The following is a 72,089-nucleotide window of genomic DNA, read 5'->3' as shown; positions in this document are numbered from 1 at the left end:
TTCTTACTTTCGTCGTTTGTTGTAATATTTTGGTGACAAGGGCATCACATCACTAAATTCAAGTTCTAATTAGTTACCTAGTATTTTTTGTTGTTTGGATAGGATGACAAAGTAATACGCAAGAACCACTCCAAGGTCAAGAAAATAAATAACAAATGCAGGGACCGTGAGGGTACATGACAATCTGTCAATATTCAACAACAAATTAACATGGAATGACTCCACCAAAACAATAATTTATGCATACTATAAATTATCAGTCAACATCACAACAAGGTAAATGGGAATTTGAATTTGTCAACACGGTAAGACAGTACATGTATCGTGGTAAATCACATAATTTTAACCAAGCAAACAATGGAGTGATATAGACATATGAAGCTATTTTATCCTATCCAACAGTCTCCATGTCGGAACAGGATTCAAGTGAGCACGCTGCATAATGAAAGACTTGGAAGCTTGATTACAATATGGTACAACACTGATTGGTTTTCTTGGCCTGTTTGTAGAACATCTGTTTCAAACGCCAGCATCAAGTTAGTGAACAAATAAAATTCCATTAATGGTTAACAGAAAGTGATCTTCCAGAAAACCAGCCAAATATGGTGTATCAAAACAAGTCATACTTCATAGCAAATTAGCAATACTAGAAATATTGATTGGGCAACCAAAAACTGACAAATTATAAAGAGTAAAACACCGTATTTGTTTCTGATAGATTTGAGGTCGGTCACCACAAAGATGACATTTTCAAATTATACCAAAAAACATTATTTTTGGCTTGAAAGAAGTGTCATCAATTTACTCTTTTTTAACCTCAATGTCCCTGAAAATTAAAGTAATTGACATTTCAATATTTTAGGAAAGAAAATGGATTTCTATCTTTCAAGGACCAAAGTGACCAATCTCAAATCTTTCGGGACCAAAATAGTGTTTCATTCAATAATTAAATATCAAAATAAATAACAAAAAGGAAAACATTGAAATAATTAGAAGCATAAATAATGGACACAACTTTGCAAGTTTACTAGAGTATATACCACCTATGCAAGAAAAGATTGAAACCAAAGGCAAGAAAGGCATGGAATAAATAAAGAACCTACAGAATTTCAATTTTTATTTAGTATTTCATATTGGCAAAAAAAATGGGAAAATAAAAAACATACAATGTAATAGAGTGTAATATAATTATACATAAGAACAAGTGAGGAAGTAAAACTTCAATCAACGATAGTGTTGACTTAGTTAAATAGATATCGAATATTGATTATGAGTCAATACCCATGACCCTCCCCAAGAGTATCCTTCCTCTTAATCATGTATACTACTTAATAATCATCACACAGACATGACAATAGTTTAAGAGTTAAGACAAAAAATGTGGAGTCCTGAGCAATATTTATAACACCATAACCTTACCAGTGGTAGTAATCTATTATTAGCAGTTTAGAGGAAAGCACATTATGAGGTATATAGACTCAAAAACCCAATAGCACAGATGTATATTGTACAAAACAAAGTCCCAAATTGGCAATGTTAAAATGTTATCACAGGTGGTTCATAAATCATTTTGTATGATCACCAAAACAAAAGCATAGCTAAAAGTTTTGCAACAAGCAAAGAGACATTAATCACAAAAACTACACAAAACATTCATCATGCATGCTCAATTATGTGACCGTAACCACACTTTAGTAACTGAAAAAAGAGTAACGCAAATAATAGATGTCTGACTGTGAGTATACTAGTTCCAAATGCAAAGTTGTATAAAGGATGTTTAGGTGTACCTGCGAAGCGGCACTCAGATCAGAACTCTTCTCAACTAAACTATCCAGCTTCTCCCCTCTAGCTAGCACACTATCAATAGTTTTATGCTGTTTATAAACAGAAAGACATCATAAGGTGAAAAAAATCTACACACCAGAAAACCAGAGAACCTAAACAAGCCAATTGTGTAGGAAGAAATGAACAAAACCCGTCAACCAGCATAGAATGGACAAATCAAGACTACCACAATTAATGTAACATAACCAAGTACATCAATAAGAAACAGCAACAAATCTGGAAAAAAAAAACTAATAGCTACAAAATTATTGATGACTCGTGGACAGACATAATGTAAAATCTAGGATATCATACCACAACGCTAGAAAAGGATAAATTTGCAATGGTACGTTACATTTGGCTTCACAGGAGTGAAGCTTGACTTGCATGCTGCTGGGATTGTCATCAAAGTGTGTGTTTGAATCGGTGGTGAGTTGAACTCACCATGAGTTTTGGAAGCAACAAATTGTTGCTTTTGTGATGAACTCACCGTGATTTTTTCTATTTTTTGCTTCCAAAAATCATGGTGAGTTCAAGTCACCACTAATCCAACCACACACTACAACTAAATGTATTTTTATACCAATGCAAACTTCTCAAACAGACATTTAGTTTAAAAAATTACCAGCATATAACCATTGCGTTTAAAATTGAACAACTACATGGCACAGAATGTCTTAAAGAGAAGTAACTTTAGAAGACAAAAGATGAAGGGAACCCATATACTGTTTTGCAAATATGAAGTATTGTGTTCTTACAAGGATGATTTTGGTTTCATCCAACTCTCTCTGGATTTTCATCAACTTGTCTGCCTCTGCAGGATCCTGAAGATTTGACAGGAACAGATAAAGGGGTTTGAGTCATACTTGTGTAAAAAGGTTAGCAGAATGTAACACAATTTAGAAAATCAAACAATTGTTTTGCCAGACAACATAAAAAGGGGTATTTATATGCCTGGAATTTTGCCAGAGCTTCATTCAAATAGGGCCATGGTTGAGTACTGTCTTCCTGAGCATTTCTCCATGACTCGCCAAAGTTTTTTTGATATTCATCTATTACCTGCATGACAACGTATTTTGTTACCGTCTAATAAAACATTAGCATGCATTAGACTAAGACTATCTGATACAACACAGCTATTCTAATCTGACAAATGATTACTGTCAATTATTTCAATTACTTCCGAGTTTCATAAGACCAAAAGGCAAATATGTGACTTGCTTAGCGCAATACTTAACCCTCCTTTGTCTGCCATCAAGCCCATGGAAACTTGCATGCAATCATTCTATAGACATGGAATTCTCACTAAAACAAGACACTTGAGCTTACAAAACATAGTTACATAGTACATAGTACACTATTGACTACTCTGTTGTACAGGTCCGGATATGGGTATGAGTAATTGTTATTTTACCATGTGTAATATGTGGTGCATGGGGGATATACACACCTGGTATGTTCATATGCACTTTAATATAAATAGTAACATTTAAAATTACATCATAATATCATATATTTTCCTAATTTAAATTTTTTAAAATAATAAATATTTTTGCAAGTGTTACAAATTATGAATTACAAATAAATAAAAATTGGGCTAATTAAGTTTTTAGTCCTCAAACTATAGGGGTTTTGAATTTTTGACCCCTAAACTATTTTTTTAAATTATTTGGTCCTTAAACAATTTTTCGTTATTATAAATATTATCTACCGTTAATAATCTCTATTAAGTACTAAGTTGTCTACAAGTGGTCATGAATATCACCATAAATTGTAGATGAGGTGGATGAATTGCCGCTCCGTGGCCCAGATCTCCTCATGGGTAGTTGTTGTACGTTCATGGGTGCTTGGAACGTTAGAGTTCAACAATGGCTCTTCTATTTCCCTTTTGCATTTTAATAACATAATATGCTAATTATTTACCTAAATATAATAAAACTTACGCGACATATATGTGGCATACACGTGACATTTAATCTATCTTGTTTCATGACACTTCATCACTTAATGGAAGACATTAATGGTAGGGACTATTTTTAATAATGAAAAATTCTTTAGGGACCAAATTTTAAAAAAAAAATAGTTTAGGGACCAAAAATTCAAAACCCCATAATTTGAGGACTAAAAACTTAATTGACCCATAAAAATTTAACATTTTTTTTTATTTGTGTTTTTATTTATTATTATTATCTTTTTCTTTTCTTTTTTCTGCGGACTTTCCCTTCCCAACCAACATCTCTATTAATTACAGCCTTCTTTCTTCACTATACACTTACACTAGTTGATATAACCCATGTAGTCAAACTCTCAAGTACCAAGGGGGTCTAGCTCAGTAGGTTGAGCAACGTGTGTGAACTGTTGCAAATCCCTTGGAACCTATCTTGGATTCCTACTGTTAAAAAAAAATCGCAAGTTAACTCATACACTATTACGAATTTATGATTTTAGGTAAAGAAAATGAGTTAACTCACTGTCAAACTATTTCTAAATGAACTCATTAAACTCATGTGAACTTACATAAACTCAAGTCAACAAATCAACAAATCAAGAAGCAAGTCACTGAGATTGAAATCAGATGTACTTTAGCCCCTAAATGACCCCACATTGACAGTGTTTTATGTTGCTAATGCATTGTTTTTGAAGCCAACATAAATGTAACACTTAGGGATCAAATGATTTAAATTATAATTAGCTCTTTTTTGAGTTGAGTCTACCGAAGCTCCCAGTTTATGTAGGCTCTCAAGTTTGGCAAGCTTAGATATAACTGATTCCAAGCTATTTTTTCATTAATGACTGCATTTATTTCCTCCCCCCACCCACCACATAGACCTGACCTATCCTAATATTTCTCACCTCCCTGGTCCTTTCATCTTCCATATTTCTTCTTTGCAGCAAAAAAATATAGATGATTCAGTCGCAGCTTTTTTTGTAAGGAACTGAATCGTTACTTTACACGATCATGCCAAGATAGTAAACAATGATAAAATGAGGAAAAGAAAACAAGAGTTGAGCCTCTTCCAAGAGAATCTCCATAAAATTAAATAGATAGAACACAAAATTACACAACTATAGCATCCTAAGCAATACCAGAGGCATAATAGAGTTATTCTATCATGCACCCTCATAACCAATATCTTCCTAATTTTTCACAACAATGAAAAAAGTTCCTTATAGACACAAAGGAAGCAACAAAATTCCATGAATACAAATATACAATATAGCACTGAACCAATAAACGGTTATCTGAGTCTCACCTGATTGAGAAGAGAAAACGCACTCCGAATCGGGTAATGATCATCCATAAATCCCAACGCGCAAAGACCATTCCTGTTGTATGTGTGCACCTTGTACTCTGCAAACATAAAATAAATAAATAAATAAGTTTTCAAACTTACACAATTTTGCAACAAAAAGAAATCGAACCGGCAAAACCAAGATATCAAAACGGTTATATTATTATTATTATTATTATTATTATTATCATCATCCCAACTTTCAAACAATTTATGATTTCTATTACAACCCAACACAAAAGTAAGAAACCAATGCGGATCAACCAAAACCATAGGAAAATAACCCAACAAGCAGTCAAAAGAAACCCTAAAAGAAGGACCTTCGTGTTGTACGGATTGGCGTTGGCCCTGAGGAGTGCGACTGGCGACTGTACGACCAACGAAAACGATGAATTCCTTAACGCTGGAACGCTGGAAGTAGCCGAAGTGGCTGACATCGGAAGCGTTTGCCAGAATCACCGGATCGGATCCCTCGCCCGTGCATTTAAGCACCAACAACGCCGTGATCTTCATCCTTTCCCTCTCTAAATTCTCTCCTTCTCTCGAATTTGATTTGCCTTTTTTTATTCGCTCTCCCTTCGCAGTCGGTGAGAAATGCTAAAGACCACGACGCTATCAGGCGATCTAATTAAAAACGCAACAGTTGGCAACCACTTTATAAAAGGCTTTTCCTTCCAAATTTGCCCTTCTCACTTAGCTTTTCTATCCAATTTTACCCCTTTTTCACTAGTCTACCACACACTCCTCTCCCCCTTCGTTTCTCACACGCACGCGCACCCCTTCGACATCGGCTGAAGAAACCAAATCAATCAAAGCCTAATGGATCATTTTTGCATCCTACGACATCGATCAAAAGTTATGTTGTTATAATGTGTTGTTGTTCCTAATGAATTTTTGTTGATAATGTTGCATTCATAAATAAACTTCAGAATCAACATTTAAGAAACCCAATGTTCCTCCGCCTGCATCTGTCGCCGCCGCTCTGGATCCGTTAGCCAAAGCACCGCTGCCAGCGCCGCCACGAACCCTCGCAATCGTAGTCCAGGTCGCCGGAAAACATCCGTGTAGCCCCCTTTATTTTCCCTTTCCTCTATCTCGCTTCGCCGCTGCTCACGCCACCACTCGCACCGCCTCATCACCGCCGCTCGCACCACCGCCGCCATCCCTTCTTTCCGCTCATATCTCTTTCCCCTTTCTTTGCTCGTTGGAGGTGTCAAAGTTTAGGGTTGGTGGCGCCGCACAAAAGCAAAAGGAGTAAAAAAAAAAAATGGTTAGACAGTAGCTTCCAAGAGAGAGGGAGAGAGAGAGTTGCTCGGGTAAATTTGAAACAAAAAAAAAAATTACAAGTTAAATGAAATGAATTAGTAGGTGTCAAGTTTTAAAGGTTTCGAAGTTCGAAGGATCAGTCGGCTAAACTTTTTTGGTGGATCATTTCTCGTGTAATAACGGGGAAATGAGGAATTAAGCGAGGAGCGAAGTGTGATCAGCAGTAGAGTATACGAGGGAACGCAAAACCGCTCGTGATGCGAAGGAAGGTAGAATGAATTTGGTTGTGTGTTGTATTGAGACTATACTTGGATCCATCAAGGATTTGGCTCTTCAGAAATAATGAAACCGTAATGAAATATTGGTTTAAGAGTGATTTGTTGATTTACATCTTAATAAATGATTTTTTTAGTTTTTATAATTTTTATTTTTTTTTAATCTTTATAGTTTGAAATTAGTTTTTTTAGTTTATATATTTTATATTTTAATTTTATTTTAGTCCTTATCATTAAAATATGAGTAATATTATCAATTATAATTAACTATAAAAATATTATCAAATAATTTGTAATTAATTTATCATAAGATAATTTGTAATAAAACATAATTGATAATTTATAACTAATTTATAACTAATTATTTTTATATATTTTTTTTTAATAAGGATTAAAAGGTAAATAAAATACGAAACTAAAATATCACTCTCAAACTATAGGAACTAAAAGAAAATTAAAATATAAAATATAAAGACTAAAAAGATCACTTTTAGACTATAAAAACTAAAAGAGGATTAAAATGTAAATTATTGGACTAAAAAAATCACTTTCAAGCTATAGAGACTAAAAGGTACGAAACTATAGGGATCAAATGAGTAATTTGACCTAAAATATTATATAAAAGAAATACATTTTGACACTTGTTTTTTGTGTACATTTTTGTTTAACATCATTTTATTTTTTAGTAATTACATAAACGCACTTAATTTATCCAATTATTTTGGGGGGAAAATTGTTTAATAGATAAATAAATGACAAATAAAAGGACGTAACCGCACCTTTTCTGATTCTGTCTCCCTCACTCTCAAGTTTCAGTTTTCCCAAGTTGTGTAGGCTCTTAAGGTCAGTTTTAAGATTGGCATTTCATTCCATGATTCTACATTTTACTCGGCTATCATTTTCCTTAATCAATCTATTCCTTCTAATTTAGAATGCTTTTATTTGTTCAAAAGTTTTAAATTATCCTTCTTCTTTTAACTTTAGATTTTACATTTATTAAGTACAACATTTTGGCATTTTTTTCAATAACAACCATTGATGTAGGATCACTGTCCAAAATACTCCATTTTTATTCTTTAGATTTCTTTAGTTTTTCTACCAGTCTCACTAAATTTTAGTTACTTAAATTTCATCATCTTTTATTTTACTTCCACTTATATGGTTTCATTTGTATACTTGTAATTTTTTATGTGTGTAGATACAATGTTGAGTTAGAAAAGAGGATGATGATTCAACATTATTTATCTCCCATTTTGTACTAACTTGATATGTTCTCACATTTTACTGCTCAAACAAACACTTTTTTACTTTAGGAATAATTGTGCATGATGGTGCGAAAAAGAGTGGATGCACATGTTTTAAGAAGATATGTTAGAAGAAGGTTCATTTGACTCAACTTAGGTATAATGCACATGTTTCTTTATTTTCTTCTGATTTTCATTTTATTTTTTTGGTGTTTTCAATAATTTATGCTATGCTCCAATGGTATGGTGGACACATATGATTCATATTATAAAGTAGCCTTTTCTATTAAATATAAATAGTTGCATACTCACAAGCAATATTGTTGGTTGGAGAGGAACGAAGGGCAAGAGGGGATATGATTTGAAAATTTTGTGGCGACAAAAGTAATTGTACATGTTGCATCCTACATTACTTGTGGCATCTTTTTCTATGAATTGATGACTTTGGTGTAATTAAGTATATCAAATGTTCAATTCATAAAAATGTGTCCGACTAAATGTTAGTAAGTTCATTTATTTTAAGTGGAATGATATTTTGTATAATTTATAAAATGATTAGGCTCGACACTTTTCAGTGTGAAATTGTTCACATAATATACACTTATATATTGTGACATTTTTATTTAGATGTTTAGAAATTTTGAAATTAATATTTCACGTATATTTTTTTTATTACGTGAATATATATTATGTATTTGGAGAGATATTTAAATTAATCTATAATTCATTGTTGGTATTGATTTGTGAAATATCACATATATTGATGTGTCAATTTTGATTGGTGATTTCTTTGAGGCTGCAAAAATTTAATGCAAACATAATGTTAAATGTTAATATACACAATGCAAAATAAATTTAATGCACACACACACTTCATATTTTTATGGTTAAATACTATAACATGATAATAAAAATCATATTATCAGCAACCAATCGATATAAATTATTTGAATTTTTCAAATATTTAATAAAATGTATTTATTTCATAAATTTAAGAGCCAATAAATTAATTTTTTTTTCAAATATCTGGTTTTTAGAAAAACATAAAATTTTAAAATATCTGGCTTTTTATAATACATATAATTAATAGAGATTTTAGATATGTGCTTAAACTGTAAAATAAAAGCATTAAAATTATATTTTAAATTAATATTACATTATTGATTATTTTATTTTAATTTTTAAAGTTTCAAAAGTAAGAATTATTATCATTATTATTGTTATTATAATTTTTTTATAGCATTGTTACTAAAATATTAAAAAAGATTAATGGTCATCTCTCTTTTTTAATATTTTAAATACTATAAAAAAATAATACATTAGCATTTGTTTGAAAAATATATTTATATTTAGTATTTAAAATATACTGTAATTACATTTATCAACCTTTTACTATATCAAGAAAACATATAATTACAATAATAGTTTAAAATATTCTTTTAAAATTATTTATCACTTCATGATTATATGTAAGGATACATAATATTGATTTTAAGATAATTTTAAAAGGTTTTGAATTTTATTTTATAATAAATTTTAAGTAATATATTAAATATAATTATATTAAAATTAAAAAATTGATTTATTAAAATTGTAACTGAACCTATGCTATCTTTAAAAAGAAATATTTAACCTAATTAAATTTACTATAATTTTTTTTCTCTAAGTTGTAATATTTATGAAATAGCTATATGAAATATATAAATTCAAAAAGAGTGTAAGTATGCTAAATATGAATATATAATTATTTAATTTTGAGTTTATTTTTTGAGATATTATGTTAATATAGTTTCAGTTACAATTTTAACAAATCAAGATTTATATTATTTTTTCATAATTAATTTTATATGTATTTATTATAAAAATAAAGATTTATATTAAATTTGTTTGAATAGCACGTGTTTTTTATATTCAAAATCCATATTTTTTAATTACTTTAAAATATTTTTTTAATCAATTTAAAGATATTAATTTGAATTTTTTAATATTGTTGAAGTTTTGAGTTCGTTAACGTCATCGTGGCATAAATTTAAACATTATTATTATTATTATTATTATTATTATTATTATTATTATTATTATTATTATTATTATTATTATTATTATTATTATTATTATTCACACAATAATTATATTATCATTTCTTGTTATTTTTAAAATTATTTATGAATAAGGATTATAATTCTAGTTTTAACGTAAGTAGGATTTTTCAATGTGAAACTCTATTTATATTATCAATATTATTATTATTCAGAAAAAATGTATACTAATAATTAATTTTTAATGTGAATACTTATCTGTTACAAATTTAATTCTGTCCAAAACAAAATTGTTACAAGTTTAATTATGGTTTAAAAATACTTTTGAAATATATTTAATACCTTTTTATAAGAAAAAACCATTTAATACTTGACTGTTATAAATTTAAGTGATATTTTTAAAAAAAAATATTTAAACCATTGCTTAATTATTTTTAATAGCAAATTAATTTATCAATTTAACAATTATATAACCTCAATTTTAAATGTTATAAGGTTTAATGACCTCTTTATTTGAGAAAATAAATTAAGGGTGCACATTTTTTGACGGATCATATACGTATGTTTTGAACAAATTAAATAATCAAACAATAAAAAATATTTTTTAAACTTTATTAAAAAGATAAGTTTTAGGTAAAGAATATTGATTCTAATATGAAATGAATATTTAAATATACTTCACCTAAAAAATAAGTATTCATAATTTTAAAATTATACTTAGTTGGTGAAATTATTTAAACTAAAAAAAAGTAGAAGAGAAGAAACATGTTGATGCAATTCTACTCCCAAGGGTACTGCATAAAAGACTCTAAGAAGATTAGCTCAGATATACACGAGAAGGCCCTAGGATTCTCATGAGCCGTAGGATAGATTTTGAGCGCATTGACTAATTATGAACCCACTTTCCTTTGTAAACATTAGAATATGTATTCCTTCTTTTGGGCCTTATACTTTGGTCATTTTAGTTAAGGGCACCCTACCCTACAAGTTAAGGGTACCCTAGTAGTATAGGGTTTTAGCCTTGTATTTCAGGATATTTTGAGTAGTCTTTGTAGTAGAGAATTTTTTATATTTTCATGTATTTTGGCATGGGGTGGGCTTAGCTATTGGAGGGGTGTGTAGTTTTCCCCCTCTAGCTTCTCAAGGAATATGCTAAGATGTCTTTGACATACTCTTGGTTTGGCATATTCTTGTGACATATTCATTTCCCATGTGCTAGAGTCACACCTTTCATTCTTGTGGCATCTAAAGAGAATATGCTAAGATGCCTTTGACATATTCTTAGAATATTCCTCTTAGATTCACATGAAATGTAAATGAAATTCACATTTCATTTAGTTAGTGACCTAGGCTATAAATAAAAACATGTGTAACATTTGTCACAATTTTGATGAATGAGAGTGTTGTGAGACATACTTCAAAGTTCAACTTCTCTCCCTTTCTTCCTTCAATTTTGCATGCCACTTTCTCTTTCTCCCTCGTTCTCTTCCTCCATTGAAGTTTCCTCTCTAAGCTTCTTATCCAAGACACTTTCTTGGTGTTGAAGCTTATGTGGAAGCAAAGCTTCCAAGCTTATTTTGATGATGCCAAAGTCTCAAGTCAAGAATCAAGATTCAAGCAAATTTCAAGAATCAAAGAGTCATTCAATCAATAATCAAGATTCAAGTGAAGATTTAAGAGAAGACTCAAGATATACAAGAACCTCAAGAAAAGCATCACGATAAGTATAAAAAGAATTTTTCAAAGAAAAGATTGAATAACACAATTTGTCCAAAAGAATTTTTCAAAGAAAAATCTTATACCAGAGTTTTTACTCTCTGGTAATCGATTACCATAAGGCAGTAATTGATTACCCGAAGCCCAAAACAGTTTTATAACTGTTTTACAAAGTAGTAATCGATTACCATGGACATGTAATCGATTACCAATGTTTTTGAACATTGAATTTCAAATCTCAAGAGTCACAACTTGTGACAAAATATTTTCAAAATAGTGTAAGCGATTACACAATATTTGTAATCGATTACCAGTGGTTTTTGAATGTTGGATTTCAAACCTCAACATGAAGAGTCACAACTTTTGATAAAATAAACTGTGTAATCGATTACACCATAATGGTAATCGATTACCAGTGACTGGTTTTGAAAAAGAGTCACAACTTTTAAAGTGACTGGTTTTGAAAAATTACCAAGAGTCACGACTTTTAAAGTGACTGGTTTTGAAAAATTGCCAAGAGTCACAACTTTTAAATTGACTGGTTTTTGAAGAAATTGCCAAGAGTCACAACTTTTTTAAAGTGACTGGTTTTGAAGAAATTGCCAAAAGTCACAACTTTTAACATGGTTTCTTCAAGAGCCATCAAATGACTATAAATATATGGCCATGACACGAAATTCAAAACACTGATTAACACAGATTTCTCAACTTCTTTCTAAGAGCTTTTTGTTCAACACTTGCTTTGTCAAGAAAAGTTCATTGGGCAAAAACTTGTACTATTCTATTTTCTTCCTCTCCTCCATTCTTACAAAAAGCTTTTCAAGAGACCTACTCTTGTTGACTGTTTTCAAGAGAATGTCTTCTTGGTTGCAAACACTAAACACAAGGGACCAACGTTTCTTGGGTTCATTGCAAGAAGTAGGATTTGCTTCTTGGTTGATCACTGGACACAAAAGACCAACATCTTTTGGGTTCATTACAAGAAGTGGGTATAAATTCTTGGTTTTTATCACTAGACACAAGGGACCAACATTCCTTGGGGTTCATTGCAAGAAGTGGGAATAACTTCTTGGTTGTAATCAATGAACACAAAGGAGGGAAATCCTTTGTGGTTCATTGCTTGTAAAGGATTTTACAAGGATAGTGAAAATCTCAAGTGGGTTGCTTGGAGACTAGACGTAGGCACGGGTTATGGCCGAACCAGTATAAATTCGGTTTTGCATTCTCTCTTTCCTTAATCTCTTTTACTTTCTGTTGTGTTTATATTTCTTTAAGTTTACTTCTCCTTATTTGTTATTCGAGTAACTTACAATTAAAGAAATAATTGAATATAGGGAATATCTAAGAAAGAGAAATTTTCAATTAGGATAGTCAACAAAATCTTAATTCAACCCCCCCTTCTTAAAATTTCTGAGGCCACTTGTCCAATAAGTGGTATTAGAGCAGGTTTCTTGTAGATACCACTTGTCCAATAGCTTCTACTTCCATGGCTTATTCCCTAGTGGATGACACCTTATCTCTCATTTTCTCCTTTATCTTTCGCTGCAACTTAATGGATAAAAATCACCATTGAAGGACCTTAGTGAAACTCAAAGATCTAGCCTCCATAGAAGCTTCTTAAGTAAGCTTCCATCAAGTGGTATCAGAGCACAAAAGCTTCAAGTAGGTGCTCCTTAAACCTCCATTAATTTTTAGCTTTACCTTCTCCTCAATTGTTGTTTCTTCATTTTTCTCCATGTATCTCCTCACATGTCTTGTTCTAAATATTTTTAACATGATTTTTTTAGAATTTCCACTGATTAAACTTGCTATAGAAGCTAGATTTGATTTCCTATGGTTCATATTTCTTGTTCTTGTTCTTGAACCATGAATTATGTTGAGTTTAGGTTCCTTTGAGTTTTGTCTTGCTATTTTTCATTGGTGGCTGAAACTTAAACCATAAAATTCTTACAAAAACATTAAAGTAGAAGAAAACCTCAAAAATCTAGAGTGACATGTTCACCTATTGTAGTTTTGTCATAGAAGTCATGTCTAGTCATGAAACTTGTCACATGATATTCCTTATGTTGTGTTGAATTTTATTTTTCTTCTTTCTTTGTCTAACTCATTTGTTCATGAGTGTATGAAATTTTTTAGCCTATTATTTGATTTGATTCAAATCTTGCATGTTAATTAGTCCTTAACATGTTCATGTATAATTCTTAGAGAGTCTTTGATTGTGAACCTTTTCTTGAACTTTTAGGTTTCCTTATGATTGTGTCTATTGTGAATTTGAGTTTTGGTGATTGAATTGTTGGCTGAAATTTTGATCCTAAGTGTATACTGAACTCCTAAAATTGTGGTAAACAAGCCTAGTGAGTTTAACATACATAGGAATGTTTAAAGTAAGCCTAAGGCAATCAATATACCATGCTTAAAAATTCGAAGTCTGAAAATCGCTGGTGTTGGCATCTAGAACATATGAACTTGTAAAAATTACTGGGAATTGCTCACTATGAATTTTGAGCTAAAACTTTTACTAAATTTTCTAGACATTTTAAAAAAAAGTTAGAAAAAAAGAACCAAGTGATTTGAATAAAAGGAAAAAATAAGAAAAATTATACAAGTTGGCAGAAAAATCAGTGTCCATGAAGAATAAAAAAAAGTAAAAAGGAAGTGTGCTTGTTGTTTTGGCTCAAATTTTGTTCTATAAATAGTGATTATTTTATACCAATCTTAGTTTTGAAATTTAAATTGAAAAGTAGTGTGAAAACAAATGCCAAAACTAGAGGTTTCTTGAGTCTTTTTTTTTATAGTTTTTTTACTCTACTCTAGAGTCATTTTAGGTTTCTCTTTGAGTCCTAGCTTGATTTTATGTGTTTTTCATTTCTTTAATTGTTGAATAATCCTTGAAAATTTGTCTTGTTAAAACTCTATTGGTTTAGCTTTCATTTCATTTTTGGTTTTTGGTTATTGCTTGTCTCTTTGTTTCCTTGTTTGTGAGTTGCCATATAGGGAATTGGAAAGGAGGATTGATACCATCCATTGAAGAATTGAGTCAAGAAGCAAGGGGCCAACCACCTTAAGAGCTATTGGACTAAGAAGCACTCAAAATTGAGTGAAACACCAAAGAGAGAACAACCACCGAAATTTAGGACTTTTTGTAACTTTGTAATTGACAATTTACTTACCTTTATTGCTTTCAAATTTTGTAACAAAAAGGTCTTTCATTGGAAGTGTGTTGGGAGCCTCCAATAGGTTACCAAACTTTCATTTGTGTGTAATAATTTTAGGCAAGTTTCCCTTAGGATAGTGAGTGTTTTGTTGGGAACCTTAGATGTAGTCATCCAAACACTCTTAGGATCCGCCTAGTTTACATTTCTTGCACTTTAATTTCTTGCTTACTTTCATAACTTATTTTCTTTACTAGTCACGCCTAGTTTATCTTGTTATTGCATAATAATTTCTTCGTGCTTATCACAATTATCTAAAGTTCTTTTGGAACCCTAGCTTTTACCTTTTTGCAAACCCCCAACAAGAAAGAACCATAACTTAGGAACCAACATGAGTCATCATTCATCTAGTGTTAATGGCGAGGGTACTAGTCATAAGGACCTTCTATCTAGAATCTTAGATGAGTTGAGTTCCCTCAAGTTATGGAAAGAAAAAATAGAAAGAAAAGAAAAAGGAAAAGAGAGGGTAAAAAAAAATTAAGATGAGAGGGAACAAATAAGGGAAGAAGAAAGAAGGAAAATACTAAAAGAGTTAAGAAAATAAAAATGTCTCCTATAGTAGTCATAACTCTTGCAAGAGCCTAAGTGAAGAACTTCATGACTATTATGAAGGAAGACATAGGTCACATCTTAGACCTCACTTCCATAGGAGAGAAAAGGAAAGAAAGCCTCAAGAGGCTAACATTAACCTACCATACATCCATGGAAGGACAATGTAGAGGCTTACTTAGATTGGGAAATAACGGTAGAGTAATAATAACTTAAAAGGAAGTCTACTTCAAAATCTTATGGCTCTCACTCTTATCCAAAGAAAGAACAATGTCAAGACATCTTAGGGGTGACACCTTCTAAGCCCAAAGATTATAAGGGGAAGACAATAGAAAAATAACCCCGTAAGGCTAGTATGCAAGAGAAGACTAGCTCTATAAATTACTTTAAATGTCTTGGAAGATGACACATTACTTCTCAATGTCCCACCAAGAAAACCATGATTATGAGGGGCCAAGACATTTATAATAGCCAAGAGGAAGGATAACCTTTAATGGTTAAGGAGGAGTGTAAGGAGGTAAGTGTCTCCTCCAAGAGGTTAGCTAAGAAGGAAAATTATTTTGCAATAAAGACAAACATTAAAGAAACTTCCCTTCTTAAACAACCTCCACATCTTCTCCTTTGTAGAAGGACACTTGTTAACACTGCCACACCTCTTAGGCTTGAGGTTATTCCTCTAATAAATGAGTTGTTGGATGAGGGTTTCGTTTGTAAGAGCTTAAATCCTTGTGCTTTGTTGGTGCCCAAAATAGATATTATTAGGCACCAAATCCCTAAAATAGGTAATATGATGAATATGTTGAGTGGTGCAACCCTCTTTTGTAAAATCACTCATGCACCTAACATCTTCATGATTCGTGTACACATGAACTCATTAGGTAGGTTTGTTCTTATTTCTGGTTTCAATACAAATCCCGATGCTCATATGGGACTCCTTAGGTTTATCATACTTTTTTGTAGGAATAATCAACAAGAAAATACAGAAAAAGGTATGTTTTATTGTATTACTTTCCTTAATTTTTTAAATAGTGATCAAGGGGTTCCCACAGATCCTAAGAGAAATTTGGCCCACTCCACCAAGTATAAGGGAAATTTAGGGCTTCCATGACTTAACAAACTTTTACAAAAAGTTTGTCCCATATTTTTCTATACTTGTAGCACCACTTATTGAGTTGGTGAGGAACCATGTTCCCTCATGGGAAGATGCCCAAGAAAGGGGTTTTCAGACCTTACCCTACCCTAAGATACTCAACACCACTAATATATATGTTTTTATTCTTTTTACTGGTGGCGATGGAAGAAGCCCAGAGTTTCAAGAACCTCTGGATTTAAGGTCAAATCTTTTTCAAGGGGGAGGGGATGATGCAATACTATCCCCCAAGTACATTGGATAAAAGATTTCAAGAAGATTGGACCAGAGATGCAGGAGAAGGCCCTAGAGTTCTCATGAGCCTTAGGATAAATTTTTGACCCATGGGCTAATTATGAGCCCACTTTCCTTTGTAAATATTAGAATAAGTATTTCTTTTTTGGGCCTTATATTTCAACCATTTTAGTTAAGGGCACCCTACCCTACAAGTTAAGGGTACCGTAGTAGTATATGATTTTAACCTTGTATTTCAGGATATTTTGAGTAGTCTTTGTAGTATGAACTTTTTGTATTTTCATGTATTTTGGCATGGGGTGAGTTTAGCTATTGAAGGGGTGTGTGTAGTTTCCCCCCTCTAGTTTCTCAAGGAATATATTAAGATGCCTTTGGCATATTCTTAGAATATTCTTTTGGCATATTCTTGTGACATATTCTTTTCCACTAGAGTCGCACCTTTCATTCTTGTAGCATCTAAAGGGAATATGCTAAGATGTCTTTGGTATATTCTTGTAATATGCTAAGATGCCTTTGACATATCCTTGGAATATTCCTCTTAGATTTACATGAAATGTAAATGAAATTCACAAATTCACTTAGTTAGTGACCTAGGCTATAAATAGAAACATGTGTAACACTTGTCACAACTTTGATGAATGAGAGTGTTGTGAGACACACTTTAAAGTTCAACTTCTCTCCCTTTCTTCCTTCAATTTTCCATGCCTCTTTCTCTCTCCCTCATTCTCTTCCTCCGTTGAAGCTTTCTCTCTAAGCTTCTTATCCAAGACACTTTCTTGGTAGTGAAGTTTTTCCTAGTGGATGACATATCCTCTCTCCTCTTTTCCTCTATCTTCCGCTGCAACTTCATGGCTAAAAATCACCGTTGATGGACCTTAGTGAAACTCAAAGATCCAGCCTGTATAGAAACTTCTCAAGCAAGCTTTCATCACATGTAAAAATCTAAAAAAATGAAGAAGAATAAGAAACACATGTAAAGATAAAAAAGTGGAAGATTTGAATAGAAGTTATGTAGCAGTAATGTGTAATCAAAGTCTGATAGTTTCAAAAAAAATTAATTATATCAAAAAAATAATATTATATATTGATACCCAAAAAATAATATATATATATATATATATATATATATATATATATATATATATATATATATATATATATAGAGGCCGACCTATCAGGCTTATATGACTTTTTAATAAGCCTAAGCCTGGTCTATTTAATTTAATAGGCTTTTAAAAAAGCCTGAACCTAACTTTTTAATTAATAGGCCAGTTCAGACAAAGCTTTATGTAGGCTAGGTCGTAGGCTCCTGTACGTGGACTTGGCCTATTCCCACCCCTATCTATAACGTGTTTAAATCCAATATTTTGTTTGAATTAGTTTAAAATTGAATTGGAAAAGTTGTACATGATCATATTTTGGTTTAAAACGCGTAACTCCCATCTAATTATGACAATTAAAAACCATGATTTATTAGATAAATTTGAATGGTGGAATCCGTTTCTGTCAGACTGTTTAAAATTCTTGTATAACTTGTGTAATAATACGATTACTAATTAAAAATCGTTTTTTACACGTAATATAACTTCATTAGTTCTGATTATATATACACAATAATAAACACATTAAATCATTTTTAATTACTTCTAATTATTTTTACACGTTTATTCTCCTCTATTTCAGAATATAATATAACTTTTTGTTTACAGAATATCTATATGCACATATTATTTAATTTGTTGATAATTTATTATTTAATTTGTTTTAAAATAATACATTATATCTATATAATATATATAATTTAATTTTTAATTTTATATTACTATACTATCTAATTATTATTATTATTGTTATATATGAATGAGTATAATCCATTTTTAAAAATAATTTTATTCAAATTAATTATTATATATATTACTATACAAAAATTCTGCATTATCGTTAGATTATATTGGATCAAACCAATGATTATTGTAAAATTAAAATCTCCATCTAACTACTCACAAACATTCAAGTCAATTTAATATATATTGAATCAAATAAAATGTTGTCAAATTAAAATTTTGATCCAACAAGTGATAAAATTATAAGTTTCCTTTACATATAGTATATAACATATATAGATAAATATAGATTTATTCAAATCTTGATTACTAAATTAAACATTACTTTTAATCATAATATAATAATATTTTATTTATTATATAATTTTTTAAAATTAATATTTTAATATAGAAATTAAATAGTAAATTATTATATATGTCTATAGACATAGTATATAAAATCAAGGGCGGTTAGAAAATTAGAATTTTAATCCAATGGACCACAAATATTAAATTATGCTAAACAGTTATTAAATCAAATTAATGATTGTTGGTAAATTAGATTTTCAATCCAATAATCTAAATAGATATTTTCGATGAATTAGATATTGTTTATTTATCAAATACTTTAGCATACTATGTTTATTAGTTATATAAAAAATGTACATAAATTGTATAATAAAGATTAAAGATCATTAATGTGAGCTATTTAATCCTCCAATAATATTATATCAAATTGATGAAATATAATAAATCATACTAGAATGGGGAGTTAAATAATGTGTTAATCAAAATATAAAATCCTTTCGAAAAGGAAGATATTTATTAAATAGACCAGTTTATAAATACTCTCGTAGAGTGACTGAGATAAGTTTTCTTAAGCATAGATCTCTCGTCTAGTGACCGAGATAAGTTTTTTTAAGCATAGGTGTACTGTCGTCAAATGACATATATATAAATTATTTTTCAGTGAAAACCTTGTGTGCAAAATGTGTCAATGATGGACATAAAAAACACTTTAACAAGCTAAGAAGAGCACTAAAAATACTTCATTTTATATTGGTTCACTTAACCTGAGTTACATCTATTTTTCCTTTACCAACTTTCACTAATCAAACTCGATTACAACAAATGTTTTTTTCTATCACTTTTGCCTTACAAGTATTCTTAATGTCACTACTGACACAACCCTTAGGCTTCCCTTCAATCTAAGAACACTCAAGTATTATTTAATCACTAAGTCACTCTTGGCTTTCACAAACCGAAGTTTGGTTTTAGAATCATAAATTCTTTACAACACTCAAAGAGTGAATGCATAATGAAGTTCTTAATCTCTCAATGAAACTTTGTATATTACAAAGGATAAACTCTCTAAAGCTTAGTATTTTTCTCTACAATTGTTGTTCTCTTCTCTCTTTTCCTGATTTACGACTTTTTGCTTTTCAATGCTTGTTTTTCTTCATAATACTTCAAATCCTTGATGCCCCATTTATGTAGAGAGACTCGTAATTATGGAGAGTATCTTCAGTGTTGAATAATATGATTGTTGTTGATCTTGTTTCCTTCAATAAGTAGATATTGCACGACTTTGTCTTATAGAATCAAAATTTTCCATAATTGTCATTCATAACTTAATATGGTTGTTAGATACATAAAATAAAATATAAGATGAGTTCATAGATATGTACCTTTTAAATACAATCACGTATAATAGCATAAACTGATATATTCAAATAAATTTATGTATTTGAATTGGTGCTTGGATGGACTGGACGAGTATACTTCCTGCTTCCAGTAGACGAGGTTTGCATTTATGGATAAGTCTCACTTGGTGTTGCTTCTTGTCATCAAACCTATTGACTTACATGCAACAAAATTCTTAATATAAATTTATATATTTGTTTTCATCATAATCTTAAAAGATGTTTGGGTTGTCAGTGATGGATTGATAATCTTGTGTCTAACAATTGATTGAAATCAAGAATCATATAGATTTAGATTTTGATCAGCGATCAAGTTTTAGGTTTTAGATTGTTTTCTCAAATCAACGACTATTATAGAATGTAAGTTTTGATCTAATAGTTGCAAAAGTTTCAAGTGAAGTTTATTGATATAGATTAGATTTTATATTTGTATTTAATATTTATTTATATATAAAAATAAATTTTTTTTTTTACAAATAAAGAACAAATAACTTATAAAAACTATAATAATTATTTATAACGTAAGATGTTATACTAAATTTTTTGAGTAAAATCATATGTTCTAAACGTTTCTATAAAAAAAAATGTAAAGTTCACGGTTTGTTAGAAATTTATTTCATGAGTAAATATAATAACTTTAAATCATTAATTGTTAGGTTTAATTTAGCTATATTCATTAGATATAATTTTTCATTAAATTTGTGCATGAATTTGATAATAAAAATATTTTTTATATTCAATTTGTTAGTAAATTTGATTTTAAAAGTTAATTTTTATAACCCCTGTATATATAAGATTACTTTTTTAATAGTGATTTGTTACAAATTTTAGAAGACTATTTTAAATTTTTAGGCTTAATTGCAAAATTTGTTCTCCTATTTTGGTCATTACACTACATCGGTCCCCATGTTTTTTAATTCACTATTTAAGTCTTCTTATATTTCAAAATACACTATCTTAGTCCTCATAAATGATTTTTATAGTTGACTGATGGTTAAATTTTAAATATTTATTAGATTAGAAAATTGACCAATATTTTCTTAAAAAATAAGAATTAGAAAAATGCTTAAGGAAGTACTAAAACCATGATCTTGAAGTAAGAAACACACTCTTTTACAACTACATCAAAGTGCTCATTTGAATATTTAGCGTAAAATATAATATTAATATAAATTTTATGTAAAAATAATTCAAAATTCAAATTTTATTGTTTTTTAATTTAGTATATTTTTATAGTCTTATATATTATCTTTCAAAATATAATATATAAGATTAAATTATATTTTCACATAAATTAAAGTATGTATCCTTATATAAGCTTTATTTTTATTTTATATATTATATTCTTATAATCTTATGTATTTATATCACACTATTCAAAACTTATTTTATAAAGAAAATATATAACAAAATTTTTATCTTTAATGCATATTTTTTACATAAATTATAATTTCATAAAATGAGAATATTTTATTATCTTTTTAATATTTATATATGTGATTTAATGATAGTATTATTTTTACCTATATTAAGATATTCTTGTTATTCATTATAATATTATTTTTTATTTATATTTAACTTTATTTATCAGGTGCCAAATTTTTTTAAAGAATTAAATTATATAGTAAAGATACATAATTAAATAAAATGACAATATTTTATATTTTTAAAAATATTTATGTAAGTAATTTGTTGACATTATTTTTTTTATCTATATTATAATAAATAACATGAATATCTTAATATAAATAAAAAATATCATCACTAAATCACAAACATTATTTTAAGAGATAAATATAATATATAAAATAATAAAACTTATATAAATATACATATTCTAATTTATGTGAAAATTTAATCTTATATATTATATTTTAAAAGATAATATAATAAATTAAAAAAATAAAATTTGAATTTTGAACTATTTTCGGATAAAACTTATATTAATATTATATTTGACATCAAATGTTTAAAGGAGCAAGTTGGTATAGTGGTAAAAGAGTTTACTTCAACAATTAGTCAACTATTAAGATAACCTATTTTAAAATATAAGGAGACTCAAATAGTAAATTAAAAAATAGAAAGATGTGTAATAGACAAAATAAAGGGACAAATTTTGTAATTAAACCTTAAATTTATTATCTCTTTTAATTATTATTGACATCAAAATAATGGTTATTGGAATTTTTTTAATACTTGTCTGTTACAATTTTTTATATTTCATTTTAGGAACGGTTACATGTTTCAATTAATTGAGACCAAAACATTAGTTATTGAAAATTTAGTAAAACCTAATTTAAAATTATTTAAAAATAAGTCTCATGTCACGTGATTTAAAAATGACTATGTAAAATCATATATATATACTTTTAATCTAATATACTTTTCGTCAATAATAAAATATACTTTTTTTTATTTAGAAAATGTTTTTAACAAAATTTTCTATTGCAACAAAAAATTATCAACGTTATTTAATAATTAATTAATGTTAATAAATTTTTTTTAGCACATACACAACATCAGTGCGTCTTTGGGTTCTCTGCTTATCTTGGAGTTCAACAACGTTTTACTTTGAGCTTATGGTTGTCATAATGGCTATAGAGCATGCTGTGGATAGTGGTTGCCTTTTTATTTGGTTGAAATGCGATTCTCGTTTGGTAGTGAACGCTGTTACTAATCATAACATTGTTCCTTGGTCGCTTCGTAGTAGATGGGGAAGTTGTATTAGGAGGTTTCCACGTTTGCAGGTGTCCCATTTTTTTCGAGAAGGTAATCGCGTTGTGCTGATAAACTGGCCTCCCATGGGGTTGAGAGTGGAGTGGAGTTTACTTGGTGGGATACCATTCCTTCTTTCATTTGGGAAGTTTTCTTCAGAAACATATATAGTCTACCTGATTTTCATTTTTGTTGTTGATGTTGTTTCCTTGGGTATTGGTGTTCGTCCACCTAAGTTTTTTTTTCTTTTTTATTAATAATATTTTAGATTGCTAGGCTTGTGATTAATAGATCTTGGAACGCCAACAACGTTGTTGGGATGTCAAGTCTCTTGATGTCTCTTATGTCTCTATTCTCTCTCTCTATATATATAAGTTAAGTGAAAAATGTCATAAAATGAATAATAGATATTATTGAAATCTATTTTTTATGTCTATGTAATTCTTTTTACTTATCTCGATTCAATTATGAAATTATAGATATTAAAGTAATGTTATGATATATTTAATATTAAATAAACTGATATAAATTAGAAAACAAATTGATCCAAAGAAAAATAGAAACAGATAACAATAACAGTACGTAAAGCACTGAAATGAAAAGATAAATCAAAAACTACAAAATAAAAATAAAAGAGACTAAAATAATTAATTTAAATTAAAAATTATATAATATAAATAAATTCGTGCAACATTGGTATAAAATCGAGCATTATTTATGATACTCTTTCTCTACTTTGAGCTTTACGGAGCATGATCATGCCATGTTGATGATACATATATAGTACACCTATCAAAAGTTTGATATGTAAGTCTAATCAAATTTTAAAAGTCAGAGGATTATAATCAGATAAACTACTAAAATAAGAGTAAATAAGATACTTAATCTCATAATATTCAACTCAAATTTATATGGAGAGAAATTAGAGGATACAATCCACACTATTTTAATGGCCAATTTTTAAAAAGATTTATTATTTGTTTTAATATAATTAAATAATAATTTTAATATAATTAATTTCATTAAATGTACATTACTGTTGATTGAGTAAACAATACAGTAATCTTCACGTCTCATGAGTTAAAATGTTATTTATAAATTGTTTTAAAAATAGATTACTTACTTTAAAATATGTAGTTTTAAATGTAAATTACTTTAAAATATGTAGTTTTATATCATACTATACTTTTCATCAATAATAAAATATTTTTTCTTAATTAATATTATTGTTCATGAAATATAATTTAAAAGTAATTAACTAAAAAAAAAGACTTATGTGTGTGTAAAATAGTAAAATATTATAAAAAATATAATTTCTTTTAACTTATAATTTTTCAAATTAATTTTTTAATATACCTATTTATGTATTTTTAAATATTTGATAAAAATTCAAAATATTGTAAATTATGCACGTGATAGTACTTTTGTAAAATAAGCAGTATATTTTCATAAGTTATGTTTAATAATATGAAATTTATTATATTAAATAATTATTAAATTATTAATTTCTAAAAGTAAATATTTTTTTTAAGAAAATCAATTTTTAAATTAATACTACACTATCTCTTATTTTATTAGTTTTCTAAAATAATAAAGACAACAATTATAACAATAGTAAAGCATTGTTTTAAAAATTAATAATCTTTCATAAATGTTATATCACATTAAATAATAACAACTACTATGATGTTAGAGTTTCATCTAATAACTCTAAAATGTTAAAATGGAGGTTACATAATTGGATCAATGAGTATTGAGAAATAAAATGGTTATAACAATATTAAATTGAATATTTTAAAAGTAAAATTTTTTATTTTTTTAAGTTTTTAAATTAATATTAAATTATCTTTTATGTTATTAATTTTCTCTATTATAAATTATTTTAACCGTCTCCAAGTAGTCAAACTCTAAACTTTTCGATGGAATTTAATCCTTCGAAAAAATTTGTCGAAAAGTCCAATATTTCTGACAAAATTTTATCCATGGGAATTAGTCCATTGTAAATATCTTTTTTTTTTTTTTTGTAGAGATCTCTATGCTTTTCATGTGAGTGTTTCCCCGGTCCTTCTTAAGTTATTGTCTCATTTTGTTGTTGGTGTATGTTTTTATTCTTCCCATTTATATTTAATTGGACGGGTTAGGAATACTATGAAAAATTATGTTTTGTAGTATGGGATGATAAACTGATTATGTTGTAGCTCTAGATATTTTATCTTAGGATTTAAGTGTTTTATCTTATCTTAGAAACTAAAGGTCTTGTCTTAACTTAGGAGAATAATATGAGAATTAGGAGATGTGAAAAGACTAAGCAGTGACATGATTTTAATGTGAAAAACGAGTTATAAAGATGACCAAATTAGGCTTAGATGTCTCATAAGAAATATAGCCATAGATGTTAGCTAACAAATGAATTTTGGTTTCACCTTATTTCGACATGTAACTCTTTATATAAAACAATTAGTGAACAAAGGTCAAGCTATCAAGATTGTGCAATCAGCTTATGTTCTTCCTAATTTAGGCACAATAGATGAATGAACTAGCTTTATAGGTAAACATATAAGTTGTAGATAATTGTCTTATCTTTGAAACAAGATAGGAATAAGCTTTATTGAGTTAGTATAACTCTAGATATATCATGTACACCGTACAAAAGTCATAGGAGCATAAAAGTAAATATAGGAGGTAATATCCCCAAGAACTTAAGAAATGATATACAAACTATAGGTTTTAGTAGATAATTTCCATAATAGGAATATGATATTGAATTTGGATGGATTGAATAGTGTATTACTTAGTCAAGTGTGCTAAAGGATGATTGTGATTGAATTATGTTTGGAAATGTTGTTCCTTTTGACTATGAACATGATTTAATGTATATTAAAATGTGTGTGACTCATAATGTGTGATTCTTATGTGTATGAGATGTTGATGCCATGGTACATGAGTAAGATTTGGAATGTTTAGAGAACCTAGTTCATGTGGTATAGGATTCTCCATGAGATGTGATAAGTGGAACCATGTGCATCCTATGTGATCATGCATCATAAATGTGCATATGTTTTTAAGATGGGGGATGTGGTCGAGCTTAACAGAAGATGACATGAATGAGTTGAAGTATGACTTTGTCCTTTGGGTATTCAGTTTGAAATCTATGTGTGGCTCATGTTGATCCCTTGGGTTAGAGTATCCTTGCAAGATTGGGTAACCCTGATGCACTGCCAACAGTCTTCTCTTGGTGAGAGGTACTAATGGAATCATGTGGGTTCATTTCTACATGTCCTACTAAGCTTCTTTCGCAAGTGGTTTTATGGTACCACATGCATATGAGAAAAGAGAAATCAACATCGCATTGCAATGTGCATTTTTGTGAATTGTCTAACTTGTGTGGTTTAGGAAATGGATGCCATGTGTGGCTTGTGTTGTACTTATGTTATGTGTAAATGATTTTATCCATAATTTTAATAATGTATATGTATATGTATATGTATATGTATGTTAAACTGTTGTGGTAACTTGTAATGGTATGGGGTGTAGCTTTAAGGGCATGATGAGAGATATATCTAGAATGACACTATGTGAGTATTGGCCATAACGAATATTATCTTTGAGCATAGATTGACGTAAGGTAAGTGTTTGTGAGTAAAAGTAAGGAAAGTGGAGTTACCACAAGACAGTAAGAGTTGTAACATTAAGTAACTTACTATTTAAAGAGTTGTAAAAGCAAATAACACAAGAAGGGGGTTGAATTGTGCTTTTAGAAATTTAAAAACTTTTCTAAGGTGGAAACACATTTATCATTTGATGTAGATAAACCTATATAAGATCGATAAACAAATTCAAACCCTTTGTTAGTTAAAGCAATCAAATAAAGCACATAAAGAATTATATTGGTTCATCTCAAACTTGAGACTACATCCAGTTCTTGGCAACCCACCAAGTTTCCACTAGCTTACCAAAGTTACAAATATTTTTCATTGTCACTTCTGGCTCTTACACATGTAAGCTCCACTCAAAGCTTGACTTAAACCAAATATTCTTTGTCCTACCAAGTCATTGTTGGCTCTAAGCAAATCAACAAGATTTGTTGGAAGTTTGCACACTAATCACTATTAGTCCTTTCTCTCAAGGTATACAAAGTGTTTTGAGAGCTTAGTATCTATACAAAGATTTACAAAAAGCTTTAAAAGAAAGAATGAAAAAATATGTTCGCGTAGATAATTTGTGACTTGTTTCTTCAAAGCTTCTTCTATATGTAGCCTTCATCTTCAAGTATTTGTTGTCTCTCAACGGTTGAATTCTTCACTTTACTCTTGGTTTGAAGTCTTGAGCCTATTGGAGCATTTAATGCTTGCATTAAGTGGACGTTCCTTCTTCATGCAAAGTTCATGTTGATAGGTTAATGTGTCTTGTACTTCAATAGGGAAGTCACTTCTTTCATTGTAGCAGGTCTGTAACAACAAAGTGTGCCTTTTGATGAGGATTAACATCTTCTAGACTGTGGATTCCATTTATTCTTCATAGGACTTTGACGAATCCTAGAAGAATTTTTTTGCATGAAAGAATCTACAGAGTATTGAATGAAGGTCTTAAATGTACTACTAAAATGCTATGCCAGATTTTCTAATAAATGTATCATCTGAAAATATAGACGTAGAGATACAGATGATGATCTGATAGCTCATCAAACATAAATTTTATTGTTTGTATTAATACTAACTCTAGATGTATAATGTACACTGTACAGAGGTCATAGGAGCATAAAAGTAATAATGGAGGCAATACCCCAAGAACTTAAAAAAGGATATACAAACTATAGGTGTTAATGTTAGACAAATGACCTCAGTTATCTTAAGAAGGGGGGTTGAATTAAGATACAAAGACTATTCCCCAATTAAAATTTCACTCTCTCTTTTTAGATTAACAATGCACCCTTAACATGAATTACTCAAAAGACAATTCAAAATAAACTTCTTTCAAGCCAAAGATAAATAACAATAAATAAAAGAAGTTTAAGGGAAGAGAGAAATGCAAACTTGATTTATACTGGTTCGGCCACTTCCTGTGCCTACGTCCAGTCCTCAAGTAACCCACTTGAGATTTTCCACTCTCTTTGTAAAACTCCTTTTACAATGTCTGAACCACACAGGGACAACCCTTCCCTTGTGTTCAGGAATCCTTTACAACAAGAGACCCTCGGTCTCTTAATCCCTTTTCAAAAGTAAGAAGAAGAGAAGAAGAAATCTCTCTTGAAAGAGATACATTGTACAATGAAGATCAATAAAAATTCCTTATTGAATATGCAACTGTTTGACCAAGGAATCTTTTTGAGAGGATGAGACATTTCAGATCAGAAAAACTCTCTTAATCATTTGAGAGGATAAAACTTTTTGGGCAATAGAAACTCTCTTCCAATTCGTGTTTCCAAGTCACATATAAATAGACCTTTGATGGCCATTCATAAACCATTTGAATAGATGTGACTCTTGGAAGTTATTTTCTGAAAATCTCCTCTGGTAATCGATTACAATATTTGTGTAATCGATTACAGGCTTTAAAATTTGAATTAAAACGTTTATTAACTGCTGGTAATCGATTACCAATATTGTGTAATCGATTACACAGTGTAAAATTTGAATTCAAATTTCTAATAGCTGTTATAAACCATTTTGGCCACTGGTAATCGATTACATCCTCTGATAATCGATTACCAGAGAGTAAATCTCTTGAAAAAGACTTTTTAACTTAAATTTCTTGGCCAAATCTTTTGCTATTTCAATTAGGAATTCCCTTCCTAAAATACTAGAGATCTTCTTGATGTTGTATCTTGTATTCTTGGATCGTTGTCTTGAATTAAACTTGAGAAGCTCATTTTCATCAAATCATCACGATCATATGGCATCATCAAAACATCAAAGACAAAGTCTTTGCTTCTACAATCTCCCCCTTTTTGATGATGACAATTTAATTCCTGAAATCAAGATACAAGTAATGTATATGCATGATATATTGCGTTCACTCATTTTATACTCCCCCTATGTTTTGGAATTGATGATCACTTGATTTCTAATCTTCTATACAAGCTTCTATACCACCCCATTTCTCTCCCCCTTTGGCAACATCAAAAAGCCAAAGTGCATGGTAATCAATACAAGATAATATAGTGAAGTGGACAAAATCAAGCATAAGTCATAACCAAATATAAGCGAAACATAAATAAGTTATAACCAAAATAATTAAAGCATTCGGAAGTGAAAAATATAATCCAAACAGTCATAATTCAAAAACCACATAGAATCCAATCATAAAAGACTAAAGTCTAAATACCAAAAGATAACTAAAGTGCAGAAAATGATAGCCTAAAGATCATAGCCAAATGCACAGCTTATAAGAAAAGGGAATTATAAACTAAACACTAAGAAGGTGGTGGTGGTGGTGGAAGATCGAAGCTGTGACGAATATATCCCACATCTTCTTCAAGCTGTGTGAGATGGATATCCATTCCTGCAAAGCGATTATCCAAAGAATCAAAACGTTCACCAACATAAGTGCGAAGACCCTGTAACTCTGAAAGAACTTCAGTCATAAGGGCTGAATCATCTCGCTGAGGAGGAGGAGAATGAGTGTGCTCATCTTGTGGAGGAAGTGCATCTTTCTTCAGCCATTGACCATTACGATCCGTACGGTAACCAAATGAAGTGACTGCACCAGGACCTATAGCAAAGGAACGCTTGACTTGAACAAAAGGTTCATCATCAAGAGGAATTTGAAAATGAAGGAGAAAAAGGGTGACCAATTGAGGATATGGAAGAGGTGCATTGGCCCGTAATGCCTTATGCATCCGGTATCGAACCAAGTGAGCCCAGTTGATCTGACGACCAGTAAGGAAAGACCACATCAAAATCAAGTCCTCCTCAGAGGCTTGAGCCAAATTTGAAGACCGGGGAAGCAAAATTCTAACAATAATATAGTTCATGATGCGATTATCAAAGGTCAATGATCCGACCAACAATCTACCGGTCATTTCAGCCTGGTCATTACAAACCATACGGCGAGCATCATGACTAGAATAATCGAATTTCCAGTCATCAACAATGGTGCCCTCAAAAGGTGCACCTTGACTGGGTAACTTTGTCAATGAAAAGAACAACGATTGATCAATGATCATGGAAATACCATGCACCTCAGAAGAAATAATACCATCTTGAATTTTTAAATTGTTGTAAAAGACTTTAACAAGTTCAGGATAGTAAGGCAATTTTAAAGACATGAAATCAATCAATCCAGAGTTTTGAAACACTTGATAACAGTCAAATGTCTCATCATTGAAGAAATCTATGTCTAGGTACTTAGGGTCTAGAATGATCCTAGAAGAAAATTGAGAAAGGTACCGTAGACGTTGATCATCTGAAGAAAACAGAGTGGATGATCTTGGAGATGATAAGGAAGGATGAATAGGTGCTGTGGGTGCTTCAGATGGTTTGTGGTGGCGATGGCTAGCAGCAGCGGTGGTGGAGGATGATCCCTTTCGCTTCTTCAAAGATTCTGCCATTTGATGAAGTTTTAGCGAATTTTAATCGGTGGAAACGAAAGAAGAGTGAAAAAGATGAAGATTGGGTTTTACGGGACGTGTTTTGGTTAAGAATTGAGGAAGATATGAGGGTTTGAAGATTAGGGATGAATGAGGCACGAAGAGGAGATGGTGGCTGCGCAGCGTGATTGGTTTTCATAAGTATTTATAGAGGAGGACGTGATGTAATCAATTACAAGGTTTGGTAATCGATTACAGGAGTAGTAAGCCTTCTGGTAATCGATTACAGGCTGTTGTAATCGATTACAGGCTATCTGTTCTTGTGTAATCGATTACATTGAATGGTAATCGATTACCAGAACACAAACTAGGCTAGTTCCCCTAAAAATTACCTATGTCTATGCTAAATACATCTAACACTATCAATCATCAATACTAATACTTATTTATTTCAATCAAACAAGTATTAATCACACAATTAACACACACCAATCAAACATAATCAAATACTTACAATTAAACACAATCAAACAAAAGCAATCATCAAAACATAATAAAAAAAAATTATCAAAGACAATCAACATAACTATCAATCAAAATCATCAATGACAATCAAATATTTAAGCAGAAAACAAGAATCAAAACTCAATCAAAAGTTAACAATCATAGACAAAAATCATCAAAAGTAATCAATCAAAGACAAGTGACCTGTTGGTATCATTTGATATTACTTGTTGGGCTTGTTGATCAAGTGGCCTTTGTTTGTTGTCTCCATAAATCACATATCCATTTATCTTGGGGATAAATATGAATGAACTTTGATGTATGCCATGTGTTTGGAGAAATTGCTATCAATGTATCGACCTTGCTCTTCTCCGTTTTCATAATCTTTCATCATGATACCCATATTTATGATTTTATTTTTCTGAATCACTTGAAGAACTTGTGTCATTATCTTTCCAAGTGATTTATGCTTTCTTTTCTTTCTTTTCTTTGAGATTCCTCTTGTCGGATTTTTCAATTCTTCTTTTAAAGACAAGACAATCGAATCTCATGTGCCCAGATTGATTGCTTTCGTAGCATGTTGGGGCTAAGGAGGAATCTTCTTCTTTCTTCTTTGTAATGATGTTTGATTCCCTTTAATTTCTTTTGTTTCTCATAAATTTATTGAACCTTTTCACAAAGAATCTGAAATCATCATCATCTTCTTCTATTTCAGTCAAGTCCTCTTTGTCACTTTCTTCTTGAATAAAAGATGATGAGACTCTGAGTGCTATTCCTTTTCTCTTTATATCATTCTCTTCATGTTGATGGAGTCTCATAAGTTCCATTTCATGTTCTTGAAGTTTCCAAAGAAAGTGACAAGAGACATATTAGTGAGATCTCTTGATTTTGCAATTGCTGTTACTTTTGGTTGCCATTGCCTGCTTAAACATCTCAACACTTTGTTAATAAGATCTTCATCAGGAAATATTTTTCCCAATGATGCAAGATGATTAACTATATGAGTAAATCTCTTCTGCATATCTTCTATGGTCTCATATTGAAACATTCTGAACAGTTTATATTCATGTGTGAGAGTGTTTATTCTAGATCTCTTGACATCAGTTGTGCCTTCATAGGTTACTTGCAATGTATCCCACATTTCTTTTGCATTTTTACAATTTGAGACTCTAAAATATTCATCCATGCCTAATGCAGAAGTGATTATATTTTTGGCCATTAAATTGTATTGAACCTTTCTTCTTTCATCATCATTCCATTCTTCTCTTGGTTTTTCTATAGTTGCATTTCCCACTACCTTTGTAGGAATAAAGGGACCAACTTCAATGGCTTCCCATATATTTAAATCTATGGCTTCAATAAGGATCTGCATTCGGGCTTTCCAATAGTGATAACCCTCGCCATTGAACATAAGAGGCCTATTAATAGAATTTCCCTCAGGAAATGGAAGGTTGGATGAGGCCATATCTATTCTTGAAGTTTTTAAACTTTATACAAGAATCCTGCTCTGATACCACTTGTTAGACAAATGGCCTCAGTTATCTTAAGAAGGGGATTGAATTAAGATACAAAGACTATTCCTCAATTAAAATTTCACTCTCTCTTTTTAGATTAACAATGCACCCTTAACATGAATTACTCAATAGACAATTCAAAATAAACTTCTTTCAAGCCAAAGATAAATAACAATAAATAAAAGAAGTTTAAGGGAAGAGAGAAATGAAAACTTGATTTATACTGGTTCAGCCACTTCCCGTGCCTACGTCCAGTCCTCAAGCAACCCACTTGAGATTTTCCACTCTCTTTGTAAAACTCCTTTTACAAAGTCTGAACCACACAGGGACAACCCTTCCCTTGTGTTCAGGAATCCTTTACAACAAGAGACCCTCGGTCTCTTAATCCCTTTTCAGAAGTAAGAAGAAGAGAAGAAGAAATCTCTCTTGAAAGAGATACATTGTACAATGAAGATCAATCAAAATTCCTTATTGAATATGCAACTGTTTGACCAATGAATCTTTTTGAGAGGATGAGACATTTCAGTTCAGAAAAACTCTCTTAATCTTTTGAGAGGATAAAAATTTTTGGGCAATAGAAACTCTCTTCCAATTCATGTTTCCAAGTCACATATAAATAGACCTTTGATGGCCATTCATAAACCATTTGAATAGATGTGACTCTTGGAAGTTATTTTCTGAAAATCTCCTCTAGTAATCGATTACAATATTGGTGTAATCGATTACAGGCTTTAAAATTTGAATTAAAATATTTATTAACTGCTGGTAATCGATTACCAATATTGTGTAATCGATTACACAGTGTAAAATTTGAATTCAAATTTCTAATAGCTGTTGTAAACCATTTTGGCCACTGGTAATCGATTACATCCTCTGATAATCGATTACCAGAGAGTAAATCTCTTGAAAAAGACTTTCTAACTTAAATTTCTTGAAAAAGACTTTTTAACTTAAATTTCTTGGCCACATCTTTTGCTATTTCAATTAGGAATTCCCTTCCTAAAATACTAGAGATCTTCTTGATGTTGTATCTTGTATTCTTGGATCGTTGTCTTGAATTAAACTTGAGAAGCGCATTTTCATCAAATCATCATGATCATATGGCATCATCAAAATATCAAAGAAAAAGTCTTTGCTTCTACAGTTAATATATAATTGTCATAATAGGAAAATGATATAGAATTTGGATGGATTGAATAGTGTATTACTTAGTCAAGTGTGCTTAAGGATGGTTTTTATTGAATTATGTTTCGAAAGTTCCTTTTGACTATGAACATGATTTTATGTATATTGAACTGAGTGTGTGTTAAGTCAAAAGACATTTATGTCTTAAAGATAAATCAAGACTCCTAATTATTTTGATTGGATGAAAATAAATACTAATGGTAAAAGCTGTGTCTGATGTGTTATCAGATCATGGTTTGTATCACTAAGTCTGTATTTTCAGACGATACATATATAAAACGATTTGACATAACATTTAAGTAAAACATTTAAAACCTTCATTTAATAGTCTGCTATGGGATTATTTCATCCAAAAACAATTCTCCTAGGATTTGTCAAAGTCCTATGAAGAATAAATGAAATCCACAATCTAGAAGTGCTAATCCTCATCAAAAGGTGCACTCTACTGGTGCATACCTGCTATGATGAAAGGAGTGACTTTCCTCATGAAGTACAAAATGTGCTAGCCTATCAGCATGGACTTTGCATGAAGAAAGGATGCACATTTGATGCAAGCATTAAATGCTCCAACGGGTTCAAGTCTTCAAACGAAGAACAAAGTGAAGAATCCATTTTGAGACAACGAATACTTGAAGATGAAGGCTATATACAGAAGAAACTTTGAAGAAATAAGACACAAACTCTCTTGTGATGAATTATTCATTCATTATTTTTTGTAAAAAGTTTTTTTTATATAAATTTTTTTATAGATACTAAGCTCTCAAAACACCTTGTAAACCTTGAGAGAAAAGACTAAAGTGCTGAGTGATATATCCGTATGTAAGACGATCACATATTAGTCATTGTGCAATCTTCCAACATATCTTGTGTTAATTTTTTAGAGCCAACAATGGCTTGGTAGGACAAAAAATAATGGGTTATGTCAAGCTTGGGGTAGAGCTTGCCTTTGTAAGAGAAGAATACTTTGTAACCTTTGATAAATTAGTGAAAACTTGGTGGGTTGCCAAAAACTAGATGTAGTCTCGGGGTAGAGAAGAATTAGTATAACTTGTTATTTTTTGACTACTTTTTATTTGTGTTGACTAACAAAGGGTTTGAATTTGTTTTTAGTTCTTATATATGTTAACAAAATTGTTTTTCCATCGCTTAATAGAGATTTTCTCAAAAGATCTCTTTTTGTTTTCAGTAAAATCCACATAAGGCGATAAACATGTTTTTGATCTAAGTAAAGTTAAAAATTTCTAAAAACACAATTCATTCCCCTTTCTTGTATTTTTTGCTTCTACAGTGTGACATGTAATGTGTAATTCTTATGTGTACGAGATGTTGATACCATGGTACATGAGTAAGATTTTAAATGTTTAGAGAACTTAGTACAAGTGGGATATGATTTTCCATGTGATGTGATAAGTGGAACCATGTGCATCCTCTGTGATCATGCATCATAATGTGCATACATTTTTAAGACAGGAGATGTGGTCGAGCTTAACCAGGGAGGGCATGAATGAGTTGAAGTATGACTCTATCCTTGGGGTATCTAGTTTGGAATCTCCGTGTAGCTCATGTTGATCCCTCGGGTTGGAGTATCCTTGCAAGACTGGATAACCCTAACACATTGCCGACAGTCTTGTCGTGAGACTGTACTAATGAAATCATGTGAATTTTTTACTATATGCCCTCCTGAGCTTCTTTCGCAAGTATTTTTCTAGAACGTTGTTGAGATGCCACGTCTCTATTATGATATCTCTAGGCCTTTATATATATATATATATATATATATATATATATATATATATATATATAATTATGTGGAAAAAGTCATAACATCAATAAAATGAATAATAGATATTATTGAAATATATTTTTGTATGTCTATGTAAATTTTCTTTTACTTATCTCAATTATATTAAATTATGAAATTATAGATATTAAATAATCTAATAAAAATTAGAAAAAAATTGACCCAAAGAGAAATAGAAACAAATAACGCTAACAGTAAAGCACTAAAATGAAAAGATAAACCAGAAACTACAGAATAAAAATAAAACAGACTAAAATAATTAATTTAAAATATAAAAATTATATAATATAAATAAATTCGTGCAACACTAATATATGATTGAGCATTTTTTATGATACTCTTTCTCTACTTTGAGCTTTAGGGAGAATGGTCATGCCATTTGTGACAACTCTCTTTTTCTTCTCCATCGCCACCTTACCTAGGTACGTTTCGTCTAAGCTCTCTTGTTCTATTGAACACCTAGGTCTGTTTGGGGAACTCGTGGTTAACCCAAGGACCTTTGTTTGTTTCTCCTGCAAGGATTGGGGAACTCGTGGTCATCTCAGGTACATTTTGTCTCGTGGTCACTCATGCTCACAGGGTCTCATTTTGATTGAGGTAAGTCGTGCTCACTTTGTAGTCCTTTGAATGCTTAATGTCTGTTGTAAAACTAGGGCACCATGGCGACCACTTATCACTTTGAGTGCGCTGTTCCAATACTTGTGACCACTGTTGTTTTGGCGGAGTTTCCAAAAGTAGAATAATGGGTAGCGTAGTGTAGTGTTGTTCATTTTGATTAAGGTAGCGTAGTGTTCCAATACTTGTGACCACTGCACTTGGTCTCATTTTGATTGAGGTAGCGTAATGTTGTATTATCAATAATTATTTACACTGTAGTTGGTTTCTATCTTAAAATTAAGATTAGCAGAAATGCTAATAATTATTTATACTTATACCTGATAATTAGTTAAAGATGTATGTTTCAATACATGTTCTATTATCTAGAAATATTGAAGGATTAATGTGTATAGTTGTGTGCTTTGTTTTTATATCTTTTAATGGACTGAACAATTCTGGTCCTATTTTTTATGTTTTTCCCTTCTATGCACTGATCTCATGTATCCATTCAAAGAGGCAATACAAAGAAGGGAAAAAAAGTTGTTAGACACTCGTGCCATGTATATTGTCCTTTTCATCAAATTCCAAACCACTAAAGATGACTAACTGACATTCTCATCAAAATTGTGTGCCACCATCTCAATTGCCTTTTAGTGTTGTGTATTGATCTGAATATTATATTGTTGTTGGACTACTGGCTGAATCTAATCACCAGCTTACTTCTAAAGAGAAATAATTTTAGTATCTCTAATAGATAGTCTGTAAAAAATGTAGTTGTATTTTCTTTTTAAATAATAAGGAAACACATGTGTGATTAAGAACATTTACTCAATTCTAAAACACACTTGATGCAATAGTGAGATTAAGTGTACTAGATATCACTTTCGTCCATTTGTGTTCCAGATAGTCCTTGGTTTTGATTCAATGTTCATTATGTATGTCGGCTAAACTTGAAGCTTTTGTGACCTTACGTTTTGATCTTATGTTACAGATCTCACTGTAGACAAGTGCTTTAAATTTCTCCATTCTTAGAACATGTTGGGATTATTTATGTAAAACTACCTTGGAGTATGCCATGAATTTATAATTCAATAGATATTCTGCAAGTTACTTATCATATTTTGTTGGTTAACTAAAATTAACTAGTACACTTTTGATTTGTGTGTTGGTGCTTAGCTATGATGTGACTGATTGGGTTAGTGAAAATTGATTGGGCAGGGTCTGAGTAGAAAGTTGGTTCATATATTGTCTGCCTTGCTTTTTCTGGTTTCTTGGCCATTTTTCAGGTATCCCATTTTTTCATTTTTTGAATCTTTCATACTAGTTTAGGTATGTGAATTGCAATGCATTGATTGCTGGTACTGATGCATTGTTTGAATGTTTTGATGTAATTGCTATGATAGCAACTCCCCTAAGGGTTGCATAGTGTTATCACAAACATACACCGGAAGTACGGTGCATTCCTTAGCCCCAAAATTGTATTTGTCAACTTTGGCAGTTATTGGTGCATTCCTTAGCCATTCAGGTGCAATGTATCCCATTGTCTCTCTTAAATTAGTGCTTGTTCTAGTATGATCTTTGTTCAAAAGCTTGGAAAGCCCAAAATCTGCAATCTTTGGTGTGTAATTGGCATCTAGTAACATTTCTTTTTATGGCACCAAGTGAAGCTGGGCTAGGTCCAACAATGTGTGGTTAGTAGCTTGTTCTTAGGGTTCCAAAGCTAGAGGTAGAGGACCATGTTGTCTTTGTCTGAGTGGACTGTAAGATATTTGAGTCATGTCCAATGTTCCAATTTTATTTCGTACCTCCTAAGAAAGCATTTTTTTTCAGTTCCACCATGTTAAAGTGATAAAGTCAATTATAGCATTTGAGGCAATATTTTAAGGTAGTCACGACAGATTGGTATAAATGGTGGGCCCAAAACCTAACATGAGCTCCTAAAAGGACGTCTAGGAATCCCCCTCCCATCCCTATACTATATAGATGGAGGTTTATGATTAACTTTAGACTGCATTTGGTAAGGATGTGTGAAAAGAAATGAAAAGTAAGGTTGTTTAACTGAGATGAAAAATAGTGTAAAAAATATGAAATACTTGAATTAAAGTGATTATGTAAGTAAGAATCTTTGGTGAAGGTGTTGTTATACTGTTTATACAATGTCCTTTTGTTACTCGGATTTGGAATTGGCATGTGACATAAATTTATGACATGAATGATCAATAACTGTAACATGAATGAATGAAACGTGCACACTATGGTTCCCTTATAAAATTGAGTTAGATAATATAATATAATTAAACTACTAAGCATTTGCCAATTAAAAATAGCCCTACAGTCCCAAAGGAGGAATCTGCAGGTACATTTTTCTATGAAGCTTCGGACATATCTAGTTTTATTTTTATATGGTTTGAAGAGTCAAGATTCTCTGATAATCTCTGGAAATGGAAAAACTAATAGTAAATGATTTTTACACAAGCAATACTGACATTGTAATTATATGATATGATGTGCAGTGTTTTGAACGTAAATGTAGTAACTTTTTTTCATTTTAGTACATCTGGTCTGTTTATTTACTGTTCTAAAGGCTAAGTGGCAGCGAATTCCAGTGTAGTTATATGTCCCATTGATCAAGATTACCATATGATGTGTGCATTTACTGTGTCCCCATGTGAACCTACTAATAATTAAATTCTAATAGCCACCCACACACACTCTCTCATTGTTTGTTAGTCAATGCTGTGAAGTAGAACGTCTCTAAATTAAGGTCTAAATAGAACATTGGGTTGTTGAGTTTAAGGGAAGATAAATCACTTGCATTTGATTAGAAAAATTTAAATGTTAATAGGAAGGATATTTGTTCCATGCATAATGAGATTAAGAAGTGGTAGTCATAGTGGGGTGGAAAAGTTAGAAAGTGAGAAGGATTGGACAGCTTGGGATGGAATAATAGTAAGATAGAGGAAACGTGAGTCCCTTTCGATGCTTATTATGTAGAAATGATAGGAGTAAATCACAGTGAAAAATCTAAGAAAGACTTTTCTTATAAAAGCATATAATAATTATATTAAAGTAGTTGTTTGGAGGGCCATCATCAACCACTTCTGGTCCTAAAATTCTCACGTTTAGGTGTAGTGCAGGTTGTTGCAATTTTGCAGAATCAAGTTATCTTCATCAACCATTAATTTGAGCACCTCGTCTTCCCGTTTTCCTTTTTTTCTTATCCTAGCTAGGAATGAGATCACTTATGGACTTCTATAGTTATATTCGGAATTTTGAACTCTCTCTAGTTATACAATGTCCTTTTGCTACTCGGATTTGAAAAGCAAAATCCTTGATCATTCTTTTGCTACTAAACAGGTCACAAATTAACTTGATTACAACTCATACAAACCTTGTTGGCAATCTATCTACTAGGCATATGACTTTATCCATGATCGATTTCCAAATTCTTCAATCTTTCCATGTCACGGGGAAAACTGGTCCAACTCCTAAAATCAAACCAGTTAATACAAATGGTGCAACTCATGTATCTGTTGGATTTGCAGCTTGTGGTGGAAATTCACGAATTCTTTAGGAGCTGCATTGGGTTGTTTTGCAATTAATATTGGCATAGCTACTGTCCTTCATGCTGAAATTTCAACAACTAACTATTCATGCAATTGAGTTAGCTCATACCAAGGGTTAGTGAAAATTGTGGCTTGGATCTGACTCTCAAACTTTTGTTTCAGCCTTCAAATCCCCCCTATTGTCTATTGGGAACTTAAAAGCATGTGGAACAACAATTTAGTTTTGATTAGTAATTGTCATACCCTAATTTCGTCCGGGGATTATTACTTGATGACATGCAACCTTTGGTTAGCCGCTTTGAGATACTTGGCGTCCTTTGTTGCACAATAAATGAAGTCCCGAGACGGGTCAAAAATCAAAAGGAAGCAGGCTTGCGCGATCCGTGAAATTCCGTAATGTGGCGGAAATTGAAAAGAGGTGTTTTTACGCAATCCGTGAGTTTCCGTAACTTCTTCAAAAGCTAAAAAAGGAGTAAATGCATAATCTGTAAGGATTCGTAACCTTGCGGAAGGAAAATAAGTATCGTTACGAAATTCGTAAAGTTTCGTAACGTTACAGAAAAAGAATTACCAAAAAAAATAGAAGGGGGGTGCATTTAGTAAAAAGGGGGTGCAAATAGCAATCTGGCCCACTTGGGCCTTCCAGATCCTTCCTCCAGAAGGCTGTTGCTTCTGGAGGAAGCAACCTTGCTCGCCTGGGCGAGCTGGGTGGCAAGCTCCTCCCCTATTTTGCTATAAATAGGGGGAGGAGTGAAGAAGAAAAGGGTTCAGCCTTCTTGGCATTTCGTATTCTCTTAAATTTGCTGAGGAAAATTGTTTCCGTGAAGAAAATCCAAGCCGAGGCGCTTTCGTAACGTTTCCGCAACGTTTCCGTGAGTAATTACGCGAAGATTCTCGATCGTTCTTCAAATATTCATCGTTCGTTCTTCGTTTTCTTCAGTCTTCAATGGGTAAGTACGTCAAACCGAGCTTTTCAATTCATTCTATGTACCCGTGGTGGTCCACATTTTGTTTCATGTATTTTTATTCTCGTTTTCATTTGCTTTTTATACCCCCTTTTGACGTGCTTAAGTCATTTATTTAAGTCATTTCTCGCCTAATCTAAAAATAAAATAAATTTTCACCGATCGTTTGAATTGTATCATCCGTTAATTTCGGTTAAAATGAATTCCGACCGTTCGGTTGTGCCGTAACCACGTTGGAAATCAAAAAAGAGGTAAAATAATAATATAATAATAAAAAAATGCCTTTTAGTAAAATAAAGCGAAAAAAACAATCGGACGCTTTCTCTTTGGGATTTCTCATTCTTAATTGAATTGACTAATAACTAAAGTGAAACTAAGGCTAAAATCAACTCGCCTAGTCAAGCTCGTCCACAAAAATAGGGTTTTGAAAATTTATCATTTCAGTTTCTTACCAAGTAAAATGGATCATTTTTAAGGTCCAACGCCTTAAAATGATCACCTCTCAAGTAAAAAGAATCGCTTGATTCACGCTTAAGAAAGAACTACGTAGGTCTGATTCCCTCTCCAAAGGAGGGTACGTAGGAGCAAAAGCCCCGCTTTTGTCGACCTCAAAAAATAAAAAGAAATAAAAGTTAAGGTAACACAATTTTCACAATTCTAAAAAATAGGCTGTTGTCCTTTGAGACAAACGTGAGAGGTGCTAATACCTTCCTCAAACGTAAATACAACTCCCGAACTTAGAATTTTCTTTTTGACCGGTTTCCTTCGGTTTTTCCAACGTTTTCCACAAATAAACGTTGGTGGCGACTCCGCGCATCTTTCCTCCTTTGGAAAGCGCACCCGTGAGCCTCGCTTTCGCTCGCCCGCAAAGGGCACGTTGCGACAGTTGGCGACTCCACTGGGGACCCTTTTGTGAGTTAGGCCTATTTTTAAGAAATGTGGAATTGTGAAACTTCGTGTGTGCATTTGTTGAACTGTGTAAAATGTAAATAACTGTTGTCTATTTTGCATTCTTTACACTGCATTCTAAGCACCCACGGGTTTGAGTAAAAAAGGGGCCCTACAACCGGGTTCATGGGAATTTAAGGAGTGGAGGTGAATCTATCATCATGCTAGGTCTCCGACTTGCTTGATAATAGGGAAACCTCGTCTAGAGCTTTCTCTCTTTATAATGTGTTGTCGCTGGTATTCCATACCGCCACAATATTATTATCTTGAGTGATGATACCTCTAGAAAACAGCCGTGTGAGTTATGAATTGTTGGGGAAGTAGTTATTAGAGACCCCTAGATATTGTCCTATAGGTTCCCAAATAGGGGCAAAGAGCAAACACGCTCCGTGCCATTCGTTCTCATGCATTTTTGGTAAATAGCACTAGTTTATAGTTTTTGCTAGTGATGTTTGGTTTCTTTAGAGTAATATGTAACCTTTTTAATGCTACGTCGAGGCACCATTATGCCCAAAACGTAGCATTAAAATTGGATCTCTGCGGCCTCGTATGTATGAATTACCCCTTTGTGTTGTTTTCTTTCCGTTTCATGCATGCGCATCTGCATCATACCGTCACACATGCGTTGTATGTGGGTCTCGTCTTTTGTCATGGGAATCCGGAAGATCCATATCGTCTTCTTAACTGCACACATGGGGCACTGCGCCCCCCAAATGCGCAATAAGGAGAGATAATTTTCCGGGCTCTCGTGTCCGTAAATGCATTCATATCATGCACCACATAAACATCTCTTCAGCATCATAATGAACATATCGTTCTTGCATTTGTCCGTTATCACATTCCCATTTTGCATGAGTCATTGCATCATCATGCATATACGTTCAACATACTTTTTGTTCTACATGTTTGCTCATACATGATCCTTGTATTTTCCTCTACAAAACAAAAACACAAAAAGGGAAGCATGAAAATTCATGATGCATTCTTAGTTGCATGTGTTAGGTACCATGAGCCAACCATGTTGGGATCATAAACCCATTTTTAAAATTAAAAAAAAAACACAAACAACAAAACAAAATGATTGAGCATGGTACCTAATGCGTGGTTAATTAAGAAAGGATGTCTCTTCGAGCATCTCAATCTCATAATTACATTTTCCATGCATAGCATGCGTATTCTCGAGTCTTTCATCCCTATGAAATGTTGTTGAAGTATTGGCGATCAAAATTGCCATTCCCTGGGTTATGGGGTTGAACCAAGCTCGTGCTTTTACGAAAAGGTTCATCGAGTCAAGTTGAAGTATGGAAGTAACCATCTTGAAAAAAATTGGGCAAAAGATCGTGTTACATCGCTGCTTCGTCTACTGCCAAACACATTTAGGGCTGTTAATGTCCTTGTTACTTCCAGTTTCACCTTGACGAAGATGTCATGGACCATGTTGAAAATCTAAATTGATTCAACCCCATATCCTGCGTAAAAATTCGCAATACTTCAACTGTGCATCATTCGCATACATCCATGTTGGTCATTGGTTGCATTGCTCATTACATTCTTTCCTTGAAAAAAAAAAGAAAAACTTAATCATTGTTATAAAAAAGAAAAGAACACGCTTTACGGTGCCCTTACCGAACCCGTGCTAGAACTAGAGTAATGGATGAAGTAGAGGAGGTGCAAGAGCAGATGAAGGCCCAACATGGAGGCCATGAAAGAGCAAATGGCCACAATGATGGAGGCCATGATGAGCGTGAAGAAGATAATGGAAGCCAATGCGGTTGCAGTTGCCACTACCAGCATTGTTGCTAAGGTGAACCCGATGCCCCCATCTGGCCTCAAACAAATGAATCATCCAACCTTAGATATGGTAGGCAAAGATTTGGGAAGTAGGGGCGGTCCCCATGATGTGCAAATTCAAAACGAGCACGCCTTCCCGCCATATGGTTTGCCTCTCAACTATACGCCACCCAATGTGGCGTACACTCCCAATAAGAATGTCAATAACTCCACTCCTATACCCATTGAGAGCCAACAACCCTAAACTGATCATGCACATGTCTCTTAAACCGTGGGGGAGACACATGAATTTCCCCATCACAATCTAGCCGACTTCGAGCCTTGGCTCGGATATGCCACTGAAGGGCAAGCAGTTGGTGGTATACCCCTTGAAAACACTTCGGAAGGCCCTCAGTATCACCCCCAGCTACACCTCTTGCATTCCACAACAAGTAAAAACCCTCATGCTATGGCAAAAATGGGAAAGTTGGATCATCTAGAGGAAAGGCTCAGGGCCATTGAAGGAGGTGAAGATTATGCCTTTGCTAACCTAGAAGAGTTATTCCTAGTACCCAATATCATCACCCCTCCCAAGTTCAAGGTGCTGGACTTTGACAAGTACAAGGGGACTACTTGCCTCGAGAACCATCTAAAGATGTATTGTCGGAAGATGGGGGCATACGCAAAAAATGAGAAATTGCTGATACATTCCTTCCAAGGAAGTCTTACTGGGGGTAACTGTTACCTGGTACACTAACTTGGAACCTTCCCGAGCCCATGCTTGGAAGGACCTAATGGTTGCCTTCGTTAGGCAGTGTCAGTATAATGACTTTGGATAGGATGCAACTACAAAACATGTGCAAAAAGGGGGCACGAATCCTTCAAAAGAATACGCCCAAAGGTGGAGAGACCTGGCAGCTCAAGTGGCACCTCAATGACGGAAAAAAAAATGATGACAATAATAGTAGACACATTACCAGTATTCTACTATGAAAGATGGTGGACTACACATCTTCAAGCTTTGATGATATGGTCTTTACCGACAAAAGGATCAAAGTGAGTCTAAAAAGAGGCAAATCTGATCATCATACTTTGATAAATGCCAAAAAAACTAGGGCAAATGAAGAGGGTGAGGAGGAAGGAGAAGCCCGTGCTGTGACTGCCATTCCAATATAGCCAAGTTTCCCACCAACCCAACAATGTCATTACTCAGCCAATAACAAACCTTCTCCTTACCCACCGCCCAGTTATCCACAAAGTCCATCCCTAAAATCAACCACAAAGCCTACCTACCACACTTCCAATGACAAACACCACCTTTAGCGTAAACCAAAACACCAACCAAGAAATGAATTTTGCAGCGAGAAAGCCTTAGAATTCACCCCAATTCCAGTGTCCTATGCTGGCTTGCTCCTATATCTACTTGATAATTCAATGGTAGCCATAACCCTAGCCGAGGTTCATCAACCTCCATTTCTCCAAGAATACGACTCGAACGCAACGTGTGCTTGTCACGGAGAAGCCCCGGGGCGTTCCATTGAGCATTGTAGGGCTCTGAAGCGTAAGGTGCAAGGTCTAATTGATATGGGCTGGCTGAAATTTGAGGAGAATCGCGTGTAAATCCCGACATTAACTAGAGATGCCACACATGGGGCAATTTTGAAAGTTGTTGTTAGATGTCTCTAAATGACTCATCAGGATTTTCAAGTTTGTACCATTATTGTAAACCACAGTTACAATGTTAAATGAAATGGATAAAGTTGATATCTTTGTCCCTCATCCTCTCACAAACGCATCTTTGCTTATTCAACTTTCACCGGAATGTGGATGCAAGCCATTGGTCTGTTTGCTCAAGCGACCTGTGCTCCTGAGTTTGGACTTCCAAGACCGTTCAATCAGAGATTACTCGTCTTGCGCGTTGGTGGGGTTGACGTAAAACAACAAATAAAGTTCAAAACAAATAAGTTTCAGAATAAAAATAAAAATAAAAATAAAAATTTCAAAAAAAAGGCATTTGATTGACTGTGTTTTCAAGACGTTCATGTGAGCTCATTTTATCATTCCGGAAAGTTTGTCTTTTTAGAGAGAAGTGAGTTATCAAGAATAGGATGTTGGATAAATGGCCTCAGTTAGCTTAAGAAAAAGGGGGGGGTTGAATTAAGATATGAAGATTATTCCCCAATTAAACTTTCACTCTCTTTTCGGATTAACGATGCACACAGGGACAACCCTTCCTTTGTGTTCAAGAATCCCCTACAACAAGAGACCCACGGTCTCTTAATCCCTTTTCAGAAATAAGATGAAGAAAAGAAGAAATCTCTCTTAAAAGAGATAGATTGTAAAATGAAGATCAATCAAAATTCCTTATTGAATATGCAAGTGGTTGACCAAGGAATCTTTTTGAGAGGATAAAGACATTTCAGTTTAGAAAAACTCTTAATCTTTTGAGAGGATAAAACTTTTTGGGCAATGAAAACTCTCTTTAAATTCGTGTTTCCAAGTCACATATAAATAGACCTTTGATGGCCATTCATAAAACATTTGATAGATGTGACTTTTGGAAATTATTTTCTGAAAATCCCCTCTGGTAATCGATTACAAGACTTGTGTAATCGATTACAGGTTTTAAAAATTTGAATTAAAACGTTCAATAAACTGCTGGTAATCAATTACCATCCATGTGTAATCAATTACACATTATAAATTTTGAATTCAAATTTCTAGTGGCTGTTATAAACATTTTCAGCTACTGGTAATCGATTACCAGAGAGCAAATCTCAATTTGAAATGATAGAATTCTTTGGTCAAACCTTTTGTTTGTTTTCAATTTGGAAACTTCTTCCTAAAGATTCTAAGAGATCAAACTTGATCATATATCTTGACTTTCTTGGATTCTTGTCTTGAGTAAAACTTAGAAGCACTTGATCCTTTAGCATCATCAAGACATCAAAACATCTTGCTTCTACATAGGATTCATTTGACTTAATCCATCAACTGAAAGATCCTTCAACTATTTCTCGTCCTTAGAAAATTCTTTTTGCAAGAATCAACTGCATCTTTCATTCTTCCTCACTGCGAGGTTGTGAAAACAAGACAACAATTGGTACCTCTAAGCCCTACACTGGGGCAATGAAAGGCCCCATGCATAAACCTCAAACGAACCTAGGGGCAGATTAGAAGTTCTCACCCAATAGGTTCCTTGTTACAAGGTCATGACGAAAGACAACGATTGTACCTCAAAGCCCTACACTAGGGCAATGAAAGGCACCATGCAAAAACCTCAAGCGAACCTAGGGGCAGATTAGAAGTTTTCACCCAATAGGGTCCCAGCTACAAGGTCATGACAAAAGATAACAATTGGTACCTCAAAGCCTTACACTGGGGCAATGAGGGGCATCGTGCATGAGCCTCAAGTGAACATAGGGGCAGATCAAAAGTTCTCACCCGTCGATGTTTTTTAACAGAGAAAAAGGGGGAGGGGGAGACAAACCCTGGAATTTCAATAGATTGATTAAACGTCAAACGGCTCCATTGCCGTCACTCCAAAATGGTCAAGTGACTAAATCAAACAAAACATACACTCTAAGGGAGTTCCCTGAGAGATTTGCAAAAGATAGGATAAGGTTGCATGAATTATCACCTTTTTCAAAAGGACAGTCAATCTGTGTTTTCCAAAAAGATTAAATCAAAATCAAAATCACAAAATAGGGAAAGAATGTCATGAACATTGTACAACTTTCCATTGCATTGCATTGTTTCATATGAGGTCAACATTACCAAATTTCACGACAAAGGTTGCATGAGTTTGCATCCCTAAAAATCATGTTAACTGCATAGATTTCCTACATCTCGTGTCCAATCTTGGTGGATGACCGACCCTCTCGATGAGTCGATCTCTTGCTTTCTCATAAAGGTGGACCCTTGGGTACTAGTAGCTATCACCTTTAGAGGACTATATGTCCTCGCCATCAGAGGACTGCACATCCTCGCCTGCAGAGGGCTGCACGCCCTCGCCTTTAGAGGGCTACGCGTCCTCATTTTCAATGTGCTCCATATCCACACCTTAGGAGAATATAAGGTCCTTTGCCCTTAGATGCTTCACCGAGACTTGCGCTCTCGGTTAAGGGGCCAGTAGTTTCCTTTTATCCGTTCCTGGGCCACCCCCTGATATTAGAGGGCGACCAATTGTGCGAGCACATCCAGAGAGGGAGGCTATCACGCATCTACTATGCATACCGTGGCAAGATTTCACCTGTGCCGCTGCAAAAAGACGAGTGTGGATCATGCGCACCAACATGACCACTTTTACATGGATATGGATGACGTTGCTATTTAGTAACATTCTACCCGACGACCACAATGCCAATCTCCCCCTGCAGATGTATCGGTTGGTCTGTACCGTCATGACATAGGTAAGTATGCACATGGTTCAATTAATTTCGTCCGGGGATTATTACTTGATGACATGCAACCTTTGGTTAGCCGCTTGGAGATACTTGGCGTCCTTTGTTGCAAAATAAATGAAGTCCCGAGACGGGTCAAAAATCAAAAGGAAGCAGGCTTGCGCGATCCGTGAAATTCCGTAATGTGGCAGAAATTGAAAAGAGGTGTTTTTGCGCAATCCGTGAGTTTCCGTAACTTCTTCAAAAGCTAAAAAAGGAGTAAATGCATAATCCGTAAGGATTCGTAACCTTGCGGAAGGAAAATAAGTATCGTTACGAAATTCGTAAAGTTTCGTAACGTTACGGAAAAAGAATTACCAAAAAAAATAGAATGGGGGTGCATTTAGTAAAAAGGGGGTGCAAATAGCAATCAGGCCCACTTGGGCCTTTCAGATCCTTCCTCCAGAAGGCTGTTGCTTCTGGAGGAAGCAACCTTGCTCGCCTGGGCGAGCTGGGTGGCAAGCTCCTCCCCTATTTTGCTATAAATAGGGGAGGAGTGAAGAAGAAAAGGGCTAAGCCTTCTTGGCATTTCGTATTCTTTTAAATTTGCTGAGGAAAATTGTTTCTGTGAAGAAAATCCAAGCCGAGGCGCTTCCGTAACGTTTCCGCAACGTTTCCGTGAGTAATTACGCGAAGATTCTCGATCGTTCTTCAAATATTCATCGTTCGTTCTTCGTTTTCTTCAGTCTTCAACGGGTAAGTACTTCAAACTGAGCTTTTCAATTCATTCTATGTACTCGTGGTGGTCCACATTTTGTTTCATGTATTTTTATTCTCGTTTTCATTTGCTTTTTATACCCCCTTTTGACGTGCTTAAGCCATTTATTTAAGTCATTTCTCGCCTAATCTAAAAATAAAATAAATTTCCACCGATCGTTTGAATTGTATCATCCGTTAATTTCGGTTAAAATGAATTCCGACCGTTCGGTTGTGCCGTAACCACGTTGGAAATCAAAAAAGAGGTAAAATAATAATATAATAATCAAAAAATGCCTTTTAGTAAAATAAAGCGAAAAAACAATCGGACGTTTTCTCTTTGGGATTTCTCATTCTTAATTGAATTGACTAATAACTCAATTGAAACTAAGGCTAAAATCAACTCGCCTAGTCATGCTCGTCCACAAAAATAGGGTTTTGAAAATTTATCATTTCAGTTTCTTAACAAGTAAAATGGATCATTTTTAAGGTCCAACGCCTTAAAATGATCACCTCTCAAGTAAAAAGAATCGCTTGATTCACGCTTAAGAAAGAACTACGTAGGTCTGATTCCCTCTCGAAAGGAGGATACGTAGGAGCAAAAGCCCCGCTTTTGTCGACCTCAAAAAATAAAAAGAAATAAAAGTTAAGGTAACACAATTTTCACAATTCTAAAAAATAGGCTGTTGTCCTTTAAGATAAACGTGAGAGGTGCTAATACCTTCCTCAAACGTAAATACATCTCCCGAACTTAGAATTTTCTTTTTGACCGGTTTCCTTTGGTTTTTCCGACGTTTTCCACAAATAAACGTTGGTGGCGACTCCGCGCATCTTTCCTCCTTTGGAAAGCGCACCCGTGAGCCTTGCCTTCGCTCGCCCGCGAAGGGCACGTTGCGACAGTAATTAATAACATGCAATTTACTATTTCTCATATTTTTCTAGAAGAAAACTTTGGTACATATAGCTTAGCTACACATGACTTTGTACAGAGTTTTGTTTGGTGGGAATGTCTGTTGCCATTAATTTTAGTGTGTGACATTAAAAAAAGTAGTAATATGACAAGTAGTAGTATGTTTGGTTTCTTCTTTGCTGGCACTGGGCGTGTTAGATTCACTTTCCAGTTTCTCAGTCAAGGAATTCGGTGAAGTTGGTAGCTTATTATTCATTAAAATTCCAACTTGACCCGAGTCCTGTGAAGCTGGTTGGGGTGGATGTACTTCGCTGGATGAAGTGGAAGAGATAACACCATCATCATCTTCTTTCTCTAGATTCTCAGACTCATAATTTATTGAGAGCTTCCAGAACTTCATCCATAGAAGGCCTTAATTCATTGTCTCTTTGCACACACCGAAAGGCCAACCCTGCTACTGAAGTTAGCATCCTTTTAACTACTTGGTTTGACTCAAACCCAAAGGATGGGTCTACAAGCTCACTAAGCTTTCCTTTTTGAATCTTTTTCATGGAAAGATTTGCCAAGTTAACTTCATCTCTTTCCCTGGCTGCATCAACTGCCGGCATGGATGATATCAGCTTAATAAGTACAACCCCAAAGCTATACACATCACTCTTGTCCGTGAGCCTGTAGAATTGGAAATATTGAGGGTCAAGATACCCCAGAAACCCTTGTGGAGCTATGGAGACATGGCTTACATCATTGGGGAGCAATCTTGAAAGCCCAAAATCTGCTACCTTAACCGAAACATTAATGTCAAGTACAATGTTGTTGGTTTTGACATCACGGTGGATGATGTTAGAAGTATGGAGATAGGCCAATGCAATAGTTGTCTCTATGGCAATTTGCATTCGAATAGGCCATGTCATGTGTGTGACATTCAAGCATAGTTGGAATGTCTGCTGCCATTAATTTGCTCTGCAGGTTTTGTTTTGCTTGAAAAAAGTAATTAACAAAATCATTAACAATTTTTTCATTTTACCCCAAAACAAAAAGACTCAACACTGTTAGGAAATTTAAGAAGTGCTTTCTGTCCCTTTGAAGAAGAGCTATTTGTAGCATTTAGCAAGGGCAACCTCTTCTTGACACGTGGAGGTGACAGTGTTATAAGTTCCAACAACGATATTACAATCATCAGTTATAGCATTCTTGCAAGCTTGGAAGTCAAAATTAGCTAACCAATGTCAACTTATTTTCTTGTAGCCTAAGTCTTGACAAACAACAATTCATTCACCAGTTTTTCCAAATTCAAAAAGGATGAACCAAAACTATATCATTTGGATTTGTGGTATGATAGATGTCAACAAGGTCCCTTAGAGTGATGTTCGTCAAGCCAGGAATCTAGTCTATGGCAGAGTCTAAATGCCCATTTGTCAAATAGTTTGCATCTGAAAAAGAAGATCATAATAGTAAAATATTATTAATACATAGATATTATAATCATAAGGGACTTGCTAATTAGTATACTTGGTCATTAGTTAAAGAACTAAAGGAAGAAAATGATATTGCTTATTGAATTAAATACTACACTGCTATTGTAAGACATAGTCTGCTTTCCCAAAATTATGTTACATGGTAGGTAGAGTATTAATGACAACTGAGCAATAATAGACTGAACCCTTGTTTGTTGCTAAGCTCCGAGACATTTATCATTTGGTTTGAAGCATCGTCAGTCACGATATTCATTGTTGGAGACTATTACTGACCATTATTAGAGGTATGAATGCAAACCATGCCCTTTTTTTATGTTGTTTTATGCGATTAATGACTATTGTTGTGCATATAGTTAATGTTAGTCCTTTGTGAACCTTAGATTCCCGTTTAAGATTGGATACAATGGTTCTTGTGGATAGTTTGCATTAATCGTTGTGATCGAGGTCGTACCCGAATCAAATAAACATGAAAATGCAGTAACTAGGAAGTGATCCTAGGTCGTTTCCCAACGAGCAATGATAAACCAAATGTTCATAATACACTTGCAGTAACAGTAGCGATTGGGGGGGGGGGGGATTGTTTGTTTTGTGAAATAAAGAATAAGCGAACTAGAATACGAAATTAATAGTATTAAAAATGGGTTGTTTCCTCTGATTCAGAAGCCACTCTCTTGTCCTAGGTTATGGAGGATTCGTCCCTAACAGTTAACCACTTAATCCAACCCTATTTCAATTTACTAAGCGAAAACCAACTTAGGGCTGTCAATACGTGATTAGGCAACACATACACCAATTAACCCTTCGTCTATTAAGCATGAACGCAAGTTAGGCTCAGAGGCAATTAATCGAACATGAAGCATGCACAGATTAATATTAACGAATGTGGGTTAATTGGTGAAGGGAAAATTGCCAGGAAGCTACATTATAAACAGAACCTCGAAGAGAGTTGAAGTTCTTCCTCAGAAGGAAACAACACCAGAAAACTTAGCCTTCCATAGATTCAATAAAAGCAGAAACGTAAATGAAAGCAGAAGAAGAAACAAGAACGAAATTATAATTAGAAGCAGAAAATAGAAAATTGCATTACGTGAACAGTAACATTTGAACAGAAAAACGTAAAACATAAACCCTATGCTCTGAATAATAGTCTAACAGAATAGCCTTGCACGAATCCGAAGGTTGCTATTTAAAAGAGTCACTCAAAGTCATTGGGCTCTATTACATTATTCTGGCCCAAAACGAAATAAACACTGAACTACATAAAATAAAATTGCAATCTCCTAATTAGAAATTAACTAAGGTAAGCGCTGCTTTATTTGCCCTCTTCAAGTCCACAACCATAATCCGGATTAAGCCCAATGTTTCATTAATTCCTGAAATTAGATTAAAAACATCAAATTAGCTAAATGAGTCCAAATAATAAAACTACCTGATTAATTTGACAATTAAGACTAATCAGTAATTAAAATGGTGCAAAAAGAGTTTAAGAAATAGAAGAAAATGATGGCACATCACGTTGTATTCAATCTTGAATTGTTCGTTTGGACAGTTTGTGGAGACTTATATTTTTATGGTAGATTTGTGCGTCAAGGTTAAGAATTTTTGTTCAATTTGATGAAATTTTGGTACAATGCATTTCTAGTTGTTCTTTGAGTGCATACTTGATTATCGGGGAAATAATCTCACCGATTTCATGTCCTATACTTGGAGACCAATGCGAAATGCTGCCAAAATTTTGTCAAATTTAACAAAAGAGACTTAACCTTGATGTATGAAGCTACCATAAAAAAATGTCTTCGTGAATGGTATAGGACCACACCTATAATGAAAAAGTGAGAATTTGATGCATGGAATAACTTTGTGAGTATCATAGAGTTATTATTTAGATGAATCATAGTTGGATGAATGAAAGTCGCATGAGCCCTGCATATGAGGAAGGCGTGGAACAGTTCCTACAATTTGCTTCAGAAAGAAGTCGACCAGATGAAAACGAAAATTTTCTTTGTTCGTGCATAAATTGTTTGAACAGGAGACGCCAAAAAGTCGATGACATACGGGAGCATCTGTTGTGTGATGGAATTAAGAAGACTTATACAACGTGGATATGGTATGGTGAATTGACAGACATGTAGAGTGGGTCCCAATATAAACCGTTTGATGTAGAAATGGGAGATCACTTGGAGGATATGATTCATGACCTTGGACAAGAGTCTTTTTAGCAAGCACACGCCCCTATGTATGATACATTGCAAATTGATTCAAAGAAACCTTTGTATTTGGGGTGCAAGAATTCGTTGACGCTATTGTCGGTGGTGTTAAGTTTGGTTAATGTCAAGGCTAGATATGGGTGGAGTGACAAAAGTTTTAGTTCACTGCTTCAAGTAGTGCACAATATGCTTCCAGAGGAAAACACATTGCCTAAAAGTTACTATCAGGCCAAGAAGATACTGTGTCCGATGAGTATGGAGTATCAGAAGATTCATGCTTGCCCGAATGATTACATATTGTACAAACATGAATTTCAAGAAAAGCCCAAGTGCCCTAGGTGTGGGGTATCACGGTACAAAGTGAAGGATGATGACAAGTGTAGTAGTGACGAAAACTCAATGAAGGGCCCCCCAGCAAAGGTGTTGTGGTATCTTCCCATCATTCCAAGGTTTAAGCGCCTGCTTGCTAATGGAGACGATGCAAAAGACCTTAATGGCATGCAAATGGGAGAAACTGCGATGGAATACTCCGTCATCTGGCTGATTCCTCGCAGTGGAAGAAGATAGATCGTTTGTTTCCAGATTTCGGCAAAGAGGCAAGAAATCTTAGGCTTGGACTAGCCAGTGATGGAATGAATCCATATGGCATTGACGTTTTCTAAAACCTCATCACCCCTACAGCCGATTGAAAAAAGCATTTAATGGAAGTCAAGAGCATGAAACTGCGCCGATACCGTTGACTGGTGAGCAGGTCTTCCAGCGGGTTCAACACCTGAATACTATATTTGGAAAGACCCAAAAGAAGGAAAAAAGTAAGACTTACATATGGAAGAAGGGGTCGATTTTGTTTGATCTTTTGTATTGGTCTGATCTAGATATTAGACATTATATTGATGTTATGCATGTGGAGAAAAATGTATGTGATAGTGTCATTGGGACACTCCTTAACTTTCAAGGCTAGACGAAATATGGTTTGAATGCTGGTCAATATCTAGCTAAGATGGGTATACGATCGCAATTGCATCCAAGGTTTGATGGTAAAAAAATATACTTGCCTCCAACTTGTCCCACAAGGATACTTTTCAAATATCAAGAGCCTTGTGCAGTTGAAGGATCTTAAGTTGGTAGGGTTAAAGTCTCACGATTGTCACGTCTTGATGCAACAATTGTTAGCCGTGGCCATACGAGACATTTTGCCTAACAAAGTTAGGATAGCCATAACTCGCTTGTGCTTTTTCTTCAATGCCATATGTAGCAAAGTCCTTGATCTTATGAAGTTAGATGAGCTGGAAAATGAGACTGCTATTATACTGTGTCAGTTGGAGATGTATTTTACGCCTGCTTTCTTTGACATCATGGTTCACTTAATTGTTCATCTAGTCAGAGAAATCAAATGTTGTGGTCTAGTTTATTTGCAATGGATGTACCCGGTTGAGCTATACATGAAGATCTTAAAAGGGTATACCAAGAATCTACATTGTCCGAAAGCATCTATTGTTGAAAGGTACATTGCAGAAGAAGCCATTGAATTTTGTTCAGAGTACATTGAAAAGGATAAACCTGTTGGGCTTCCCGAGTCTCGGCATGACGAAAAAGTGGGCGGTAAGGGTTCAAGAGGACTGCATATTATCACTCAAACTATAGAAGATTTGTTACAAGCTCACTTGTATGTGTTGAATAACAGTAATGAAGTTTTGCCATATAGACTTCGGCATGAAGGTTTAGTGAAAGAAAGTAATCCAAAAATGTCGAAGAATTGGGTCTTGAAAAAGCATAACAAGACTTTCCTAGATTGGTTTAAAGATACAATCTTTGTTGATGATAATGCTTCTGAAACATTAAGAAAGCTAGCAGATGGGCCTAAAAGAAATGTTATAACTTGGTAAAGATACGATATAAACAAGTATTCCTTTTATACAAGAGCACAAGATGAGAAAAGTACAATGCAAAATAGTGGGGTCACCTGTTAGTCGATGAATACGACTAACTTTTGTGTATAAAACCTGTGTAAATTATATGAAACTCCTCCAATTTATGGTTGTTTTATAGTATTGTAATTACTTTTTGTTAAAGATAGGTAATAAATACTTAGTATGTCCATTTTGTGTGTTTAATAATCATTTTCTCTCAATTTCAGGTTAATTAGGCAAGTTGTGAAGTGCTGATTTTCACCCTCTCGCTAAGCCAATCTTCTGGCTTAGCGAGCCATCCGCTGAGTGCAACACTCCTCGGCTGAGCACGAGGAAGAATCTGGAAGAAGGATGAGTTGTGCATTTGCGCTAAGCGAAGGGTCATCCAGCGAAGCGCACCGCTTCAATCCATCCGCTAAGCGAGAAAAGCACACGCTAAGCCGAAATCCACTAATGAGTGCTAAGCGGTTCAAAATTGTGCTAAGCATGCAAGCACAAACAAAGCCACCTATTAAGCCTGAAATCAGATTTTGGAGGGGAGTTTGGGTCTTTTCTTGAAGCTTTTGCATGTCTAGGGTTTTCTAGAGAGAGAAAGGTCCAAGTTCTAGAGAGTTTGAGAGATTTTGCTGTGTGAAGACCTACAGAGAACTAAGCTTGAAAGGGAAGCCATCCTGAGAGCTTGAGATGAGTTTGTGAGTGATTGTGAGGTCCTAGAGGTGGAGGAGACATCCCCACCACGTGTATTTCTTCAATCCTTCATCTTTTTCTTCTTTTGTTGTAAAGGAAGCTTCCCAGTTAGGAAGAGCTAAATCCTCTGTTGGTTCTTCCTTGTAGGTACTTGATGTAAATACCTGCATATCTATTTAATGATGTTTTGTGTGTTCACTGTGCTATCAGAACTTCATTTTACCATGCTTTTGCCTTGATCACATAGATGCATGTGTTTTTAGGATCATTCAATAGTGGAAATAGGTCTAATTCTTAGAACTTGATAGGACGGGGCTAGTTTATCGTATTATCACGAGGGATCAAGGTACGATAACCTAGTTGTTGTATGTTTGTCTTAATGCGGTTCTGGTCGAGTTTAGTCCAACAAGAGGAATCTGCGGATGATGCCTGATCAGGATTATGGTAGACTATCATGAGGAATCAGGGTTTAGCATTTCAGGAGACACCATAGAACACATGAGCATTGTTAAGTAGAGAATATCCTTATAACATCAGACACCTATTAGGAAGACCAACGTGTTGTCTACTTGTCTTTACACATCATTACTCACATGATTTTACTTTTTAATAGTTAGTTTACACACCTGTTCATAGTAAACACATCTCTTTTTATACTAGACACCTATTCACTGAAGTAGCTTTACTAAGTAACACAAGTTCCCTGAGAGTTCGATACTCGGTTCTTACCGTTTTATACTACTTGCGTGATCTGGTGCACTTGCCGTGATCGAACATCACCCTAAGGGCCGAATCTCAACACTTCGCCAGTGTACATGATGACAATCCCTGTGTAGCTTCCATCCCTTACTTTGGGTTCATTGAAGAAATTTGGGAGCTTAACTATGTCAAATTTACTGTCTGTGTTTTCAAATGTAAATGGTTTGATAACAACACCGGTGTGCGTATTGATGATGTAGGATTTACGTTGGTAGATCTAAAGAAACTTGCTTACCAGAATGGCCTTTTCATCATGGCAGAACAAGCTAAACAGGTATTTTATGTTCAAGACCCTTGTGATGAAAGGTGGTCAGTGGTTCTACATGGGAAAAGAATTGGTGTTAATGTTGAAGATGATGATTCATACATTGATACTTATGTTAGTCCTTTGTCCACACAAATGTCGCCTAACATCGTCGAAGAAGAAGAAGCTGACGACGTTCATGCTAATCGTAATGATCATGATGAAGGAGAATTAATTAACATCGTCTAATGTAATTTTCATATGTATTTCATTTCAGTCCATTCGTTTACATAACTTATTTAGTTTTGTCATAATGTTAATTAACTAATGTTTTTTTCTTTACAGGCAAATGGCTACACCACCCAACTCTCTTCCTCCGATTGGTGCAGCATCATCGTCACCATCTACCTTAAAGCGCACAAGAAATGTCACAAGGCTAAGAGCATTGGCGACTAGACCAGTTGGGGCAGAGAGATCGTTGGTCCATGTCGATCCTATGACCGAGAAGGCCGACTGTCCCCACAGTAAGAAGTTAAGAACATATTTGGGGATCGTCGCTCGTGATAAGGTCGATGTCACATACGAGAATTGGAAGCAAGTCTCTGCTGCTCAGAAGGATTTGATATGGGAGGATATTCAGGTATTTTAGTTAAATATTTGATTTTATTCATTGATAATAAAATTGTAATTTAGTAACAATATAATGTAATTTTTCATTTGTCAGGCTGAATTTGATATCCCTGAAGTATATGATCAGAGGACAAAAAGGAAAATACTTCAGATTGTGGGGGAGCGATGGAGACAATTCAAGTCTGATTTGACTTCGAAATGGGCACTTGCAGACGACAAGGAAAGTGTCGACGACACTGTATGCCAAAAGTACGACATTAACAAGGAGAAATGGGCCCAATTTTGTCAGAGCCGCAGAGACCCTTCGTGGGAGGTATCTAATTTGTGATTTTCATTGTTTTCAACTTTAAATTCACTTATTATAATACATTGTAATGATGAGTTTCATTAATGTTGAATTTTTGCAGGATGTACAAAAAAAAGCATAGGCCATCCAGAAGCAAAACACTGCCCCCCACGTGTTGTCTCGTGGGGGTTATGAATATTTAGAAAAAAAGCTGATGGATGAGAAGACAAAGAAAAAACTATAGGATGCTGCTCAATCCGAAAGCACATACACCGTGATTGATCCTCCTTCTCCTATCAGACGACACGTCAAATGAAAGATGGCCCGCATGAAGAAAACTGGCTAGATGATGTCTGAGGCAGCAAAGCAAATTGCTGACAAGATTGTAAGTCACTTTCAATTAATAATTGTAATTATTTATGTTTATTGTGTGATTGAGTAAACCAATAAATGTGTTCTTTATAGTATTCGTTGGAGAAGTAGGCGTCACAGGGTTCCTTTGTTGCCCATGGACGTCAGGATGTACTGATTGCTGCCATTGGGCAACCTGAACACCCCAGTCGTGTGTGTGCTGCTGGAGCCAGTGTGACGATCAAGCAATACTTTGGACTGGATCCAAGGACCTCCCGCACATCTTCCTCCATGGCTCCTGAAGACCTAGAGTAGCTAAATCAACAAATCAGGGACCAGCTGGAGGAGTCGATCACAGAAAAAGTGACTCGACAACTGTTATCCTTCAGCCAGATATAGTCCCAGTTTTAGTCACAAATGCAATCCCAGGGACTTGCATTGCCTCCTGAGCCTGAGGTTGGTCCTTCACCTGCTCATGTCAGCACAAAGGAGAGTTGTGTTGATCCCTCAGGGAACGATCCAAACACGGGTGACTCAGACAAATACGGGTTGTACATCGAAGAAAATCCTCCTCGCTAGGTTACCCTAGGAAGAGTTTATGAGGGATCCACAACCATTCACAACATCCCTTTGTTGCACGATCAAGTGAAGGTCGGTGTTGAGGAGGTTAAAGATGCAGATGCTCCCATTCCTGTACCCACTAAAGAGTTTAAGTTAGTGGGGCAGACACTTAACACCTTCCTTGCTTGGCCGACACATCTCGTCAAGCATCTATCAGAACATGTATTTAGTGTCATTAATTGATTCTTTTTTCAATTAAATTGTTCACTATACTTAAATTATGTTAATTAACTATGTTGGATAAACAGGGAGCTGTGGGACCAGCAAAACCTGCAGATAGGCCGGATCATGAGGTCGATGATCCCTATATCTGATGACATTGACCATCCCACAACTTTTTCTAAAGCCATTGCAGGTTATGTGGGATGCTACCGTGTTCGGGGTGTTTAATGAAGACTTTCCCTTGTACATAAAACATGAAGATCTGTCTGAAATAGCACACGGTGGTCAATGTCTTAGCATCTCTGTTATACAATTGTGGATTCTGTAAGTCAATTTAGATTATTGTTTTAAATTCATACATAATTTAATTTGTCTTAACAACAATAGGCACATGACTGAGACAAGTATGCGAGCGGGGAATGCTGATGTGTATGGATTCCTCGAGCCACAATCCATCCAGAGATCTAGGCAATCACAATTTGAATAAGAAAGTTACATGAAGAACTGCATGTAGAATTCAAAATGGGATGTGTACCTAGGAGCCTACTTGAATGGGTAAGTTAAACTGAACAAATGAATTTAAATAATGTATAATACTATAATAACCTATATTGGTATCCACTACAGTGCACATTGGCAAATGGTCGTCATTTTGCCTAAGGAAAATCTTGTCGTCTGGTTTTGTTCGTTGCATAATAGGCTAGACAACAATCTAAAAGGAATAATTAATAGGTCAGTGTTGTTTTTCAATACATTTGCATTAGGATTAGTCAGCAACATCAATATTTTAGTGTTCCTTGTATTCAACAGTGTTAGGTGGATTGTTGTTAAACTAAGTGATTTAGACAATGCTTATACTTATACATATTTTATGTCTGTGTAGACTAATTTGTAGTTAACGTTGAATATCTAAATTTCATTATGTATTTAGTGTAATGGACAAAAAGGAAGCACTGAGTGTGACTATTACATGATGCACTGGATGTCAACTATAATCTTAGGAAGTTTCAAGAATAATTGGGAAACAGTAATTGTTTATTTCAAACAAATTTGGTTTTGTTATGATTGGTATTATATTATTAACTTATGTTTTATTTTATCATGCAGTATTTTAATGATGCTAGACCATTGGAATTAGAGAGATAAAAGGTGTTGCGCATCAAGTGGGCAAAGTATTATCTCAAAGTTGTTGGATCAATTGGCCTTAGAATAATTAAGAAGGAGGGGTTGAATTAATTATTAATGTGCCTTGACTAATTAAAATTTAACCTTCTTAATGTTACTAGATTCAACTAGACTTTTAATACTAAGTTAAGAAAGTAAAGAACAATAACTTAACCAAAAGTAAAGTGGCAATTAAAAGTACACAGCGGAAATTAAAGAGTGTAGGGAAGAAGAAGACAAACACAAGATTTATACTGGTTCGGCCACAATCCGTGCCTACATCTAGTCCCCAAGCAACCAACCGGTTCTTGAGATTTCTTTCAACCTTGTAAAATCCTTTACAAGCCAAAGATCCACAAGGGATGTACCCTCCCTTGTTCTCTTTGAATAACCAAATGGATGTACCCTCCACTTGAATTGATCCACAAGAGATGTACCTTCTCTTGTTCTCAGTATAACAACCCCCAAGTAGATGTACCCTCTACTTGTACCACAAAGGATGTACCCTCCAATGTGTTGGGACAAAGAATTCTTAGGCGGTTAGTCCTTTGAATCTTTGTAAGGGGAAACAAAAGATATCTCAGGCAGTTAGTCCTTTGAAATCTTTTGTTTAAGGGGAACGGAAGAATCAAAAGAATTCTCAGGCGCTTAGTCCTTTGAATTCTCTTAGAAAGAAAGAAGGGAGACACAAAAGAATTCAGGCGGTTAGTCCTTCTATTCTTTTGGCAAAGGGAGAAGTGAATGAAGAAGAAGAATAACATAAGTTTTTGAACAATGAACTTTTCTTGGAAGAGAAAGTATTGAACAAAAACTCTTAGAAAGAAGTTGAGAAATGAATCAGAAATTTATGTAAAAAACTTGTTCTGAAACTTGTTATGAAATTCATGCCACGGTCACATATTTATAATCACTTGATGACTCAAGTTTAAAGTTTGTGACTCTTGGCAATTTCTTTAAAACTAGTCACCTTTTAAAAATTGTGACTCTTTTGAAAACAAGTCACTTAAAAAGTTGTGACTTTTGAAAAATATTCAGAAACAAGTCACTTTGAGAATTGTGACTTTTGGAAATTTATTTTTCAAAATCAATCACTAGTAATCGATTACCAAAAAGGTGTAATCGATTACACATCAACAGATGTGACTCTTCATGTTTAAATTTTGAAAATCAAAACGTTTAGAAACTCTGGTAATCGATTACAAGTATTGTGTAATCGATTACACAAGTTTAAAATGATTTGAAAATGTTTTATCACTAGTTGTGACTCTTGAAATTTGAAATCTAACATTTCAAAACATGTAATCGATTTCATGATTATGGAAATCGATTACAGCTTTGTAAATCAGTTTTGAAAACAATGCTGGCTACTGGTAATCGATTACTACCTTCTGGTAATCGATTACCAGAGAGTAAAACTCTTTGGTAATGATTTTGTGAAAAATTCTTGTGCTACTCAATGTTTTGAAAAACGTTTTTAGTATTTATCTTGATTGAGTCTTCTCTTGATTCTTGAATCTTTGGAATTTGCTTAACTCTTGATTCTTTGGCATCATCAAAATAATCTTGGAAGTCATTGCTTCCACAATCTCCCCCTTTTTGATGATGACAATCCTGAAATCAAGAGAATGCATACAAGTTTTGTTCTACCGTTCACTGATCCCTTTCTCCCCCTTTCTTTTTGAATTTATGCTTAATTTTAAAGTTTTAAAAAATAATATCTTGATTTCTAAAATACCCATTTTTCTCTCCCCCTTTGGCAACATCAAAAAGGCCAAAGTGCGTAAATCATGAATAATTTAAAAACATTCATAAAGCATAATTTGAATAAAACCAAATTGAATATATACCACTCAGTCATATATCATCAAAATAACCAAGTCTAAGCATAAAACATAAACATCTAAGTGCAAAATACATAAAAACATCAAGTTCAGTCATAATTAAGTAAGTACCAAATACTTAACACATAACCTATGTTCGGAGAATAAATAACGTAATGTCATAAATCATTCACAGAACATAATACAAGCATGTGTATTAAACAAGTCATAAGTCATCATAACATAAAATAAATCATTTGTCTAAGTCACTGACATCTAGAAGTCCTAATTCTCTTCTAATGGTGTAGAAGGAATCTTTGGATAGTGGTTTTTTGAAGATATCTACGAGTTGATTTTTGGTATCTACAAATTCTAGAACACAGTCACCTTTTAGGACATGATCTCTAAGAAAATGATGCCTAATTTATATGTGCTTGGTTCTAGAGTGGAGAACTGGGTTCTTAGATATATTTATGGCGCTTGTGTTGTCACATTTTATGGGGATATGGTCTAGTACAATCCCATAATCAGATAGTTGTTGTTTCATCCACAGGATTTATGCAGAACAACTACCAGCAGAGATGTATTCTGCTTCGGCTATGGATGATGCTACACTATTTTGCTTCTTGCTGTGCCAAGAAACAAGAGCAGATCCTATGAATTGACATGTGCCACTAGTACTCTTCCTATCTGTTTTGGATCCAGCAAAATCTAAATCTGAGTATCCTACTAAATTGCATACAAAATTTTTAGCATACCATAATTGTAAGTTTACTGTTCCTAAGAGATATCTTATGATCCTTTTTACTACAGTTAGATGTGAAAACTTTGGATTTGATTGAAATCTTGCACACATGCATACACTAACCATAATATCTGGCCTACTTACAGATAAGTAAAGTAGAGATCCAATCATACCTCTATATTGCTTTTCATCAATGGGTTGACTGGACTCATCTTTATCAAGGTAGCAACCAGTGCTCATAGGAGTAGCCACATGTTTTGAGTTCTCCATTCCGAATTTCTTGATGAGTTCTTTACAATATTTTGCTTGGTTGACAAAGATCCCATCATTTGTTTTTTTGATTTGTAATCCAAGAAAGTAATTTAACTCACCCATCATGGACATCTGAAACTCACTTTGCATTTCAATAGAAAACTCCTTGCACAAAGATTCATTAGTAGATCCAAAGATTATATCATCAACATAAATTTGTACCAATAAGATGTCATTATCCTTCTTCTTTATGAATAAGGTGGTATCTACCTTTCCTCAAATGAAATTCTTTTCTAATAGGAATTTACTTAATCTTTCATACCAAGCCCTAGGTGCTTGTTTTAACCCATAAAGTGCTTTCTTTAACCTATAGACATGATCTAATTTTTTGAGTCTTCAAACCCGGGAGGTTGTTCTACATATACTTCCTCTTGGATTAGACCATTTAAGAAGGCACTCTTGACATCCATTTGATATAGTTTGAAGTTCATAATAGATGCATAAGCTAAAAGCATCCTAATGGCTTCTAATCTAGCTATGGGTGCAAAGGTTTCTTCATAGTCTATCCCTTCTTCTTGGTTGTACCCTTTTGCAACTAGTCTAACTTTATTTCTAATTACTATACCATTTTCATCTAGTTTATTTCTAAATACCCACTTAGTTCCTATAATGGGGTAGTTATGTGGTTTCTCAACTAGTTCCCAAACATTATTTCTCTCAAATTGATTTAACCCTTCTTGCATAGCAACTATCCATTGATCATCTATTATGGCTTCTTTAAAGTTTTTAGGTTCTATCATAGAAACAAATGCCATGTTATTGCATAAATCTTTAAGAGAGTGTCTAGTTGTTACCCCTTTTGAGATATCTCCGATGATATTGTCAAGAGGATGATTTCTTGAGGTTTTCCATTCTTTGGGAAGACCATCATTTTCTTGGGCTATGTCGTCTTGAACATCCTTATTATCTTCATTTCTCTTCCTTTTTAGATTCCTTTCTTGATTGTGCGTATCTTCCAAAGAATCTACAATATCATCAAGAAATTCCTTTCTCGGAGAGGTAATATTAGTTTCATCAAAAGTAACATGTATTGATTCCTCAATTGTCATGGTTCTTTTGTTGTATATCCTAAAGGCTTTGCTATGTAGGGAATAACCAAGGAAGATGCCCTCATCCGCCTTAGCATCAAATTTACCTAGGCTTTCTTTACCATTGTTTAGGACAAAACATTTACATCCAAAAATATGTAAATGAGCAATGTTTGGTTTTCTATTGTTAAACAATTCATATGGGGTTTTCTTAAGAATGAGTCTTATTAAGGCTCTATTCATAATATAACATGTGTTGTTGACAGATTCTGTCCAAAAATATTTTGGAAGTGGAGTGTCATTTAGAAGGGTTCTAGTGATTTCTTCTAAAGATCTATTTTTCCTTTCTACTACACCGTTTTGTTGGGGTGTCCTAGGTGCAGAAAAGTTGTGTTCTATGCCATGTTCATCACAAAACATTTCAAAATCATTGTTTTCAAATTCACCTCCATGATCACTTCTAATGGAGATAATTTTGAGATTTTTCTTGTTTTGGATGACTTTGGCAAGTCTTCTAAATGCATGAAATGCATCATTTTTGTGAGTAAGAAATAAAGTCCAAGTATATCTAGAATAGTCATCAACAATTACTAAGGCATAGTAACTACCACCAAAACTCATGACCCTAGAGGGTCCAAACAGATCCATATGCAATAGTTGTAATGGTTGAGTGTTAGAGACAATATTTTTAGATTTAAAAGATATTTTTGTTTGTTTACCTTTTTAGCATGCATCACATAATTTATCTTTTTCAAACTTTAATTTTGGTAAACCAACAACTAGGTCTTTTGAGAGTAATCTATTTAGATGATCCATGTTAATGTGAGCAATTCTCTTATGCCATAACCAAGGATCACTATCTTTACTTAGAAAGCATCTATCATTTTCAGACTTTTGTTTCAGATCAATCATGTAAACATTATTTTCTCTGAACCCTATATGCTCAATATCTTTATCATGTTCATGCTTGATAACACATTTTTCAGAATCAAAAGATACTTTATATCCTCTATAACATAATTGACTAACACTTAATAGGCTATGCTTTAAACCTTCTACAAGTAGCACATTTTCAATAGGAGTAGAGGAACTCGTACCTATTTTGCTGACTCCAATGATTTTGCCTTTGTTGTTGTCACCGTATGTAACATGCCCACCTTTCTCAGGGGAAATGGTTGTAAACTTAGATACATCTCCCGTCATATGCTTGGAACATCCACTGTCGATGTACCACTTCTTCCTTATAGATTCTTCCTTGTTATTCTCATGAGATTTTGTCATGAGACATAAGTTGGCTTGCTCTTCATCATAATCTTGAAATGATTTCAAATTTGACCTATTCCTGAAAATACTTTTGAAAAATAGAGAATTTAAAGAGGCCATTTATCTTGAAGTTGTTAAACTTTCTACAAGAAACCTGCTCTGATACCACTTGTTGGATCAAGTGGCCTCAGAATAATTAAGAAGGGGGGTTCAATTAATTATTAATGTGTCTTGACTAATTAAAATTTAACCTTTTTAATGTTACTAGATTCAATTAGACTTTTACTACTAAGTTAAGAAAGTAAAGAATAATAACTTACCCAAAAGTAAAGCGGCAATTAAAAGTACATAGTGGAAATTAAAGAGTGTAGGGAAGAAGAAGACAAACACAAGATTTATACTGGTTCGGCCACAATCCGTGCCTACATCCAGTCCCCAAGCAACCAACCGGTTCTTGAGATTTCTTTCAACCTTGTAAAATCCTTTACAAGCCAAAGATCCACAAGGGATGTACCCTCCCTTGTTCTCTTTGAATAACCAAGTGGATGTACCCTCCACTTGAATTGATCCACAAGAGATGTACCCTCTCTTGTTCTCAGTATAACAACCCCCAAGTAGATGTACCCTCTACTTGTACCGCAAAGGATGTACCCTCCAATGTGTTGGGACAAAGAATTCTTAGGCGGTTAGTCCTTTGAATATTTGTAAGGGGAAACAAAAGATTTCTCAGGCGGTTAGTCCTTTGAAATCTTTTGTTTAAGGGGAAGGGAAGAATCAAAAGAATTCTCAGGCGGTTAGTCATTTGAATTCTCTTAGAAAGAGAGAAGGGAGACACAAAAGAATTCAGGCGGTTAGTCCTTTTATTCTTTTGGCAAAGGAAGAAGTGAATGAAGAAGAAGAATATCACAAGTTTTTGAACAATGAACTTTTCTTGGAAGAGAAAGTATTGAACAAAAACTCTTAGAAAGAAGTTGAGAAATGAATCAGAAATTTCTGTAAAAAACTTGTTCTGAAACTTGTTAGGAAATTCATGCGATGGTCACATATTTATAATCACTTGATGACTCTAGTTTAAAGTCTGTGACTCTTGACAATTTCTTTAAAACTAGTCACCTTTTAAAAATTATGACTCTTTTGAAAACTAGTCACTTAAAAAAGTTTTGACTTTTGAAAAAGTCTTCAAAAACAAGTCACTTTGAGAATTGTGACTTTTGGAAATTTATTTTTCAAAATCAATCACTAGTAATCGATTACCATCAAGGTGTAATCGATTACACATCAACAGATGTGACTCTTCATGTTTAAATTTTGAAAATCAAAATGTTTAGAAACTCTGGTAATCGATTACAAGTATTGTGTAATCGATTACACAAGTTTAAAATGATTTGAAAATGTTTTATCACTAGTTGTGACTCTTGAAATTTGAAATATAACATTTTAAAACATTGGTAATCGATTACATGATTATGGTAATCGATTACAACTTTGAAAATAATGTTGGCTACTGGTAATCGATTACTACCTTTTGGTAATCGATTACCAGAGAGTAAAACTCTTTGGTAATGATTTTGTGAAAAATTCTTGTGCTACTCAATGTTTTGAAAAACGTTTTTAGTACTTATCTTGATTGAGTCTTCTCTTGATTCTTGAATCTTGAGTCTTGAATCTTGATCTTGATTGTTCTTGAATCTTGATTCTTGAAACTTGATTCTTGAATCTTTAGAATTTGTTTAACTCTTGATTCTTTGGCATCATCAAAATAATCTTGGAAGTCATTGCTTCCACAAAAGTTAGAAATGAAACTTAGGATGTTAGGCAAATTTGTAATTTTAGTTTACTAGTTTGCTTTACATTTTTTACAATTCATGTTTCCTTAACAGTGAATATTCTTTATTCATAGTTATTAATAAATTTGTCATGGAATTTTTCCGCTAAAAACTGTTTCAAAACAGAATGCAAATTATAGTTGTTATGCTGTGTAGTCTGATTTAAAATTTGTAGGTTAATTTTGAGGTTTATTGAAAAAACAGACAGTGTATTAAAAAAATTCCTAATAACAACATCGATTTTTTAAAAAACTGATGTTAAACTACACAAACAACATCGGTTTTTAAAAAATTCAATGTTAACTGCCAACGTTAACATATGATAACAACATCGATTATTTAAAAAATCAATGTTAACATTGGCGGTTAACATCGGTTTTGTTGAAAACCGATGTTAACTTTTTGGAAGTTAACATTGGTTTTCTACAAAAACCGATGTTAACTTTGGTAGTTAACATCGATTTTTATATAAAACCGATGTTAACTGCCAAGGCTCGTATGAACATATATACCTTTTTTTGTGTAATTCTTATTATATAACATTTAAATAACCGATGTTGTTATTTTACGTTAACATCGATTTTCAAAAATCGATGTTAACGATAATACTTTCAACGTCGTTACTTTCAACATCAGTTAATAATGTATATTAAAAGTCCTAAATAACCGACGTAGAAGACTTATTTTCTAGTAATGGATGTTGGTGATATATAGTACATCTATCTAAAGTTTGATATATAAGTCTAAAATCAAATTTCAAAAGATAAAGGATTATAATAAGAGAAACTACTAAAATAAGAGTAAATAAAATACTCCGTCCATAACATTTGACTCAAGTTTATGTAGAGAAAAATTAGAGGATACAATCCACATTATCTTAATGGCCAATTTGAAAACAGTAATATAGATTAATATAAATTAATAGCTATAAATAATATTTAATTTAAAAACAGGTTTATTCTTTGTTTTAATATCATTAAATAATAATTTTAATATAATTAATTTCATTAAATGTACATTATTGTTGATTAAGTAAATGATATAGCTAGCTAGTAATGTTCACATCTCACGATTTAAAAATAGATTAGTTACTTTAAAATATGTAGTTTTAAATGTAAATTATTTTAAATTTAATTACATTTTTATAAAATTACTTATATATATATATATATATATATATATATATATATATATATATATATATATAAGTATATCATACTATACTTTTCAGCAATAATAAAATATTTTTTCTTAATTAATGTTGTTGTTCATGAAATATAACTTAGAAGTAATCAACTCAAAAAATAGACTTGTGTGTGTGTGTGTAAAATAGTAAAATGTTAAATCCGGCCATGCATGGGTTTGATTAAATTTTATATTTTTAGTTAGTATTTATATAAAACTGCATATGTACATTAATAAATATATTTTTAAAATATTTAATAGCATATTAAATATAATTATATTAAAATTGAAAAAAATAACTAATTACATCCTTAATCGATGAGTTACGTTGTTTGTCTAAAAGTATTGAATCTAATGAAATTCATTTTTATTTTTTATTTTTCTAATTATTAATAGTAACATCTATATAAAATGTATAAATTAAAAAATATAATCAATATAAATCTATAAATGTTTAAGTTTAAGTATTCATTTTTGTTATTATGAATATTATGTTTATATGTACTTGAATTTTGTGTGTTGATAATTAATAATTTTTAAATATTTTCAATGCAAAAATTAATTTTTTAAATGATATTTTAATCATTTTAAAAATATTAGTTTTATTTATATTATATTTTTGAAGTTTTTAATTAGTTAACCTTATTATGGGTTAAATTGAATATTGTCTATCAATGCAAATGAGATTTGTTTATTATATATTATTGTTTAATTTGTATTTCATTACTTGCTGAGTTTTAAAGTTATAAATCTATAAATCTTATAATTTAATTGATATAAGTATTATTTATCTTTAAAACATTATTTATAGGTGTTACTCTTTTTTTTAATATTATTACATGTTACTATTTTTATTTTTTTATTAAATTAAAAAAGACATTATGATTAACAATATTAGTCTTATTATTATTGCATGTTTTATAGATATAACAAATTTATATTTATTATTTAAAAAATATATATAAATATAAATTTATCATTTTTAAATTCAATGTTTGTTTGGTCATTATTATAAATATTATGTTAACATCATTTGTTTTTTTTTGTTTGATTTTAAATTTTTTAAAGATTTTTTTAAAAAAATATTTTTTTTATGTTTTTGTTTTTGAAATAGTGTTGTTTTTATTATTTAAATACAACTGCTAATTATTTTTAAATGATTGTTTTAGTCATTTTGAATAAACGATTAATATTTATCATTTTAAAATAATTTTTATTACAAGGATTAATTTCATTCTAGGTAGAGTAAAAAAGAAAACTTTAATTTTATAATTAATTTCATTATTGTTGAATATATATATATATATATATATATATATATATATATATATATATATATATATATATATATTAGATATTTAATGGATGCTTATCATTTTTATGATATGAAATTATATAAAAACATAATGTCTTATAATTAATGGTTATAAAATAAATTATTATTATTATTAATATTAAGGTCTAAATTCATAAGACCTAAAAATTATAATGTTAAAGTTTTAAAAACTAATATAAGCATAATAAAGGAAAAAAAATAGACATGACTTATATATTCTTAATTTAGGAGAAAAATGAATAAAAATTAATTTTTATGTATTTTTTTAGTATATGTTGTAATAATAATTTTTAAAAATAATCAGATTTGTAAAAAAATCAGTATAAAATGAATTATATAATCAATATGTGTAAACAAAAGAATAAAATGAAGTAGAAAAATCTTTTATGTGAAGTAAAGTACATAAAAAATTATAAAAAATTATAACAAAGAAGAAATTTAATAAATAATAAGCAATGATAATATAGTAGTAGTAAAAGAAAAAATAGAAAGATATGTTTGCAAAACTTGAACAATAATTATCAAAATGTAACAACACAATATCAAAATAAGAAACGAAAAAAAATGCAAAGAGATCATAAAAAAATTATAAAAAAGACAGAGTAAGATTATGTCCATAATTAGTTGCTATGTGATGTTAAAGTAATAGGTGATTATCTTTTCCGTTTTCAATCCCTCTTCCTCAACAACTTTATTGGATGATGCATTGCCATAAGAACATTCTCCTCTTTACCTACACAAAAAGTGTCAATTATTAATTGTAAGCAAACTAAAACATATTAAAAGAAAGAAAGTGTTAATCAACACTACTAAAAAAAATATCATTTTAGGAAGCACTTGTCATTTTTGTAATTACGGTGTTTGTAAACAAAGACGGTGTTACAAAAACCATCTTCAAATGATGCGTACAACGACGGGTCAAGGATAATCGTCGTAGAAATGACAATTCTACAACATTTTATAAGAACAAAGTCGTTCTACGCGTCATTTAAGGGCACGTGAACCCTTTAATTTCTTTCTCTCAATCACCCTCTGTCCCGCAGCTTTTTGTTTGCATCTTGGTTGTGCCCTCACTGTGGTCACGGTCTCCGTCAGTCACCGGCCGTCGTACGTGTCATCCTCGTCGCGTTGCCATGTCATCGAACTGTGACAAGTTTTCCTCTGTTATGGTTGTTTTCAACCGACGTCAACCTCCCAAGTTTGTATGAGTGTCTTATTTTCGGAAATAACTCTAGCTGCATCACATGTGCATAGGTGCGAGATGTTACTATAAGATTAAGTTATTGAAGTTAAAAACTGGAGTTGTGAACTTGGAAGCTCTACCATTTCTATTTATATTTAGTCAGTGTAAGTTATGTAGTATGAAACATATGTTTTTCTGGTGGTGCTTATAGGAAACTTATAAACAATTAGTTTTGAGGGGTGTGGTCCCTTTTGAGTTTAGGTGCTGCAGCCAACGACGAATGTCATCCTCCATGTCAGGTAGTGTATTAACCTTTGCAAGCTTTTGCATAGTTTGATCATATTGAACATATGTCATCATGTTTCAATGTTGTTGATACCACCGATATTGAATTTAGGTTAGAAAGATTAAGAGAAACAATGTGGACTTTGATCTACATTCTTTGTTCTGAGAACCCCATGTCCATCTGAAACCATTTTTCTTTTAATCACGTTAGCTTTACTTTATGGTGTATATCTTTTGAAGCCTATTTCTTTGAATCTGCTCGGTGGAAGCTGCTATGTATATCTCAAGAATTTCAAGTTAATATAAATATATGCCTAAATGGTCTGCCTAGCCTTCTTGTTAAAATTGAATAAAATTAAATTTAACCACACAATTAAGATTAAAATTGAATAAAATAAAATGTTGTGCTAGTAGGAATTGAAGACAGGTTTCAGGATTTATGACAACCCACTCTGTTCATCCAATTGAGTGAAATTTTCTTCAATTTTATTATTATTGGTGTAAACACATGAGATGATAAGAGAACAATTGATTCTTTAGTACAGTGCTTGCAATGGAGTAGTAGGAGTAGGATGAGCTGTGTTGATTTGAAGTCAAGGGAAAACGGGTTTTAATAATGGTTGTAGGGGAGACCATGGCTGGAGGAGCAAAGGGAAAAGAGTACCCTTCTTTTAGAGGTGGAGTCATGTCACAACATTTATAGTGGGGTTTTTGTGTCTTTGTTTTGTAGTGCATATGGAGAGACTTCGTTCTGTGCAAAGCAAGAACCATGTGAGTCCATGTGCCATTCTAAATAAGTAGACCGCTCCCAAATTTTTTGCACACAAAAATCCTTCACTCTCTCACTTTCTTTCATTCTTGTTGTTCATTTATGTGCTAGTTAACTACCTTGCTTCTCCCTTCATTCTTGGTTCCTCGAGTAATCATAATTCAATTTCCTTAATATCACACCAATTATTTATTTTGTAGCCTTTCCCCATATATGAAGTTACCGAGCCAATAGCTAGCTTCATGAACTTGTTTCAATTGTTCATTTTACCTTCATTCAGCTCTAGCATATATATATATATATAAATATAAATATAATATATATATACACACACTGAGGCAATAGCTACCTTCATCAACTTGTTTCAATCTT

At 32.9% G+C, this 72,089-nt stretch overlaps 2 protein-coding genes across 2 annotated transcripts; both read right to left on the bottom strand.

Annotated features, from left to right (window-relative positions):
* Positions 1–115: 115 nt before the first annotated feature.
* Positions 116–6,653, bottom strand: LOC114367889 (VAMP-like protein YKT61). The gene is made up of 6 exons (XM_028325131.1): positions 5,438–6,653; positions 5,079–5,176; positions 2,779–2,883; positions 2,583–2,648; positions 1,788–1,874; positions 116–514 (listed from the first exon to the last, which is right to left on the bottom strand). The coding sequence occupies exons 1-6, from the start codon at positions 5,628–5,630 to the stop codon at positions 464–466; spliced, it is 600 nt and encodes a 199-aa protein (XP_028180932.1). The 5' UTR covers positions 5,631–6,653; the 3' UTR covers positions 116–463.
* Positions 6,654–29,455: 22,802 nt separating this feature from the next.
* On the bottom strand, positions 29,456–50,380 carry LOC114368209 (LEAF RUST 10 DISEASE-RESISTANCE LOCUS RECEPTOR-LIKE PROTEIN KINASE-like 1.1). Its single transcript, XM_028325538.1, has 3 exons — positions 49,952–50,380; positions 49,674–49,863; positions 29,456–29,754 (listed from the first exon to the last, which is right to left on the bottom strand). Exons 1-3 carry the CDS (start codon positions 50,378–50,380, stop codon positions 29,456–29,458), a joined length of 918 nt encoding a protein of 305 aa, XP_028181339.1.
* Positions 50,381–72,089: the final 21,709 nt, after the last annotated feature.

The sequence above is a fragment of the Glycine soja genome, chromosome 9, assembly GCF_004193775.1.
Source record: "Glycine soja cultivar W05 chromosome 9, ASM419377v2, whole genome shotgun sequence".
In the NCBI taxonomy this organism is placed as follows: domain Eukaryota; kingdom Viridiplantae; phylum Streptophyta; class Magnoliopsida; order Fabales; family Fabaceae; genus Glycine; species Glycine soja.
This window is presented reverse-complemented; position numbering and strand designations above follow the sequence as displayed.

What these genes read in the sequence shown, in the direction of transcription:
- LOC114367889 (XM_028325131.1), bottom strand. Translation starts at nt 5,630, where the DNA reads ATGAAGATCACGGCGTTGTTGGTGCTTAAATGCACGGGCGAGGGATCC. An exon ending in CCAATCCGTACAACACGAAG is followed by an intron (nt 5,177 to 5,437) that starts GTCCTTCTTTTA and finishes TTATGTTTGCAG; the next exon opens with AGTACAAGGTGCACACATAC. An exon ending in ATCTGAGTGCCGCTTCGCAG is followed by an intron (nt 515 to 1,787) that starts GTACACCTAAAC and finishes CGTTTGAAACAG; the next exon opens with ATGTTCTACAAACAGGCCAA.
- LOC114368209 (XM_028325538.1), bottom strand. Translation starts at nt 50,380, where the DNA reads ATGACATGGCCTATTCGAATGCAAATTGCCATAGAGACAACTATTGCA. An exon ending in TTGGGTTTGAGTCAAACCAA is followed by an intron (nt 49,864 to 49,951) that starts GTAGTTAAAAGG and finishes CTATGGATGAAG; the next exon opens with TTCTGGAAGCTCTCAATAAA. An exon ending in CTTGACTGAGAAACTGGAAA is followed by an intron (nt 29,755 to 49,673) that starts GTGAATCTAACA and finishes CCTTTGCTATAG; the next exon opens with GTCCTGGTGCAGTCACTTCA.